Here is a 72,089-nt window from a genome sequence, read left to right as displayed (position 1 = left end):
AGGACGAGGGGGCACATGATAGCAGTGTTCTAATATCTCAGGCTGCCACAAAGAAGAGGGAGTCAAGCTATTTTCCAAGGCGCCTGAAGGCAGGACAAGAAGCAACCTAGAACTAAGGAGAAACTTCCTGACAGTTAGAACAATTAACCAGTGGAACAAGCTGCCTCCAGAAGCGGTGAATGCTCCAACACTGGAAGTTTTTAAGAAGAGACTGGACAGCCATTTGTCTGAAATGGTAGAGGGTTTCCTGCCTGAGCAGGGGATTGGACTAGATGACCTCCAAGGTCCCTTCCAACTTTACTACTACTACTACTACTACTACTACTACTACTACTACTACTACTACTACTATGGATCATCGCACAGTCAGCCAGATGTTCAGACTGGATTTGGCATTTTGTCTACCTATCGAGTCCTTACCAAGGACCTGGGATAGGCAGATGTGGATGTTTGATGGTATTACAGATATCGTCGCAAGATGGAAGCAGTTCCTAGAAAGGCCGCCTTTTGCAATTGACTAATGGCAAATTTGTCAATGCCAATGGTGTTCAAGTGGTGCTCCAGTTGTTTTGGGATTGCACCCAAAGCGCCTATTACTATTGGTTGCTTGCTTGCTTTTGCCTCAGTCTTTCTATTTCTGTTTGTAGGTTTTTGTACTTTGTTATCTTCTCCAGTTCTTTCCGTCTATTCTGCTGTCTCCAGGCACTGCCATGTCCACTATCCAGCCTTTTTTGTCTTTCTTATTGACAATTGTTAAGTCCAGGGTGTTATGTTGCAGGTGCTTGTCTGTTTGAATTCTGAAGTCCCAGAGCAGTTTAATTTTATCATTTTCTATGACTTTCTCTATTTTATGATCCCACCAGTTCTTGCTTACAGCAAATGGTATTTCTTGCAGATCTTCCAAGAAATATCATTTGCCTGTAAGCAAGAACTGGTGTGATCATATTATTATTATTATTATTGATCATCGCACAGTCAGCCAGATGTTCAGACTGGATTTGGCATTTGTCTACCTATTGAGTCCTTACCCAGGACCTGGGATAGGCAGATGTGGATGTTTGATGGTATTACAGGTATCGTCGCAGGATGGAAGCAGTTCCTAGTAAGGCCGCCTTTTGCAATTGACTAATAGCGAATTTGTCAATGCCAATGGTGTTCAAGTGGTGCTCCAGTTGTTTTGGGATTGCACCCAAGGAGCCTATTACTATTGGTACTACCCTTGCTTGCTTTTGCCACAGTCTTTCTATTTCTATTTGTAGGTCTTTGTATTTTGTTATCTTCTCCAGTTCTTTCTCTTCTATTCTGCTATCTCCAGGCACTGCCACATCCACTATCCAGACTTTTTTGTCTTTCTTATCGACAATTGTTAAGTCTGGGGTGTTATGTTGCAGGTGCTTGTCTGTTTGAATTCTGAAGTCCCAGAGCAGTTTAATTTTATCATTTTCTATGACTTTCTCTATTTTATGATCCCACCAGTTTTTGTTTACAGGCAAATGATATTTTTGCAGATCTTCCAATGCACCATTGTTGCTACTTTGTCATGCCGCTGCTTGTAGTCAGTCTGTGCAATCTTCTTGCAACAGCTTACCAGGTGGTCCACTGTTTCTTCAGCTTCTTTGCATAGGCGGCACTTACTGTCTGTTGCTGTCTTCTCAATTTTGACTTTATATGCATTTGTCCTTAAGGCTTGGTCTTGTGCAGCCAGAATTAGTCCCTCAGTCTCTTTCTTCAATTTTTCTGCTCTTAGCCATTGCCAGGTCTTGTTATTATCTGTTTTCCCAGCTATTTTTTTTAATGTATTGGCCATGTAGTACTTTGTCTTCCCATGCCTCTATTCTGTTCTTCATTTGGTCTTTCTTGTAAGCCAGTTTGGTCTCTCCAGTAGTCAGTAAGCCTTCCTGATATACTAATTTCAGTGCATCTTCATCATTGTTCTTCAGATATTCTTCCAAAGCCATTTCTTCTTCTTCAACCATCTGATGTACTTGTAGCATTCCACGTCCACCTATTTGCCTTGGTAGATAAAGTCTGTCAATGTCACTGCGTGGATGAAGGGCATGATTCATTGTCATTATTTTTCTGGTCTTCCTATCCATTGCTTTTAGTTCTGCTTGAGTCTAGTCCACTATTCCAGCTGTGTACCTAATGACTGGGATTGCCCAGGTGTTGATTGCCTTTATGGTATTTCCTCCATTGAGTTTGGATTTTAAGATCTTCTTCACTCTCTTGATGTATTCACCTCTAATCTTTTTCTTGACTTCAGTGTGCTTGATGTTGTCAGCTTAAAGGATACCCAAGTATTTGTAGTAATCTTCCTCATCCAGACTCTTAATGTTATTTTCGTGGGGCATCTTGATTCCTTTAGTTTTCACTACTTTTCCTTGTTTGATAGTAAGTGTGGCACATTTGTCCAAGCCAAACTCCATAACAATATCTTGGCTATATGTACGGACAGTGTTGAGCAGCGATTCTATTTCAGATGATGTTTTTCCATACAGCTTCAGATCATCCATGTAAAGGAGATGGGATAGTTTGGCAGATGTTTTTGATGTTTGATAGCCATGTCCTGAGTTATTCAGTATTGTTGACAGAGGAAACAGTGCAATAACAAATAGTAATGGTGACAATGAATCTCCTTGAAATTTCCTCTCTTGATATTAACCTCTCCCAGTCTCTCACCATTGATCTGCAACTGTGTCTTTCATTGTGCCATCGATCTTTGCACAAATTTTCTGATGTTTCTACTGACTCCTGTTATTTCTAGGCACTTGATTATCCAGTCATGTGACAGAGAGTCAAATGCCTTTTTGTAGTCAATCCATGCCACATTCAGGTTGGTCTTCCTTTTCTTGCAGTTTTCCAAGATCATTTTGTCTATTAGGAGTTGATCTTTTGTTTCTCTGCTATTGGGGCGGTTTCCTTTCTGCTTAGGTGGAAAGAGATTGTTTTCAACTAGATGCTGTTGTACTGCATCAGCTACCACACCAGTTAGTAATTTGAAAGTTGTTGGTAAGCAGGTAATTGGCCTGTAGTTACCTGGTGTTGCCCTTTTTGCTGGATTTTTCATTATTAGGTAGATTTTCCCAGTTGTTAGCCACTTTTCAATTTCTCCTCCTTGTAGTATATTGTTGAACTGCTTGGCAATGAGTGGGTGTATAACAGTTAGATGTTTCAACCAAAACCCATGCAGTTCATCTTCACCTGGTGCTGACCAATTTTTGATTTTCTTTGCTCTTTTTTCTACCATTTTTGTTGTTATTACTAGTTCTTTCATTTCAACTTCTGTTTTATTTGCATCCACCTCTTTTAACCAAGCCGCATCCTTGTTGTATTTCTTTGGGTTATCCCATATCTGCTTCCAGAACTGCACTGTTTCTTCCTTGTCAGGTACTGACTGATTCCTTGCAGTTTCTCCATTGATGGATTGGTAGAAACGTTTCTGATTGGATTGAAATTGGAGGTTCTGCCTATAGTTTGCAATTCGAGCTTCATATCTACTGATTTTCCTGGCTATAGCTGTTATTTGTTGCTTTATTATTTCTAGTGCTTCCTTGATCTTCCTTGTTTCTAAGTGATATTTCTTGATTAGGTATTCTTTGGTCTTCTTGTTCTTCAGCTTCTTTTCTTTCATCTGTTCTAGCTTGCTTCATGTGATCTTAACTTGCTGATCTTATTTTCTAAGTCTAACCTTCCATTTTTGTGGTGCACTGTTTGTTTGTTTTTCTTCTTTGTTGATTTTGCATCCCAGGTATTCAGTTATAACTGCAGCTGTGCTGTACATTGGTTGGTTTGTTTCTTGCAGTGAATTGGTGCTTATACTTGCTATTGCAGTATTTGCATCTTTTAATGCTTGTGCTAGCTGTTTCTTTGGAACAAGCTTCAATGCAGGCAGCCTTATTCTATTGTTTTTGTGCTGTTCTAGATGCTCAGTTATTCTTTGTTTCAATTCTTTTATTTCTTTAGTTAGAGAGTTTTGTTCTTCCTGAGGAAGAGATGCCTGGTTTCCAAATGAGAACAGTTGTATATCTCTGCTGGATTCTTTCACTGCCAACTCCCCCTGGTTTGCCACTACATTCTGAATTACTTCTGGTAAGGCTTTGATTTCTTTGCCCTGGGTAAACCTTTGCAGTTCGTCCAATTCTGTTTCTGTGAATATTTTATTTCGTATTATAAATCGGCGTTGATCTGCTGGTCTCTGTTCTGTTATTTCTGATTCTGGATGTTGTTCTTTCCAGAACTGGTGCATTCGTTTTAGATATCCTCTTCTTGTTGGACTTGATCTGTAGTAACAGATCATTATTTCTTTGTTTTCAATCACTGTGTATCTGCGACGGGTAAACACCTTTTCTTCCAGTAGTTCTGCAGCTGCTGGCCCTGGTTGCTCAGCCAACAGTCCTGAGTCCTGTAACCCATTATTCACCACATATCCAGGAACTCCAATATCTAGCGTGGACCTTGTTAACCCGGGCGACATCCGAGCTGGAATGACATTCTGAAATTCACGTCTCACCATATTTTTTATGGGAGAGACACTCTTTGTCTGACTCCTCTGATGAGACCTGTCCAGTATGGTTGAACCTCTGGCATAGCTCTCATCTTCCTCAGAGTACACAAGCCCCACAACCATGTCAAGGTAGTGCCTCACTGGGGGTTTATTATTATTATTATTATTATTATTATTATTATTATTATTATTATTATTATTTGCTTACTTCATTCTGGCATTGGTGGCCCAAGGGCAAGGGTGGGCAATTATGGCAACTTTACAGCCTGTGAACTTCAACTCCCAGAATGCTCCTATTCCAAAGAGTGCCTGGCTCAGGAATTCTGGGAGTTGAAGTCCACTGATCGCAAAGTTGCACATCCTCTTCGCTAGGGGATGATTGTTATTACAAAACAGGCCAATCACTTTCTATTCTAGTACATGTATTTTCCATATCTATTTTTTGGCAACTTCCATATTAAGGACGGTATATATTGGTCACTTGCTACCAGTGATGCTGATCCCTTGCACCACTAATGAGGGATGGAAAACTCTTATTATCATTTCCTTCAGTGTGCTTCATTCCCATCCCCTTCCCCAGCTGTTACTTGTTAGCCAAGCTACCTTCAACATAAATTAGGCATTCTTTCAGGAGAATACTCTATCCTCTATCAATTCTTGATAGCCAATTATATCTCAAAGCTTCTTTAACTGGGTTTATTGGGGTGGTTAGAGATTACAATAAGTGATTTGTTTTCATTTTCAGAAGCCGTTTTATCTGCCGGCCTGCAAAGGAGGAACTTTCACAGCATCTTCACCCCAGCCACTGTGTGCATTGAGGAAGTTATTGTTTTCTACGACTAATAAGAGAATAAGGTATCTATGTCCAGAATGAGAATCTCTTTTAGATTCTGAACATCCCATTCCATCCATGTATAAGAAGTAACAGGAAGGGCTTAAGCCAAGTAGGAGCATTGGAATATCCTGTCACACTTCTCATGATCCTCCCCTTATGAATAGAATGGAATGGAATGGAATGGAATGGAACGGAACAGAACAGAACAGAACAGAACAGAATAGAATATTCTTTATTGGCCAAGTGTAATTGGATACACAGCAAATTTGTCTCAAGTGCATACACTCTCAGTGTACATGCAAGCAACAAAGTGATAAATCATAAATCATAAGATACAGTATAACCAACAATGTCATAGTCATAAGAAACCAATAGGACTAGGTAATAGGAAAGTAATAATAGTAATAATAAGTACCTGCAAATCATTACTTAGGAAAGATATTAGGTGAAACACTTAGGTTGAAAAGTGATTAATTTTCTGTACCAGATAACAATCTGTACTTGTCCAATCCTACATTACAGAGAAGAGTATCCGCTTCCCCAAAAGTGTAGCTGGTGATACTTGATAGGGAAGCAACCCACCATTCTCCTTAAATTAAGGTAATCTTCCTTCACCAGCACTATTACTCTGGAAGAGTAAGAACTGGCAATGGGGACAACCAATTTACGCTAACATACTTTCTTCCGATATAAGGACTGCTGGTAGATAACACTAACTTAGCCACAAGAAAGAATCTAAAGGGCAGGTAATTTATTTATATTTCATTCATTTTCATTCAAAAGAATTCATGGCTGTAGCAAAGCTAAAACAAAATCTGTCTAGAAACCTTCAATATTCATCACTATCTCCAGATAGCGGATATATTTTACTTCATTCCTTAGATATTTTAGTAGCTTAACTGATTATGATATATGACATACTGTACTGTTGAAGGAAAATTCTTCATCAGGGTCCAGTCCAAGCCGGGAATAAACAACATGGTGACTGCTTTAGAAAGAAGATTGTAGTTTATTGAAGAGGAGAGCCAGACAGAAAAATGGCTCTGGAAGAAAAAAGAGCACATGTAATAGGGAGTGAGTGTTTATACCTTCTTGAGCTTTTGTTTGGAGTTCTTCCTGTGGCATGAACTTTGACCTGAGTCTGAGTGTGCCTTTCTGGTATTCTGATGGTGGTGGGTTAATCCTATTATGTCCCAAAGGTCATATCCTGCTTCCCTGGGGCTGTGGTTGATGACTGTTGGATTTTTTTTGGTGTGAGGGACTGTTGATTCTAGGGATCTTTCTTCCTAATCCCAGTTTCCTCACTCCAAGATTATCACATCTGTATTTCTGCAGGCCTGGTTTCTGTCTCGGGCAAAGAGACTTGGGGAGGGGGTGGAGAGGTTGGTTTCTGCCTTTAAAATCCTTTGGGGAAATATATTCTGCCTTTTTAATATTTCTCAAAGTATTTCTTTCTCTGGATTCTTCCCACAGTTCTATATAACTGCTCTTAGTATTTGGCAAGTATGCTCTAACCCTGGAAGTGTTTAATAAGTTGACAGATAACTGCAGACATGATATCCCATGGATATATTAGTTTGAATAATCTTAATGCTGTATATGTAAATATTAATCCTTTCCTTATTCGTAGTGCCATGACAAGAGTAGAGTGTTTGTTGAATTTCTCTCACTTTAGCATGAGTGCTTATGACATTATGGAATGTGATTGAGATAATCTAATCTTTCTGTATTCATAGTTTCTTTGGATTGCTTCCACATTCCTGCCTGGTACTATTTATGAACCAGGGATTTATGGATTTCAGAAAGAAGTACCAAAAATTGTAGTTTGAATTATTTCAGAGCTCTGGTCAAGCATTATTGACAGTGTTGTCAATCAACAGGCATGCAGAATGCTCTCCAACTGCACTCTCTGATGTTACACATGCCACGTAGACCTTGCCCAGACATCTGTGTAAACATCTAGGTCAGTGGTTCTCAACCTTTTTAATGCTGCGACTTCCAACCGGTCGTAAGTCAAGGACTACCCAACTAGTCGTAAGTCGAGGATTACCCAACTGGTCGTAAATCAAGGACTTTCCCTGCCCGGGAGTGCTGCGCATGCATGGTGCCGCCCCATGAGCCAGCCAAGGCCTAGCTGGCAAGGGGCAGCAACGGCGCAGGGCGACCACCGGCTGGGCCACCGGCTGGCCCAGCCCAGGCAGGTAAGGCACCCGTCAGGCCCCACGCACGCCAGCAACCCTCCCTGTGCCCACCGCTGCTCCGCTAGCCTTACCTTGGCCAACGCCCATTCGGGGCAGCGGCAGGCAGGCCCAGGCACTCCTGGGCGGCCACAGCAAGCGACAGCGATGGCGCAGGGCAACCATCGGCTGGGCCACCAACTGGCCCAGCCCAGGCAGGTAAGGCAACCGCTGGGCCCCTCGTGCGCCAGCAACCCTCCCTGCACTTGCTGGCCTCCCACCTCCCACCCCTGGCCCTCTTTTACTTACTTTTAGTAGTTGCTCAGTAGGGAGGGAAGCTTTCCTTGCAGCACCATTTGCAGACTGGGGTTTTTGGCGGTCTCAGCAGGGCAGAGACAGCCTGGACAATTCCTATTGGCTTTTGAAAGCCAATAGAATTAGACGATTCCTATTGGCTTTTGAAAGCCAATAGAATTAGACGATTCCTATTGGCTTTTGAAAGCCAATAGAAATAGAGTCTATTCTATTGGCTTTCGAATGCCAATAGAATAGAGTCTCTTGAATAGAGTCTATTCTATTGGCTTTCAAAAGCCAATAGAATAAGAAGGAGTAGCACAGCTAAAGAAAAGGGGAAAAAATGGCGGACAGCCTTGTTTGGCAACACCTGTGAAATGGTCATTTGACCCCAAATGGGGTCGCGACTCACAGGTTGAGAACCGTTGATGTAGGTGGACCATCTATGATCCTAAGGATGCATGAGACTCCAGGCCCTTTTCAGGAGTCCCACAGTCTTTTCTCACTATGATAACTGAGAATTGGTGGGCTGGTTCTTTTCCATTTTGACATAGGTGAATGATAATTATTGCATCAGTTATAAAACACTCCAGGAGAATGACGGGAGTTGAAGTCTACAAATCATAAAGTTGCTAAAATTGAGAAACATTGCTCTAGATTAGAATATCATCCTTCATGAAATTCTGGTGATGTTGGCTGCTATGACTTTTAGATGCTGTTGAAGATTTATTTCTTCAGCTCGGCTTTCGCTCTGTGAAGGTCAAATAAATTGTTCTTCGCCTCTGCCCTTTCAATGTATATATTAATATGGTTTTAATACATTGGTTTTGTTAGCGTTTTATTGTAAATATATATTCTTTATATTAAATAAAGAAATGTCAATATTTCGATGCATGCTCATAGAAATTTAATACTTGTTTAAACAAATTCTGTTCTCAGAAGCCATATCCTCTGAATTAGCTGACAAGATGGAAAGCCACCAAGTTTTCCAGTTATGGAGCAGGTTGTTGTCTAATGTATTAACCAACATTGGATACTTGCAAAAGCAATGTTCTTGCAGAGCCTGCAGACCATTAAATCCTCCATTCTACCAACAGCTTCTGCCTGTAATTTTCTCTTCCTGGGTGCTGTTTGTGTTTACCTGGTGGTTTCATAGCAACTTGCATGAGATTAATTCAAGTGGCAGCATTATCACCTAGTTTTCTTCTGGGCTGAATTACATTCTCATTTGTATGCACTGGATGCATATAAAATGTGTCCATAGGAAATAATGCAGCTCTTTTCCCCAGAGCAAATACTGCTGTTTCTATTTCTCTCGTGCCTCATCATTTGCAGACCATGTTGTATCCCTACAAACTGCTTGACAATTTTGTTGATACTATATTCACAATTTGTGGTGTTTCTTATCCTCTTCCACAATGCTCATGATCCTCATTTGGCTGTCCTAAGAACTCAGTGAGAGAGAGTCAGGTAGACAAATATCAGGCACAATAGCCCAGTCAATCAATCAATCAATCACCTTTTTCTGGCACATTAGCCAAATAAAATACATGTATCCCTCCATGACAGAAAAAAAATGCAATAGTAATAAATTACTCAGCTGAGAATTTGAAAACTCTTTGTAGGGCTACTATAGTTGGAATGCGAAAATCCAGATGATCGCTAGATGGTAGCAAAGACTTAGAATATGAAATGCATCTTTGCAGTCCAGACATAACTGTGTGGCCTCCTGTGAAGCAGCTGTCTAATGGTAGAGCTGGATCTATGACTGTCCCCTCCTGCCTCTGTTTTATAACTATTCTTTAAAAAACTAACTCTGCTTTTGTGCTTTTAATAATGTCTAAGCCATGTGGGGACATTAAACCCTGAACTGAGTTAATAAAACAGAATGTGGATATTCATATAATATGGTATGAACTAACAAATAAATGTCTTCATGTGGTGGTCTGGCTCACACAGCATATCAAAACAGTGGTTGGATTTGCACCATGTGCTAAACTATATTCCTCCCATTTGTGCTTTAGTTTACACTAGTTTAATTAGCTAATTAGTTATTACAATGACATTCAGATAAAAGGCTTCTTAAAGCTACGGCAGAAAGACACGCACACACACACAATTTCTAAAAACTTGGTTACCTGTTTTTAAAAGCCAAAGAAAATGACACAACTTCAAGTGATTCATCTCTATTTCAAGGATCTGATGCAAGAAGAAACAGCTGCTCTGAGCAGATGTGTGCCAGATTATGTGTTTTCATGGTTTTAATGTGCAGCCATTCAAATATGAAGTGAAAAAGGGGATTCAGAAGAATTGTGGTTGCACTTGCTGCAGCTGTTATAGAACCCATGCCTCCTCCTCCTCCTCCTCCTCCTCCTCCTCCTCCTCCTCCTCCTCCTCCTCCTCCACCCAAATGTGTGTTTTCTTGGGAACAGTAGCTATCAGGCAAGCTCCAGAATCTCAACTTTTTTAAGGAGCTGCTAACCAATAAGCCTATCTAAGCTAGAACCAAAACCTTGGATGCTCAACCTCACTCGCACATTCATTCATTTAACAAGATCCACTAAGATTCCAGGGATTGGTTAATAACATAATTGGTTAATAACATAATAATGCCCAGTAATAAAACAGCCAGGGTAAATAGAACAGTAAACATCAACAGTAAGCAAATAAATCAGTGAAAAAACTAATAATAAAAACAACCAACTAGTAGCATAGCAAAATAATGAAGAAATCAACAAGAGGACAAATCTGATACTGGCCAGAGGTTCATTCCAAAGAGCAGGTCCTGCTGCTGATATTTGAACCTCAATCTTCTTCCCTTCACAGAAGTTGGAAATGATTCTAATTTTTCCCAGGACAGAATGTAAAGAGTCTGTCTGGAGAATATAGTTATAAGGACCCACCCCACTTTGCATCTTAAGAAGACAGAACTCTTGGAATAGTTCTTCCAACAGGCATCCTTTATTAAGAGAAAATGGTTGCAGGCGTTCTAGACAGGACTTGGGGTCCAAGTTCTCCCATTCAAGGTTTTAAGGGGTTCCCCAGTAGCCCCACCCCATCACCCCCTTCTTCCAGCGACAGTCCCAGGCATTACATTCCCACCCCCTTTCTCTCACTGCCGAGGTAGACTTCAGAGAGGAGTACATGAAAGGTAATATGGTTAGTCCGTTTGGTGGTATCCACATGCAGTCTCTTTGAAGTGTACTGAAGGAAGTGAGGGCCATAAAGCCCCTTTGTTCACCCCTTTCCCTTCATCATATGACAGAATGCAGAGGAGGCAGGAATTGGGTTTTTCATAGTTGATAACTGGAGATAAAATATAATTGGATTCTGACATCCTGCCCCCTTAAAAATAAGATAGATCCACCAGGGGTTCGCCCTCCGAGCTGTCATTTGAGGCGTCCATCAGCCCTGCGGTGTAGGCTGAAGTTCTTTCCCCCTGATGAGCGGAGGTGGGGGGTTCCACAACCTCCATCATTCTCATGGCAGTTTCTTTTGGTTTAGCTGGAGACTTTCCAGATTTGCTGATCAGGGATCTGTCTGGGTTGTGCTGGGGGGCTTTTGAGCGGAATTCTACAGCTCGATGCCCTTCTCTTCCGCATTTGAAACACCCCATTTGCTTCTTGGATGTAGCCAATGGTTTCACTGGTTTGTGTGTCAACTCAGGCGGGGGGGCAGCTCCATTGTTTTCCTCGGTGATGCCTCTTCAATATGTCGATCTCTGCTTCCTCTACCAAGACGTACCATTCCTCAAGTTGGTTTGGGTCCCCTCGGGGCAGGCAAGCATCATATAGGTCATAATTTAGTCCATCTTTGAAATGGCTAAGGAGGATGTCTTCCGGCCAGTTCAGTTTGCTGGCAATGGCCCGGAATTCTTGTGTATATTCAGCCACCAGGCGTTTGCCTTGCCTCATCGTTTTTATCCTTTCGTGGGCTTTGCGATCAGCCAGGGGTCCTCAAATTGCCTTCTCAGAGAGGACATGAAACGGTTGAAGTCATTGAGCTCTGGGGCATTGGAGTCGTACAAGTTCACCACCCAATCTGCGGCCGGTCCGTCCAGGGCAGATTGCACGATCCGGATGCGGGCTTTGTTGCTGGGGATTTCCCGCCCATATTCCTCCATGTAGCTGAGGACTTGGATTAGGAAAAACCCCAAGCATGTTGGCTCCCCTTTGAATTTCACATCCAGTGGCAGATGTCTTGGAATGGATCAGTGCCTTCGTTGTCGGTGGTAGTGTCTTCCATCCAGATCGCCATCTGTGGTTCGGCAGGGAGTGGGGACCAGTGGATCAGCAGATGTCCCCAGGGCTGCAGGTTCCACTTCCCCCTCGGTGTCTCTCCCTTTGTGGCTCCAGGAGCTGGGGCGGCCGTAGGGCTCAGGATTCTCCTCTCCTAGGGAGCTGAGAGTTCTCTTCATCAGGTCGATAGCTTTCTCTAGGATCCAGTCTGAGTACAGTGCCCAGCTCCCTTCTTTGCTGGCGTGCAGGGATTTCTCCATCTCCTATTCCATTCTGGTTGCTTGGCCCCCCGTCTCAGGGTCACCTTTCTTGATTTCTTTTCCCACTCGCCTTTCTTTCCAACGTCCATTGACCAGCGAGGCTTGTGGTCTCATGTCTCCACTACCTCTTCTCCTGAGGAATCTGACCTCTTGGATCCCGACATCTGGCAGGTTTCAGTCAGGGCAGCGGCTCCCTTTCCAGGGAGTTTTCTCCCTTCCTTGCTCCATTGTCTGACATGGTCATTTTTGCAAAATCCCCCGGCAAGGGTCTCTCTTCCAGGTGGATTAATTTTGCAAGTCCTGTCTAATGTAAGGACCCACCCCACTTTGCATCTTAAGAAGACAGAACTCTTGGAATAGTTCTTCCAACAGGCATCCTTTATTAAGAGAAAATGGTTGCAGGCGTTCTAGACAGGACTTGGGGTCCAAGTTCTCCCATTCAAGGTTTTAAGGGGTTCCCCAGTAGCCCCACCCCATCACCCCCTTCTTCCAGCGACAGTCCCAGGCATTACATTCCCACCCCCTTTCTCTCACTGCCGAGGTAGACTTCAGAGAGGAGTACATGAAAAGTAATAGCTCCATTGTTATGGTTAGTTCTTTTGGTGGTATCCACATCCAGTCTCTTTGAAGTGTACTGAAGGAAGTGAGGGCCATAAAGCCCCTTTGTTCACCCCCTTCCCTTCATAGTATGACAGAATCCAGAGAAGGCAGGAATGGGGTTTTCCATAGTTGATAACTAGAGATGAAATATAATTGGATTCTGACAATAGTCCTGGATGCAGATCTAGGAAAGGCTGTATAAAACAAAGCTGAAATTTTGAACTGCACCTGGAAGCCCATTGGAAACCAATACAGAAGCTATAGCATAGGGGTCTTCAAATGTGGCCCTTTTATGTCTTGTGGACTTCAACTCCCAGAATTCCTCAGCCAGCATGCCTGGCTAAGGAATTCTGGGAATTGAAGTTCACAAGTCATAAAAGGGCCAAGTTTGAAGACCCCTGCTGTAGCACAAGTATAATGTACTCCTGATGATATGTGGTAGCTGTCAAATGAGCCTCTGTATTCTATATCAACTGCAGTTTCTGGATAGTCTTGAAAGACAGACATATGTGCATTGCAGTAGTCCAACTGAGTGGTGATAAACATGTGAATTACCATGAGAAAGTCTGCTCATGCCAAGTAGTGCTTCAACTAGTGCACCAATGGAAGCTGAGCAAAAGACTCCCTGCCAGGCTCTCTCCCTGCCCAATGAGTCCAGGAGGATCCCAAAATTCTCCTGTCAAGATGAAAAGAACCTGACAAGAACTTCAGTAGCTCTATTTTGCCTGGATTCAATTTTAGTTGCATACCTCCGGATGCTATGTAATACATTTATGATGATGATATGTGACATGATATATCATATGATACTATTTATATGACTATAATTGGTATCATTAATCATTTATCTTATTGGCTTGAGAATACAGTATTAAATACTATAGACAAATTCAGCATCCTGCCAAAAAATGCTGAACCATGTTCAGGGTTGATAGCGTTGCATTCATTTTGAAGAGAGCTTCTCTCTCTCTCTCTCTCTCTCTCTCTCTCTCCCCCTCTCTCTCTCTCTCTCTCTCTCACACACACACACACACACACACACACACACCTTTTCCAGATGGTGTGGTTTCAATTTGGGTTAGCAACTTGTATCTTATATCCAACGAACTTGAACATAAGCTAGAGCATTGGTGCTGGGGAAGACAAGGGAAGGCATGTGACATTTCATGCAGCATTAAATCTTTATCCAAATTATATGAAGTATATAATTCTTCTCATGTGTGCAATGACACCATGACATATTAGCCATCATCACTGGATGATTTGGTAACAGGAGAATGGCATTTCCCAAACTCTAGAATTTCTGCTCTTGGGAGGTTTAATTGTTATTGCTATTTGAATTTGAACATTCAAGTAGCCTTGTTGTGGTGAGGCAAATTTAATCGGTGCTGGAATTTGTTTCTTTTTTTAATAACAATTTTTATTAATTTTCCAATTTTACAAAGTTCCAGGTATTAAGGGGGTTCCAGTTTCAGATCGCAGCACCTGCAGACTTGTAGAGAGAGCGCTCTCTCCACCATCCAGTTTCCCTTCATAGGAAGACCCTGGAAAGGGTCGAAAGTCATCCTAAGGAGGACCTTTGACAGATCATGGAAGGGCAGTAGCCCTTCCGTTTGATCCGAGGCAGCTCCTTTGGACTGACAAAGAAAAGACCGGCCATTAATATGGCCGATCACTAAGCTGTACTAGCCGAAAGCCAAAAGCTCTACCAAGCACAACGAAAGCAACGTGGAGGAACTTACTTTACCTTTTCTGCTTCCCAACTACTTTCCTGTAAAAACCTTTGGAAATTCTTTTTTCTCCCTTCTTAACTTGGCAGCTTCTGCCTACTCTGGAAATACAAAACTATGGGGAAAAAAAAGAACTAAACTAAATGACTAAATAATTGGACTTGTAATTTTTGGATACCTGGGGTCCCAAAGGATTTCTATTCCTACAGAGACTTATTATCTTACCTATCTGTTAAGCTGGAAAAAAAGAATATTTTTTTTTCTTTTTAAACCGGATAAAAGCCTAATTTGAGTTTGGGAAAGATTTTACATATTACTGGGGATATCTTGTGACGAAATTTGGTACAGCAAATGAATTTTTTCTTCTGACTGGGAGACCTGCCAGACTAAGATTTGTCCTTGGCACTATCAAAAAAGATAAGAACTTGAAACAGTTGGGTGGTGAAAACAACTCTCTATAGTGGAGGTGGACATTTATTGACTTTTATCAAAATAACCTCCACTAAAGGACTATCTTTAAACACCACAGAAATGGAGGAATACTACCCACAATTTAATTACAAACTTATACTTGAAAAAATCTTAGAGGCTACTGAGCTAATGAATTCCAGACTGAAAGATAAAGGCACCACCTTAAAGCTACAAAATTCAGTCCAGATTTCAACTGATGTACTTACAACTCAAAAGGCAACAGAAGAAGAAGGAATTGACACTAAAGTGGACTTTAAAGAATACCAGCTACAACCTACTCAGAACCCTGATGACCAAACCTTGATTTCAACTAAAAAACCTGCAATTCTAACAGCAACAGAAACTGAACAAAATAACACTAAGACAGAAGGAGCTGAAAACCTGCTTACACAACACATTGAGAATTTAGATGACCCAGACAACCAAACAACACCACAACATTGAACATGACTTTTTATTTAAATCAGCTGAAATCAGAAGAAGAAGAAGACCAGTCTGAACTGACGATAAATATACTAAGCCAGTGGTGGCGAACCTATGGCATGCATGCCAGAGACGGCACTCAGAGCCTTGTCTGTGGGCATGCATGCCATGCTCCGGAGATGGCAACTGTCCCTCTTTAACCAGCCGCCCGCTAACTCACCGAGGTCCCATGTGGCCGGATGCATCCCAGCACGGCTGGTTTCCCTCCCCCCATTTCATCCCTCCTGGCCTTGCATGCTCTCCTTTTCCCGGGCACAACCCACTGCATCGCCTCAGCTGTTGGCCATCTGTCCAGTCAGAGGTGGCTTCTCTGAACTTCTGGTGGCAAGCTGCGGAGCCCCAGAGTGCACTGGTTGAGGGGCCGGCAGGTTGTGGATACTGACAGACATTGTTGGCCCCCATGCGCTCGCTGGCCTCTGTGTGCGGGGGTCGATGATGTCAGGCAGCAGCCGTCCCGGCCCCTGCCTCGCCTTGCCCTGCGACAATGGCTCCCCCGCCCTGCCTTGCCTCGCCTCACCTCACAGGATGAGCCTCTTGCCCACAGCTCCATCTGCCAGAGACCTCCTGGATCTCCCCCAACCCTGCCCGGCTCCCACAGGCATCCCTCCCCATGAGCAACATTGAGGTGACCACACCCACCTTGGCCACACCCACCCAGTCTGCCATGACCACCACAGCCACGCTCACCCACTGGGCCATGCCCACCTGGTACCCGGTGATAAATAAGTGGGTTTTGGGTTGCAATTTGGGCACTCAGTCTATAAAAGGTTTGCTATCACTATACTAAGCCAAACATGGAGAGTCAAGTTATTAGACCAACAATCTAATGATTATGAAGGGACTAGCTTCCTTGAAAAATTGATAAATGGATGGTCTCCCTTGATTCAAATAACATGTAGGAATGAAGGGAGATCCACCTGAGGATTTAAAGGCTCTGCTATGGAAGCCTGTTTGGTACAAAAAAAAATGCCAGAGTCAGACTTAAAAAATGGGATTTCTTTATGTAACCTTTAATGGAAGAGCCTAAAACCTTATTTAATGAGCTAAGGAAATTTTAAAAGACATTAACTGGTTTAATAATTAGAATTTAAACTTATAAGGAACTAAAAACTAACTATTAGAATAATAGTTTTGAATTATAATATAGAAGATGGATTGAGAAGATAAAGGTTATTTTATTAGTGATGATATTAGGATGAGAAATAGAATACGATTGTGAAATAAAGTAAGAATTTATTTGAGTAAATAATAAGTGTGTCTTAGATATGATAACTATTTTGTAATGAACTAAGGGAACCATGGGCTATCTGAAACCTAAATACTATGGACACTAAGTTAACTGGAATACTGTAACTGAAATTAGATAAAAGTAAAAAACAGGACATGTAGGCATATAACTCAAAAGATACTGATAAATCTTTTAACCAATTGAGTTATTACTAGCAATGTATCTACTTGAATGTGCTATAATAACCAAGGGAAACAGAGAGGAAATATATATGAAAGAACTTGTTATTGGATTATGGATTACCCAATCACCATGTTGCTTCCTTAATATCTGGAATTTTTTTCTTACTGTATTATTTGACTTGATGTCAAAGAATAAGTGATGAGGTCTATAATGATGAGGTAATTTAGACCTAACAATTTAATATGGTAGATTTATTTTGATTTTATACTTTGAGTGTTATTATTGGGAGATAGGCAAGATATCAATCTAAAACTAAGTAAAACTATACCTAAATTTATCTTGTAAACTTTCTGTCTCCAAATTGAAGTGGCATGTTTGTTCTAAAGCAGGAGTCCCCAACCATTGGTCCATGGCATGCCAAAAAGTGGGCATGCCATTCTCCATTTGCACACAAGTGAAGCCCCATCCACGCTAACACACGAAACCAGACTCTCTCCAGTCCACAGAAAAACCTCTCTCCATGGAACCGGTCCCTGCTGCCCAAAAGATTGGGGGCCACTTATCTAAAGCCTGTTAATATAAATCAAATTCAAATCGTGTTATATGGATTCAGATAGCTGGTGTGAAAATCAGCTTCCCCCCTCAAACTCTTTGCAAGACTTTAAATATATATATATTTGGTTGTGTGACTCAAAATATTTACTCTAAAAGGACATCTCTTATATTCCTGTTCCTCTCTCCACACGGTTTGGTTCTTGTCATGTTTGTGATGCTTGTGGGCATCGATGCTGCCTCAAATTGAGAAATACTTAATCCACCAATAGCATCAAGCTGAATCATCATCTGTCTCCATTTTTAAGGTTCATTAACATGTTAACAGATCTAGGAGATTTCTGAGAAGCAGGCTAGTATGTCACTTCAGGCAAAGCTCTGCGACTCTGCAGCAGCTGAGAATGTCAGCCCTGCTCCACCAAGAGACAATCCACACGTGTCTCCTCAGAGCAAATCTTGCACTTAGTATAAAAAGCCAAATTGATGTACCTTGGCTCTAAATTCATCATTTTAAAAAGAAACAAACTCTTATAGGGAAACAAAATAGCACTCCTCTCAGTCTTCATCATAACACTAGCTGTTTGTTTCTTCATTTATTTGTTGGTTAGATTTCTATCTCATTTTCATTCTGGATCATAAGATTGTCTTCTCCCATTTCTCTATGAAGTAAGGTGAACTGAGAAAAATAGAGATGCTAACAAGCCCCATGTGACTCAGAGAATTTTCATGGCTAAAGGCAGTGGTGGGATTCAGACAGATTTGCACCAGTTCAGCAGAACCGCTAGCTAATTTTTTGTTGCCCAGGCCTAGAATGGACTTCCGGAAGTGGCATCCACACAGAGAACCTGTCAGAATCCAATTATATTTCATCTTTAATTATCAAACATAGAAACTCCCAATTCTGCCTTCTCTGGATTCTGCCATAAGAGGGAGAAAAGGGGGAGAGCAAAGGGGCTTTATGGCCCTCACTTCCTTCAGCACACTTCAAAGGACTGAATGTGTGTTTATTGTGGCCTCTAAGCTTTAACATATCAAAGAAGAGTAATTGCCTTTCATGTAGTTATCTGAAGTCTCCATCCAGACGGAAGAAGAAAGGGGATGGAATTGTGATACTTGAAACTATCACTGGAAGGGGGGTTGATTGGGTGGGACTACTGGGGAACCCCTTAAAACCTTGCATGGGAGAGCTTGAACCCCAAGTCCTGTCTAGCATGCCTGCAACCATTTTCTCTTACTAAAGGATTCCTGTTGGAAGAACTATTCCAAGAGTTCTGTCTTCTTAAGATGCAAAGTGGGGTGGGTCCTTACATTAGACAGGACTTGCAAAATTAATCCACCTGGAAGGTAGACCCTTGCCGGGGGATTTTGCAAAAATTTACCATGTCAGACAACGAAGCAAGAGAGGGAGAAAACTCCCTGGAAAGAGAGCCGCTGACCCAGTTGGAACCTTGCCAGATGTTGGGATCCGAGAGGCCAGATTTCTCAGAAGAAGAAGTGGTGGAGACACAGGACCACAAGCCTCGCTGGTCGATGGGCGTTGGAAAGAAAAGCGAGTGGGGAAAGGAATCAAGAAAAGTGACCCTGAGACGGGGGACCAAGCAACCAGAATGGAAGCAGGAGATGGAGAAATCCCTGCACGCAAGTGAAGAGGGAGGAAGCTGTATGCCGTACTCAGACTGGATCCTAGAGAGAGCTATTGACCTGATGAAGAGAACTCTCAGCTCCCTAGGAGAGGAGATTCCTGAGCCCTACGCCCGCCCCAGTTCCTGGAGCCACAAAGGGAGAGACACCGAGGGGGACGTGGAACCTGCAACCCCAGGGACATTTACTGATCCAGGAGCTCCCACCCCCTACCGGACCCAAGATGGAAATCTGGACGGAAGACACTACCACCCACAATGGAGGCACCGATCCATTCCAAGACGTCCACCGTTGGAGGTGAAATTCAAAGGGGAGCCAACACGCTTGGGGTTTTTCCTAACCCAAGTCCTCAGCTACATGGAGGAATATGGGCAGGACATCCCCAGCGACAAAGCCCGCATCCGGATCGTGCAATCTGCCCTGGATGGACCAGCTGCAGATTGGGTGGTGAACCTGCATGACTCCAATGCCCCAGAACTCAGTAACTTCAACCGTTTCATGTCCTCTTTGAGAAGACGATTTGAAGACCCCCTGGCTGATCGCAAAGCCCGTGAAAGAATAACAACGATGAGGCAGGGCAAACGCCCAGTGGCTGAGTATACACAAGAATTCCGAGCCATTGCCAGCAAACTGAATTGGCCAGAAGACATCCTCCTTGGCCGTTTCAAAGACGGACTAAACTATGATCTATATGATGCTTGCCTGCCCCGAGGAGACCCACATCGACTTGAGGAATGGTACGTCTTGGCAGAGGAAGCAGAGATCGACATATTGAAGAGGCATCGCCGAGGAAAACAATGGAGCCGCCCCCCGCCTGAGCTGACACACCAACCGGTGAAATCATCGGATACAGCCAAGAAGCAGATGGGGTGTTTCAAGTGCGGAAGAGAAGGGCATCGAGCTGTAGAATGCCGCTCAAAGGCCCCCCAGCACAACCCAGACAGATCCCCAATCAACAAACCCAGAGGGTATTCAGCTAAGCCAAAAGAAACAGCCATGAAAATGATGGAAATTGCAGAAAACCCCACCTCTGCTCACCAAGGGGAAAGAACTCCAGCCTACACCACAGGGACGGTGGATGCCTCAGATGACAGCTCGGAAGGCGAACCCCTGGTAAGTGGACGCATCACACCCATCTTCAAAACAGTGACTATATTAATCCCCCCCATGCCCGAAGCTGTGAAGGTGAAAGCCTTAATAGACTCTGGCTGCACCCGCTGCCTCATTAGCCCAACACTAGTGGGGAATCTGGGCATCCCATCCAGGAGACTGGAACAACCAATCTCATTTGGCCAGCTAGATGGATCCATAGCAGGGGGGGTGCCAGCTACCCTAGCCACTTTGCCAATACATCTCTCCCTGGGCAACCATGAAGAGGACTTAACGTTTGTGGTGACCCCAGGTATGGAATGCCCAATGATTCTAGGGATGGAATGGTTGAAAAAATGGAACCCCTGGGTAAATTGGAGGACGACAGAAATCAAATTCCCGAAGGGGGACCCTATGGACTTAAAACCCCAAGAGAGGCTACCAGAATCAAGAATAGAAAAAGCATCCATAGGAGAGGAAAAAAGATTAACAGAAATACCAGAGGAATATAGGGACCTTGCTGAAGTCTTCAGTGAGGAGAGGGCGAATGAGCTTCCCCCCCACCGACCCACAGACTGTACCATTGAATTCAAGCCTGGGGCAAAACTCCCGAAACCCAGATTATACTCCATGAGCCCAAAGGAGAAGGAGGAAATGGAAAGATTTATTAAAAAAAACCTGGAGAGAGGTTTCATTGAACCAGCTAAGCCTAAAGTGGCTGCCCCGGTCCTTTTTAGAGAGAAGAAGGATGGCTCTTTACGTTTATGCGTGGATTATAGGGCCCTGAACACAATCAGTGAAAGCAACCTATACCCGCTGCCCCTCATGAAAGACATGCTGTCACACCTATCGAAAGGGAAAATTTTTTCTAAACTAGACCTAAGGGAAGCTTACTATCGCGTGAGAATCAAGGAAGGGGACGAATGGAAGACTGCATTTAACTGCCCCATGGGGTGCTATCAATTCAAAGTCTTGCCATTTGGATTACAAGGGGGCCCTGCAGTCTTTATGCAATTAATCAATGACGTTCTAAGGGAGCACCTGTTTAAGGGGGTCCTTGTTTACTTGGACGACATTCTTATCTTTACCGAAACAAAAGAAGAACACGTCAAACTTGTCAGAGCGGTTTTAAAGAAGCTGCGAGCCGCTCACCTATATGCCAAACTCTCAAAATGCGAATTCCACCAGGAAAGGATAGACTACCTAGGCTATCGCATATCCCCACAGGGCATTGAAATGGACCCAGAGAAGGTCAGAGCAGTATTAGAATGGGCACCACCCCGCACAAGAAAGCAACTACAAAGTTTCCTGGGCTTTGCAAATTTTTACCGCCAATTCATCCCCTCATTTGCACAGATAGCCTTGCCCCTCACCAACTTACTAAAAACGAAGGGAACATCCTCAGTAAAACCTAGCCAGCCACTAACATGGACAATGGAGTGCCAAGCAGCGTTTGAGAGACTAAAGAGACTTTTTTCTGCCGAACCAGTACTAAGGCACCCAGATATGGACAAGCCCTTCATAATACAGGCAGATGCAAGTGATGTGGCAGTGGGGGCTGTGCTATTACAAGAAAATGATGATGCAGTATTGCAACCCTGTGCATATACATCTAAGAAACTCACGGAAACAGAACAGCGCTGGCCCGTATGGGAGAAGGAGGCTTATGGGATACGTTGGGCATTACTCACGTGGCGACAGTTCCTGGAAGGCAACAAAATCCCCTTCCAGGTGTGGACTGATCACAAAAATTTAGAAGCCCTGAAAACTTCCAGGAAACTCAATCCCAAACAAGCCCGCTGGTCCCAGCATTTTCACCAATTCCAATTTAAGCTCAAACATTTACCAGGAAGAAAGAACTTCCTGGCAGATGCACTATCTCGCATGCCCCAATATAACAGCGCACGAACCACAGACTCTAGACCAATAATGGCAGAATCACAACTGGCAGCGCCAGTAACCACAAGAACCCAAGCCAAAATAAAACCACAACTGGACAGCCAAACTGGGATTGAATTCAGAAAAAGTTTGGAAACAGATGATTGGTTCCAGAAAAACAAACATGTGTGCACAATGAGAGACGGATTGCCTTGGGTAGGGGAAAAGTTATATATACCAACAACTCAAAGACTAACTTTCATGCAACTTTGCCATGACACAAAATCAGCAGGGCATTTTGGATTTGTAAAAACTTTACACTTAATTAAACGGCAATTTTGGTGGCCATCAATAAAAAAGGACATAGAAAGTTATGTTGCCAGCTGCCCAACCTGTGCATCAGCAAAGAGGTTGCAAGGGAAATCGCCAGGGCTGTTACAACCAGTGGCAAGTCCCTCAGCCCCCTGGAGGGAAATAGCCATGGATTTTATAGTGGAATTGCCTGAAAGCAATGGGAATACTGTTATCTGGACAGTCACGGACCTATTTTCCAAACAGGTGCACTTTATCCCTTGCCAAAAAATTCCCACTGCAAAGGCCTTAGCAAAACTTTTTATCCAGCACATTTACAGATTGCACGGGGCACCCCAACGCATCATCTCTGATAGGGGAGTGCAATTTACGTCTACATTTTGGAAGGAATTTTTATCCCTCTTAGGGACCACTCAGGGACTGACATCTAGCCATCACCCTCAGACAGATGGACAAGCGGAACGCTGCCAGTCGGTACTTGAGCAATATTTGAGATGTTTTTTAAATTTCCAACAGAGTGATTGGACGGACTTACTTCCTTTTGCAGAAGTTGCCTACAATAATGCAGTCCACTCCAGCACAGGCTACACTCCTTTTCAAATAGCCAACGGCCAAAGTTTCAACCCTATGCCAGAGTTGACCCCAAAAGAACCAACGATCCCTTCACTGAAAGAATGGATGGAAAGCCTACAAAACACCTGGCCAATAGTCAGAAAATCACTAGATGAAGCTAGGCGGGCATACAAAGCACAAGCCGATAAAAAAAGGGTTGAGCCTACACCATTCATTATAGGAGAAATGGTGTACTTATCTACAAAATACCTAAAGTCCCTACAGCCCTGTAAAAAACTTGGACCAAAATATATAGGACCTTTTCCAATTAAAAGGATCATAAATCCAGTAACAGTAGAATTAGAATTACCCAAAAACCTCAGGCAAATACACCCAATTTTTCATTGCAGCTTGCTGAAAAGAGAGCATCAGTCACCTCTACGGCCAAAAATCCCCCCCCCACCACCTCCAATCATGGTGGAGGGGGAACAACACTTCGAAATAAAAGAGATCCTTGACTCTAGGAGATATCGTGGAACAACTCAGTACCTAGTTGCCTGGAAACACCTCCCTGCCTCACAAAATGAGTGGGTCCATAAACGTCACGTCAGAGCCCCGAAGCTATTGAAGAAGTTTCACACAGAGTATCCTAACAAGCCTAACTAAATTTTTTACTTGTGTTTTCTTTCAGGTGGATCTCTCTTATTGTTAAGAGGGGCCGGATGTCAGAATCCAATTATATTTCATCTTTAATTATCAAACATAGAAACTCCCAATTCTGCCTTCTCTGGATTCTGCCATAAGAGGGAGAAAAGGGGGAGAGCAAAGGGGCTTTATGGCCCTCACTTCCTTCAGCACACTTCAAAGGACTGAATGTGTGTTTATTGTGGCCTCTAAGCTTTAACATATCAAAGAAGAGTAATTGCCTTTCATGTAGTTATCTGAAGTCTCCATCCAGACGGAAGAAGAAAGGGGATGGAATTGTGATACTTGAAACTATCACTGGAAGGGGGGTTGATTGGGTGGGACTACTGGGGAACCCCTTAAAACCTTGCATGGGAGAGCTTGAACCCCAAGTCCTGTCTAGCATGCCTGCAACCATTTTCTCTTAATAAAGGATTCCTGTTGGAAGAACTGTTCCAAGAGTTCTGTCTTCTTAAGATGCAAAGTGGGGTGGGTCCTTACATTGTTGTTCGCATATTTGAATCCCACCACCGAGTAAAGGTGGATATGAACTTGGGTCTCCCTGGTGCTATAGGTAGTTCTCAACTTCCAACCACAATAGAAACTGAAGATTTATTGTAAGGTGAGGCATCACATGACCGTATCCAATTGTACAACCTTTTTTTGCTGTGGTCATTAAGCAAATCAGTATATGACTACAGCCTGTAACCTTTCCTTCTGACTTCCCTGTTGATTTTTCTTGTCAGAAGCTGGCTGGGAAAATTGCAAATGGTGACCGTGGGATACTGCAACCATGGTAAATGCCTGATGGTTGCCAAGCGCCTGGCGCACAATCATCCAACTGCATGCTGTATAAGCTGCGATGGTTGTAAATTGAGCATTGGTCATAAGTCACCTTTTTCCAGCAAAACTTTTCATAATCTTGAACGGTCACTGAACAAATGATCATAAGTTGAGGATTACCTGTAATCGCATACCTTATACATCACACAGCAGGGCTATCCGAGAGGGCCTGCAACAATCTAGACAGCCAGAAGACGTTAAGGAAGAATTAGAGTGTTCTGTATCCATCTAGTGATCAGCTGGATTTTGTAGTTCAGGTCCTCGACTTACAACCACAATTGAGCCCAACATTTTTGTTGCTAAGTGAAACATTTGTTAAGTTAATTTTGCCCCATTTTACGACCTTTTGTGCCACAGTTGTTAAGTGGATCACTGCAGTTGTTAAGCTAGTAATATGGTTGTTAAGTGAATCTGGATTCCCCATTTATTTCGCTTGTAAGAAGGTCACAAAAGGAGATCACATGACCCTGGGACACTGCAACCGTCATAAATATGAGTCAGTTGCCAAGCGTCTGAACATGGTTGACACTGCAATGGTTGTAAGTATGAAAATGGTCATAAGTCACTTTTTCAGTGCCGTTGAAACTTTGAATGGACACTAAGTGAACTGTTGTGAGTCGAGGACTATTTGTAGTCTGTCAAGTGGCTGCCTCAAACGCTGGTATGGTTTGGGCAAAATGATTGTAAGAATTCTCCCTTCTGGATTTTTTTCCTGGTTGTTTTATTGAAGATGAGAGCTATGTGTGTCATAGCCCCTGCATGTCTTGTGACATTTAGTATGTCACTATCAAGGTCAGTGAAGGGATGTTGCCCCACTGCCAGTGTTGAAAGGTAGTTCAACTGGAAGTCCAGTCATCCTATGCATGCATTATGTATTTGTATGGGAATATCTTTTAACCTTTGTCTCAGGCAGCAGAATATCTTGGCCACTCTGTCATTTCCCCATTGTGGACAAGCAGCAAATACAAGGCTATTAACCACATCCAGTAATGAAAACAGAGAGCTCAAACTTCACAGAGAGATTCCAAAACTACATACAAAGTTTGTGACTTGCACAGCTTCCTGTTCCAGCATCTCCAAACCTGTCTAATAAATTCTAGACCAGTGGTGGCGAACCTATGGCATGGGTGCCAGAGGCGGCACTCAGTGCCCTCTCTGTGGGCACATGCGCCATCGCCCCAGTCCTAGGCCTTCAGCTGGGTTTTATAAAACCTTTTTGCTTTAGGCCTCCACCATTGTGTGCAAAAAAAAAAAAAAAGGTTCAATCAATCAGTCAGTTTCAACTTCTCACGGGAAAAAAAAAGATCTTGCAAAGTTGGAATTGATTGATTGAACTTTTTAGTCCCACCCAGTCTGCCGTTACCACCGCAGCCATGCCCACCCAATGGGCCACACCCACCCGGCACTCGACGATGCATAAGTGGGTTTTGGGTTGCAGTTTGGGCACTCAGTCTCTAAAAGGTTCGCCATCACTGTTCTAGACTATACTGCATGGACTTTGGAGATTTCAGGAGTCTTCCTTATATATTTGGGTATACAGAAATAGAAGCATCTTTCCAAACAACGCCTATGCTTTCAAATATCATCCCATTCAAATGAGAGGCAGAATCTTAGACAGGGTTGCAGTCAGTGGTGGGATTCAAACATGTGAACAACCGGCTCTCTGTGTGGATGCTGTTTCTGGAAGTCCGTTCTGGGCCTGGGCAACAAAAAATTAGCTACCGGTTCTGCCAAACTGGTGTGAACTGGCTGAATCCCACCACTGGTTGAGCATCTACATGTCATTGTATTGTATTCACAGACCATACCACTTTTCTTCCATTCTACGATTTTTTTAATCCAAGTGGCCATTATATCAGCCTTCCTCATAACTTTTTCTGGAGCATGGTCATGGTTGAGAACATGCAAGGATATAGCCTAAGAATTATTAATTATTATTAAATTAAAATAAATTTATGTTTAGTTAATACTAAATACAATGAATATGATTTTTCTCCAGCTATCTATTTAACAACTTCCCATCTCTATTACAGATAGTCATTGACTTATGACCACAACTGAGCCCAAAATTTATGTTGCTGAGTGAGAAATTTATTAAGTGAGTTTTGCCCCATTTTAAGACTTTGCTTGCCACAGTTGTTAAATTAATCTGTAAGTAACACAGCTGTTGAGTGAATCTAGCTTCCCCTTGTCAGAAGGTCACAAAAGGTGATCACATGATCCAGGGACACTGCAATTTTCATAGATATGAACCAGTTGTCAAACATTCAAATGTAAATGATGTGACCATGGAGAGGCTACAATGGTCATAAGTGTGGAAAATGGTCAAAAGTCACTTTATTCAGTGCCCTTGTAACTTCGAACGGTAACTAAATGAACTGTTGTAAGTTGAGCACTGCCTGCTCTTAAAAAAATTACAAGTTGATCCAATCTGAGTTTGTTAGCAGACTCGGGAAACCATGCCTAAATCTTTTGATTGGGTTTCGAAATGCATACCATTACAATAAAGTATAACCAAACATGACAATTCTGCCCATTCTCTTGGTCACTGGCCATTCTCTCAGTTGGATTGGGGAAAAGTAACCTCATCTCATTTGGCCCATACCATCATTAATCTGAAATGACATTATGAAAATGAGGTAGGTTGAGAAACCTGCAAATCTTGCCAGCTGACTAAACAAATAACAAAATATATGTACATTTAAACAAACTCCTACCATTCATTTTTTCCAAGCCTTTTCTTGAATAGTTTTCCTCAGTGGTTGGATTCAAACATGTGAACAACCAGTTCTCTGTGTGGATGCCGCTTCCAGAAGTCTATTCTGGGCCTGGACAACAAAAAATTAGCTACTGGTTCTGCCGAGGTGGTGCGAACTGGCTGAATCCCACCACTGGTTTTACTGTTCTAATCTACGTTACAGTTTTTTGTTAGGACTGTGAATGATTACAAAAATTTAGAATTGTTCTAATATTTGTCATAAATTAGTTTTGTAAATGTTTTAGTCTTTTGGTATATGAAAGCTGTTTTGGGAATGGGTTTTCCATACAGGAAACATAAAAATATTCTACAAAAATGTATATTTTGTCTCTTATTTTTGATTTCTGAAGGAAACCATATCGTTATCTTTAATTAAAACCAATGTGAGATAGTGGATAGAGTTTTTATATCCTGCTTGTTATGTGTTCTTCAATAACCTAATTTCTAAATTAACAATAGAATAATTATGAAGAGAAAGAGACAATAACAAAGCAAATACTCCTGTAATCTTCCTTCCTAGCTGAATGACTATAAAAAAAATCCAGCAATATATTCATTCTGATGATTGTACATATAATGGATTAGTTGAGTTCTGTATGGGTTCTATAAACTTAAGGAAAACGTGGTTGTCTGAATGTTTTGAGGATCAGTGGACAGTTGCTGTTTATATAGAAGTTCAAAGAACTTAATAATCAGCCTTTTGAAAATGTCTTGAGAACTGCAACTTAACAAAGATATTTCTGAAAAGGATTGGCAGGAAGTTTATTTAATAGAGTAATCAATCAAATACGATCAATGGAGAGCAGTTAAACTATTCTGGAGTCTATAAAATTATAATGGAATTCTGAGAGTCATTCTGCACTGCCAACTTTCAGCAGGATATTAGTACACCCTTACACATACATACAAACATACATATTTGTTGGTGGGAGTGAGGACAGTCACATTGTAAGGAAAGAAATGCAGTTTTGAATAGCCTGCGGTTACTGATTTCAGTAGGAGATGACTACTTTTGAAGACCATTTTTGAGCAGGCCAATGTTGTTTTTCTTGAACAAATACTTTCATTGTCATTAAGTGAATTTTAGTTATCCCTTGGACATCACTCAACATTCAGTAGAAGATATAATAAATTAAAGTGGATTATATTTATTGCTTTTTAAAATTTCTATCCTGATTTCTCACAAATAACTGAAGCAACATAAGAATCAAAATGTAGCCATTCTGTCCAGCCCTCTGTTCATTGCAAGAATCCAAATTAAAGCATCATCCAAAGATGACCATCTAGTTTCTATTTAAACATCTCCAGTGAGAAAACCTGCTATCCTCCCTAGGAAATTGTTATCAAATTGCTCATTATTATTACCAAACATTCAAAACTGTTAATCCATGTTTTATCTTCTGAAACTTGTTTGAAACAAAGCATGGTCTTCTGCTGTGAGACATTCCATTAGGTACTGAACCATGATTTCCTAAGCCAGGTAGACATATGAGTCAAATAAGCAAATAAATACACTTTCCCTGACCCCAGCCATCTTTTCTCAAAGCAAAACATATTGAACTCCTTCATTTGATTTCAAAGAACTTTAGTTTCCAGTCCCAAATCATCCTCAATGCCTTTAATTTATTTTCACTGACCCTTAAATCTGATGGTCAGGATAGATCACTATACTTGAAGTGGGGTTTAACCAGTGCATTATGGATACAGTGGAATTATTCTTTTAATTTGGAAACCATTATTACTATTTCTATTGGTTCAGCCTAAAAGAATGATTAATCATATATCATATGCAATCAATTAAAATTTAAAATTGGTTTCAGAAGTATTATTACTAATTTATATTTGTTTGCATATCATTAAAACAAGGAACTTTCAGCTCATTTCCTTAATGTCTATGGAGATTCTCAATCATCCAGGTCATGGTTGTCCCAAAGATGCTTTTTCAAGAGGCAATTGGACTTTCTTGTTTTTCTCTGAAGATGTTTAGCTTCTCATCCAAGAAGCTTCCAGAGCTGAAGAAGCTTCTTGGATGAAAAGCAAAACATCTTCAAAGAAAAACAAGAAAGTCCAGTTGCCTCTTGAAAAAGCACCTTTGGAAACACTCATTTCCTTAACTTATTAAATATTCTTGAAATTTGTTTCTACCTCCTAAACATTAACAATCTCAACTAGTTTGTGTCATCTACACATTTAACAAATATTCTATTTATTTCTTCATATCCAGTAAAACAGTTGGAGCTAATCACCTTCTCCAGCACCTTCCCTAAACAGATAAAGCTGAGGCTAGAAATTGTCTAGGACAGTGCGGTTCATGTAGAATGACCCAGATTTCATCCCTGGAAAACCCTTAGTCTGAAACTCTGAGAACTATCAAATCAGTGCAATATGGCAGTGTTTCCCAAACTTGACAATTTTAAGGCATGAGGACTTCAACTCCCAGAATTCCACAGCCAGCAATGCTGGCTGTGGAATTCTGGGAGTTGAAGTCCACATGCCTTAAAATTGTCAAGTTTGGGAAACACTGCAATATGGGAAATGCACACTAAAGCAGCTTCTAATATTTCCTGCTTTTTTATGACAAATGATGTGCAGCTGTCAGATTTATGAAAAAAAGATTATTATTCAACAAATATTATCCAACTTCACACAGAGAAATGGACAAATATATGCATAAAGTACATGAACATGTTATATCTCCTCCTCCTCCTTTTCACAATACAGTAGAGATTAGAGATTTTGGCACTAAGCTCAAAATTTTATATTCTTTTTATACCATAAAAATAACTCAATATACTGTACTTTCTTAATATATTAATTAATCTTGTCTTAATGTTACATTGAGGACTAATTGTAAAGCTTTAGTAATTCCTTTTGTTCACGTATCAACATTATTTCTTGAAATTGTGTCTCTGTTGCAAATTAGTAAATCCATAAAAAGACTGGTGAGTTCTGTTAAGGCCATGTCCATGTTCTAACCCTGTGTAATATTAGCCCAGCATCTGTTTCTCTGCCACGGAATGTCCTCCAATATTTTTCTGAAGGATAAAATGCCATTTCCTCCTTTTGCCCTTGACTTTACTCCTCTTTTGGTTGACAACCACATTAAGCACATCTTCTGACTCTTTCCCTATTTCAATTTATTTCCTCCTGAGAATGCTTCTGGCAAGGAAATGGCTATCAGAAGAATATTTTATTTAGCAATGTTATGTAGTAGTGCAGTAAAGTTGGACCCAGATAGGTTACAGAGGATACTCATTTGAAATTACTGCTGCTAATATGACTATTGATTTTAATAGGATGTTTCTTTCTCTTTACTGTAGCTTATTAGATCTGTATTTTATACTTTGATTCTTTTTTTTTAAGAATAGGGTTTTTTAAAAAAAGCTACACATTGCCTAAGGCACTTGGAGATGAAAAATAGTTTCAGAATCCAATATATGAACTTTTAAAATGGCTTTTAGTGAGGACTGATTAAACAGATCAGAATATTATCAACCTGCTGCATCTTTTATATTTTGTTAGGTCCAAAATTCCAATGTCCACCATAAATTCTTCATTAAAAAGCATGACGAGAGTTAGCTTTTTAAAAAATTATTGTCTTTTCCAATTTGGTTGGAAGTCTTTATCTACATTAAATTGCAGTTTCACCTTCCTCCCCCTTTAAATCAGAACTCATAATCCCTGTTTATAAGCAGTGACAGATTCCAGAGAAAATGAAAAGCAGGCGAGTTCTGCGTTCTTATCTTGATGGTAACTTAACATGTCACCCAGTCCTTTTAGCACCAGAGACATCACTCTGGCTTCATAATCCCCTCAGAAAATTCTTCTTGACAAATATAGACAAGTGACATCATGATAAGTGTGTATGTGTGTATGAGAGAGACTGGGGGGGGGGATGGAGGCAGGGGGAAGAATTACATTTCCCTACAGAATTATTTATAAACCCTAGAGCATACTATCACAAAAAATAATTATTTTTCCATTAGTTGACCTACTTCTTTGTTTATCCACAAAATGAGGGCTGGTTGCCTTGTCTTTTTTTCCTCTGGAGTCTGTTGTTCATGTGGAAGCCAGTTATGATAAGGGTGGTATCTGCAGACAGCTGTCTTAATGGACACCGGACAGCCAGCATGACTAGCATTGCTGAACTATTTAGTCACTGCCAATGGAATGAAGCTCTTGTATTTCATACTGATTCAGATATTCAGTGCCATTACACTGCAGGACTTTTCTTCTTCCCCTCACCCTCCTTCAACCCACCCACCCCCTCCAATTCCTATCCTTGACACTAGATCTGGCTAGTTAATATGCATGGAATGTGAAAACACCTATTGCTGAACTGTTTAGATTCCCAGGTTGGAAGATTATCTCATGCAGAAGAAGTTTTTGCAAAGATATATAAACTAACAAAGCTTGGCATGTCTCAGTCAAGTTGCCTTGGACAGTAAAGGCATCTTTCTTGAGAGGAATACCGCACTGCACTATCAGCTTTTCATCAGCCAACAGCCACAATGATGATGCTCCTGGTAGAAGATCTGGTAAGCATCAAACTACCTTGTGTGATAATTTTTTTTAAAGGTGGGCACCACCTCCAGTTCAATAGCATGTGGGGTGAACATCATGTCAAAGGAATTGTATCCTTTGGATAGAAGGTGAATTCATGCTAAGGGAAATTTATATTGGAATGAAAATGTCATTTGTGAATGGTTGTGGTCACAAAAATCTACTATTTGAATCTCAATTCACATATGAATATGGCCTTAGCTGAGCTGCTGTCCCATAGTTTTTAGCACTACCAACTTTATGTGACAATAATGATAATTCTTCCATGTTAAAAGATTATTATGAGGATTAGTGGAATGATGATGTGTGTAAAATTCTGAAAGCCAATAGGGAAATATTTTTTTATTGCTGAAATTATCACTGAAGAAATGATCTATCTTTACATTAAATACATGTTGTACATTTAATAATAGTAGTTTATGTAGAAATACACTGTGCTGTAGTTTATCTTGCAAACTATTTTTTTTTATAAAAGCTTGGTCTTATTTAAGTGCCAACAAATTTTTAAAAAGAAGATATTTATTGTATGCCATAGTTTGCCATATTGAGACTTCAAGATAGTTCACAAGAAAATGCAACCAAACAGTAGGAGTGTGATGGGTTCACAGCTATTAAAACAGCCCTTGTGATTCAAAATATTCTCAACTACGCTTGCACTATGCCAGGCACACAAGTCTGGCTTTGACTCCCATTCCAGACAACACAATAAAGAATTAAAACAGGACTTAAATGACCCAGCTTTAATAGGCCTCTAGTCATCTCTGCTGTTTATGACTGAGTTATTAATGGTAGCAAATGGCAACGAAGGAATGGAAAGAAAATAGAAGTGTTTCTGAAATAGTTGCTTATCTCAAACACTTTAGCTGTAATTATAGCACAACATATTTATTCTGGCAAATAAGCAAACCCTTTAGCTATTCCATCACTCTGAGCTTAATTTGTCATTGAATACGGGCATGACAACCTGGATTGTTGCATATTGGGTCTAGAAAATAAAAAAGTGAAAGTATATGGGTAAGTCCTATGTAATTTCCTGAGTGTATTATTATTGAATTTAATCGGATTGAACATACTGTGGTTTGATCTGAAAGAGATCTTTCATAAAATGTGGATTTCTATATTTTCAATGTATATATAGTTTGTTAGCAACTTGCAAACAAAGCTGGTGTGGACTCAAGAACAATGTGGCAAATTTTGTGTAGCCCAGGAGATTTTTTTTTTTTTTTTTTTTTTTCATTTCTCAAACCCAGGACCCCAATCTCTTTAAGCTTTTTCTAAGCCAGAAAGGATTTCAAAAGTAGATGGTTACTTATAGTTGGACTTTATGCTCCAAATCAACAACAGGAACAATTTTATAAACAGTTACATCAAAAAATAATTCTGCTTGATTATAGATCGGTGGTATTAATGGGTGATTGGAATGGTGTCTTAGATACACAAAGGGATAAGAAAGGTTCCTCTCCTTTTCTTAAACAAGCAAGGCTACCTAAAGCCTTTTTTGATATGAAAGAAGACTGGGAATTAAGGGACTATTGGCGGGAACGTAATCAAGAGGAGAGAGACTTTACTTTTTTTTCTGACAGACACCAATCTTTTTCAAGAATTGACTTTTTCTTGATTACCACGGATTTGTATAATAAAGTAAAGAATGTAAAGATTTTTCCTAGATCACTGACGGATCATAGTCCAGTTTGGATGGAGTTGATTCAAGAGAAAGAGGAAAGAAGATCCTGGAGAGTTAATGAAAATTTGTTTAGACAAGAGAAGAATGTTCAAAAACTAAAGGAGTGTTTAAAGGACTATTTTGCTTTGAATATGTATAAGGGGACTTCAATGTCAATGGTATGGGATGCAGGTAAAGCATTTATGCGCGGTGTTTTGATAAAAATGAATAATTTTTATAAGCGAAATCAGACTCAGAAACGTAGAGAACTTGAAGATGAAATTAAATTAAAAGAAAGGGCTTTGATTCTAAATCCTTCTGATGAAAGTATTAAAGAATCTGTAAAGTTATTAAGGTCACAATTTAATATGTTGATAGCAGATCAAGCTGCAACCAATTTATTATTTATGAAACAAAATACATTTTGTAATGCTAATAAGCCGGGGAGATGGTTGGCTTATCAATTAAGAAAGAAACAGAGACTGAGAATAATAGAGAAAATAAATTATAAGGGTAAACTAGTTTCTCAGAAGGAATTAATTAAAAAATCTTTTTTGGATTATTATCAAAACCTATACAAATCTACTAATGTACAACTGTTAGATATAAATAAATATTTAGCTGAGGCAAGTTTTCCTAAACTGACTGAGGATCAGAAATATGAAATTAATGGTTTAATTACTAAGGAGGAAATTGCCTCAGCAATTCAACAATTGAAATTAGGGAAAGCACCGGGTACGGATGGGTTAACAGCTGTTTATTATAAAGCTTTAATGGAGGAGATGATTCAACCATTAAATGATCTTTTTAATGGTATCTTACAGGGTTTAGAGATTCCTCCTTCATGGCGTAGTGCTTTTATATCATTGATTCCAAAGGAGGATCAAGATCTTACTTTACCAAAAAACTATAGGCCTATATCTCTTTTAAACGTGGATTATAAGATATTTGTAAAAATTTTGGTAAATAGGCTTATGAGGGTGGTGCATCATCTTGTGCATAAAGATCAATCAGGGTTTATAACAGGAAGGTATATGAAAAACAATGTTAGACAAATTATTAACTTATTAGAATACTTAGATAAGAACAACCAAGTTCCTGCAGGGCTCATATTTTTAGATGCTGAAAAAGCATTTGACCAACTGAATTGGCATTTTATGCTAAGAGTAATGGAAGAAATGAATTTTGGTGAAAACATATTACAAGCCCTTAAGGTAATATATCAAAAACAAACAGCACAACTTATTGTTAATGGAGGTTTGTCGGAGGTTTTCACAATAGAGAAAGGTACTAGACAGGGGTGTCCTTTATCGCCATTGTTGTTTGTTTTAACATTGGAAATATTATTGATTAAAATTCGAGAGTCTCAGGAAATTAAAGGAATTTATGTTAATAAAAAAGAATATAAGTTGAGAGCTTTTGCGGATGACTTGGTTGTTACTTTGTCGCAACCTGATTATTCTGTAGTAAACTTATTACAGTTGATTCACCATTATGGTTTGGTCTCGGGTTTTAAGATTAATGTAAATAAGACTAAAATTTTACCTAAAAATTTGTCGAGTCAGGAGAAGCAGATTTTGGTTAACTCGACGGGTTTTGAGATTGTTAATAAGGTAAAATATTTGGGGGTGATGCTGTCTGTTTCTAATGCAAAACTATTTAAAAATAATTATGAAAGGTTGTGGGTCGGGGTACAGAAAGACTTGAAGAATTGGGAAAAGCTGCAATTATCCCTCATGGGAAGAATTGCAGTGATAAAAATGAATATTCTACCCAAGTTTCTTTTTTTGTTTCAAATGTTACCAATTTTGAAAAATGAGATTAATTTAAATGAGTGGCAGAAGGGTCTCAATAAATTTATTTGGGCAGGGAAAAAACCAAGGGTTAAGTTCAAAATTATGCAAGACTTCCGTGAGAGGGGCGGACTCAAGGTACCAAATTTGAAATTATATTATGATGCGGTGGTTTTAACATTAATTAGTGACTGGGTAAATTTGACAAACTCTGAGATACTTTATCTAGAGGGATGGGATTTACTTTATGGGTGGCATGCCTATTTAATATTTAATAAAAAAATAGATTGGGCTTTTAAATCTCATATTTTAAGAATTTCTTTACTTAGGATTTGGAGAAAATATTATAAAAGTGATTTTAAAGTACCATTATGGGCTATACCTTGGCATGCGATAGAAGGAATAAAAAGAGGGGTTAAAATGGATATGGTGTCTTACAGACAGTTACTTAAATGGGATGGACAAAACTGGCAATTAAAATCACGGGAAGAATTAGCACAAGAAAATTTTACTTATTCTTGGTTTCAATATAGGCAACTACTAGATAGATGGAAGATGGATTGTAAGGTGGGTTTCCTTAGAGAAGATGAAAATCTTATTAAGCAACTGAAGGATCAAAGACAAACCCACATTAAGAGAATTTATGGGGTTTTAGTTGAATTGGACTCAGAAACGGAACTAATTAAAGATTGTATGATTAGATGGGCGCAGAACTTTGGTGAGCCAGTTTCATTGGACACCTGGGAAACTATTTGGGTGAGAAATGTCAAATTTACTCAAGCACAGAACTTAAGGGAGAATTTTTATAAAATGTTTTATAGATGGCACCTTGATCCACAAAAAATGTCTTATATGTATCCTGACGTGCAACCCAAATGTTGGAGATGTGGTTATAAGGAGGCTTCCTATTATCATATTTGGTGGTCATGCAGAGAGATAAAAGCATTTTGGATTAAAATATGGTGGAATATCCAGAGAATTTTTAGAAGGAGGGTAAAATTTACTCCGCAATTATTTTTGTTAGGTATTGTTACAGATTGTGATACAAAGGAGGTTGTATTGATGTTAAATTTGATCACAGCCGCGAGGCTGTTAGTTGGACAATATTGGAAGAAGGAATCTTTGCCTACATTGCAGGAATGGTTTTTTAAAGTAGCTTATCTGGCGGAAATGGCAAAGATTTCGGCTTTCTTAAAGCAACAAACGCAAGAGAAGTTTTTTGCTGTTTGGGACAAATGGATAAAATTTATACAATTTAGATTGGGTATACAAAAATATCATATAGCTTTTTCATAAGTTTTATTTTTATATATATTATAGATATCCTTTTTGTATATATAAATATAAAGTTTTTAATTTAATTTTTATTTTTTTTTTATTGCTTAAGCCTATATTCTGCTCTGGGAAGCTCAGGGGGGGGAAGGGAGGGTTTTTGGGAGGGGTGTGGGGTGGGGTTTTTTTTTATTATATGTATTGTTTAATTTTCTTTTTTTCTGTATATGTTGTTTTTTGCTTTGTATTGTTCTTGTTTTTCTTGTAAAATTTATAAAACTTTTAATAATAAAAAAAAAAAAAAAAAAAAAAAAGTAGATGGTATAGGAGTCTGTCAGTCTATAGAGAGTAGGGAGGAACAAGGGAATAAGATATTAAAAAAAAAAAAACATGCCCCATTGCGTTCTTGGATGGATTCTCCACCATTTCTCTTCATCCAGCTAAACATAGTCGTGACTAAAACCCACTGGAAGCGCCGCGATTTATAGAAGTCACACTGAGTTGTTTCAGTGATTTCAGTGAGGTATAGCAATCTCTAGCTGCTGCCTACTGCGAATGTTGCAGGCTTGGATTTTAAATTTAATACAAATGTATTAAGGGCACACATTTTTCCTTCAATATTCTGTGTTCTAATTCAAGCTCACTCCCTTTTCTATCTGTCTGTTCTGAGGCCAGTGCTTAGTTAGAGGTGGCTAGTAATCATACCATTAGGGCAACAACTGCTTAGTTGAGGCAACCACAGCTAGTCCTCAACTTACAACAATTCATTTAGTGACCGTTTGAAGCTACAATGACACTGAAAAGAGTGACTTATGACCCTTTTCACACTTTGTAGCTTCCTCATGGTTGCACGATCAAAATTCAGACACTTGCCAACTGGCTCACATTTATGACGGTTGCAGTGTCCCTGAGGTCATGTGATTCAACTTTTGCGACCTTCTTTCAAGCAAAGTCAACGCGGAAGCCGGATTCCCTTAACCAACCATGTTACTAAGTTAACAACGGCAGTGATTCACTTAACTGTGGCAAGAAAGGTTGTAAAATGGGGCAAAACTCAGCAATTGTCTCTCTTGGCAACAGAAATGTTGGGCTCCATTGTGATCATAAGTCGAGGACAACCTGTAGCGTTTCTGGTATTAGTTAAGCAATTGTATGGCTAATTCACATTAATATCTAAAAATCTTTCCTGACATCACTCAAAGCTTCTGGGCTTCCATTGTTGCATGTCACACTGCTGCTACGATGGCAAGCATCCTAATGTGAGTGTCAGATGTTGCAACCCAATACGTCCATGGTCCACAGTGGCAATCAGTCTACAGCTGGGGTCTTCAAACTTGGCAACTTTAAGACTTGTAGACTTCAACTTCTAGAATTCCTCAGCCAGCCCTGGGAGTTGAAGTCCACAAGTCTTAAAGTTGCCAGGTTTGAAGATCCCTGGTCTACAGTTTCCTTAGTCAGTCAATACTGTCCTATCTCCAGCCCCTCCCCTTTGTGGGTGAGGGAGAACCGCAGGATTGTTTTCTTCTGGATTTCACTATTTCACTGTATGTGTTGTCTTTGTCTCTCAGATTGGGTCAAAACTTAACTATTTTTCTCAAACCACTTAGTCTCTTGATAACTATCCTACTAGTGCTATTTTGTCCTACCTCCCAACAGATTTGAGTATGTTATTCTTAAAGAATAATGACAGTCATCTACTTTTCCTTCAGGTTTCTCTTTTGTAATCTGTTGCCTCTACTGCTTTCTTTTTTTCAGCAACCTTGCTTCTGAATACCCTGATGATTAACCTTTCCCACAAATACTTAATTGCAAATATACTATTGCACTCAGCAGTACAGCTCATGTTTTCTTACCAGTTCGCTTACCATTTCCTCAAGGCTCTGCCTGTCATGACAATCTTGGGACATTGATTTTTTTTGTTGTTGTTAACAAGTTCTTTCTGTGGTTGTACAATCCGTTTTTTATAAGTTTTCTCCATGTCTTGGTTTGTCAGGGACAACCTTTTGGAACTCTAATCTTAAGACACATGTTTTCTTTGATAGATGACAGGCAAAAAGACAGAAGGTAGAGAAACGGGGGATTTCCTTACGGAAGACTTCAGAGATGGAGAATATGAAGCTACAGTGAGATTAGAGAAACAAGAAGATCTGAAGACAGTCATTGATCCCTCAGTAACACAGCGCAGTCTAACTTATAAAGAAGAGAAGGAGCTGCAAGCTGAGGTAAAATAATGAGTTTTTATCTATCTTCTGGGAATATATCAGCATTGTTTTGATTTACTGTTGTTCCCTGCTTACGATCATATTTGAACAAGCCTACATAGTCTGGTAGCACTATGCTGGATCAGGATTAGGAAAAAAATGTTCAGTCAACCTTAATTATAATGGGGAAACCAGGAATTTGAGACTTGAAAAAAATTAAAAGGATGAGCTTTTAAGAATCCCTGGGGAATGCCTAGTCTTTACATTCATGATGTAACACAATTTCATTTTCAAGTTGGGGAAATTTTGTTTTGAAAATCTGGACAATGTCTACTACTCATGGAGCATCAGGTAAGATTGACCACAGAAACTGCATGATACTGGTCCATATGAGTATCATTCAAAACACTCCTCAGATGCTATAGGTGGTGGCAGGTTTATTTGCTTTCTTATCTACTTACCTATAAAAAGGAATATTAGATTAGAAAATTCAAATGTTTGTAATTCTGCTCCTAACATACAGCAAATGATTGTCTGAGTACCCTTATCCAAAACAAACAAATATACAAACAAACCAAATCTCACAAGGACAATCTTGCTCAAACTAACATCCTCTAGACCAGGCATGTCAAACTGCCAGCCCGTGGGCCGGATGCATCATACTGAAACCGCGCCCACCCCATTGCCGGCAATGGTGAAAAAGTCACGATACATTGCGTAATGTCATGTGACATCACGAGTTTGACATGCCTGCTCTAGATATATTGGGTCAGAACATTCCAGAAGTCCCAAGAGAATGGAACTCAAGAAATTGATGTCCCAACAGATCTACAGGATGATGAGGTAGAGAGAGATTAAAGCTTTTAGTAACAAATCATCAGAATAGAACTTAAATGGAAAAAATTGTTGGAAAAAAATATCCCACTGATTTACAGATGTAACTGATATTGCTCTTGGTTAAATGTTAATGATCATAATGTTAATCATAATCAATAATGTCTGAACCCATGGCAAAGGATCTGATATGCTCCCCGTGGGTAGATTCAGAAGCATTAGAAGAGAAAAACCAATCAGGATTTGTGTATATGTTAGTCTACTGTCCCTCTGAGAATGCGCAGAAATCAGCTTTTGTGTTGTTTAATTATTTATTGTATTAAATCAATTTACATAGACACCCAATCAACATGCAACCTAGGATGGCACACACAATTAAAACAGCAAACAGCAACTCGAAAAGGACATTAAAAGACAGTATTTTGTGCTAGAGGTACAGTAATTTTAAACAGCCCTGAACAGTTGGAAACAAATTAAATGAATACAAAATCTTCTGACCTAGTATCTGGATTAACATGGTGTATAGATTCTTCCAAAAGGCAGGCAGGATGGGAGCCAGGCTCTTCCATAGGGCAGGCATGGCAATCAAGTGGGCTTCTGGGTGCTGCTACATGACACTGTTTAGGTGAGAAGATCCAGAACAGATGTTCTCAAGTAGACAAACTTATTCAGAAACAGGTTCACCCTGCAAGTAACCAAGTCTTGTGGCATGAAGGGCTTTAATGCGTTACATTATAGATCAAACTGAGAAATGTATTGATTCAGCCAAATTATATTTGGCTAGAACATGCTCCTGAAATTCTCCTGATAGTCCTTCAAAGGTAAGATATGTAGATGAGTAAGCAGCAACAATCTGTTACATGATGCATTTATGAGTTACTTGAGAACCATTTAGGAGTATGTTGTGTCTGCTTTAAATACAAGCTGATACACCTTTCTTACAGGGTAGCAGGTCAAGTGATTTTTCACAAGGGTTAATGAGTGCAACATCAAGTGACAATCTATTCCATAATGTACAATAGTTATTGCACCAATGGCCCCTTTGCATCTTTTCTTTTGGAAGATAATTCTTGATCAACTAATTTCAAAATGCATTTTTACTACAATCTCTCTCCACTTCTTCAAACCAGTCATGATTCCTCATGACTACATAGACAAGTCCACACAATTTTCTCAACAGCATTTTCAGAATTGGCTTACCCTTGCTTTCTTCTTATGGCTGAGAGAGAAGAACTGCCCAAAGTCACGCAGCTGGCTTTGTGCCTAAGCCAGGATTAGTCCATACGAATCTCTCACTTTAAAGTCTAACACCTTGACCCAATATAGACCAAACTAGCTCTCAGCTCTCCCACTAGATTCCCCCCAAAAGTTACTCTTATCACAACTTTTTATAGAGTAAGTTTACCTAGCAATCAAGTATTCAACCTTCTAATCTAATGTATTTAGTGGTGCATTTATTAGCAGTGCAGATGCAATATTCCTAATTACAAGTATAATTATTGTACAAGACCTCATGTCCAACATTCTCTTTACTGAGATCTCAGGAAGATCACTTTCAGAAACAAATCCATGGTTGTTTCTACTTCTCAAGGCTATTTGCTGTGCATGCCTATTGACAACATAGCTTTTAAAATCCACACATCAGCTGGACACCTAAGCTTATGGCTAGTGAGCTTAAGAAATCCAAATAAAAAAACCCAGTAATCTCATCTGCCAAGACACAATTAAAACTGATGCAACCATTGGATTCCTTTACAGAAATGTACTCATTGAACACTATGAGACGTAATTGCTGGACACTACCCTGGAGCATCAGCGAGGCTGGGGAGAGATAGAGATACTAAAAGAAATCAAGAGAAATCAAGAGGGAATGAATCCTTTCCTCCTTTTAACATAGTTGGAAATGCTTGAGATTTCTTGAGAGTCATATATTGATAATACTATATACTGCGCTTCTTTCAGGACAGTCAAATGCAAACCATCTTACTGTATTGTTCATTCCTTTTGTCCAGCTCAAAAAAAAGAAACTAGAGGCAAGAACAAAGCTTGAAAATTTGGAAGACCTTGAAAAAATCATCACTCTGAAGAAAAGGAAAAAAGTTAAGAAGGTCAAAGTGCTGGTTGACAAGGAGCCTGAGCAAGAAGTTATAGTACGTTCAAGTGACAAAGTATTTTATTTTCTTCTGTTCTGCATTTAGTGGCATCCCCCAATAAAGATGATCTCTTTCTGTTCTATATCAGACAGGACCTGTAGATGTCCCCACATTTTTAAAAGCTGCCTTGGAGAACAAAATGGCAGTGATTGAAAAGTATTTAGCAGACAAAGGGGATCCGGATGCTTGTGATGAGGTATGTTGGCTTTGACTGATTTCTGTACTATTTGTTTGATCCTAGTTAAACAGTTTCCCCCAAGGATACTAGAAGCTGTAGCTCAATGGATTGTTGCCTTTGAAACTTCCTAAACTTTCTACCTCCAGTTTCCAGGTTTTTCTGGAAGGGGAGAAAACAACTTTCAAAATAGTTTTATAGTGTCATTTTCTTAGAGTGTAATCCAGTCTTTCTTCCACCAACACTGCAAAAAAAAAGAGTCTGACTTAAGTATTACATCCAATAGCAGTTCAGGAGTTCCAAAAAAGTTCCACTTCCGTTTGCACTATTCAGGTGTCCTTGAAGGCCCAGATAAACCTCCAAGTGGCCTCAACAGCTCTCAGAATGAGTGCCAATGACCAGATGACTGCAAGGAATATAAATCCTTCCATTCCCCATCATTCAGTCAGAACTGAAGAAGTTTGTTGGATGAGAAGTGAAACGTCTTCAAGGAAAAACAAAGAAAGTCTAGTTGTCTCTTGAAAAAGCACCTTACTTAGCAACTGCCTCCATAGACAGTTACATCCAATACTTAATATTTTTCTCTCATCTCTCTTTCTCTCCCCTCCCCCCGGTAATTCTATGGGCCAGATCTCTCCACATTTTCCGATGTTGCACTTCTTCTTTGAGTTGTTCTATGCTCTGGCTAGTGTCATATATAAGAACACACAATCTAGATGGAAATACTTAGTTAATATTAGGCTGATCCAGAAAGCTAAACAGTGTTTCCTCTGCTAGTATTTATATGATGGATCATCAGGAAATCTGAGGACTATAGGTTAGAAAATCACCAGAACAAAGAGGGAGGGAGAAATAATGCTTTAAATTTTTTTTAAAAAGCAGTTGTTTATTATTGATTGTGCTATCTGTCTTTCAATTGATAGTACAAGCGTACAGCCTTGCACAGGGCATGCTCACAAGGACATTTGGCAATTGTGGAAAAGTTAGTAGCAGCCGGGGCTCAACTTGAATTCCAGGATATGGTAAGCGGAAACTGCATACATTAATACTGTTCTTTAGGCTGATTCTCACAAACATGTAAAGCACCTGACAGAATTATGAGAAAGAGAAGGAGCCCATTTGCCTATCCATCATTATTTTTAATAGGATATGCTAACACAAGAAAAGAGACAGAATTAACGTAACATCTCATATCACCTGGCCTCCTATGTCCTATGATGGTGATAGTGGACATGTCTTTAAAATTAACTTGACTATGAACGAAGCCACACTGGGACTCTGCTTCATTCATACTCTCAATCACATCAAGCCAACTTTTGTAGACAACAAACCCTCCTCTCAGGTTGACTTTCCAGTTGACATGACGAAGTGAGCAGGATAAGAGGTGTAAGTTGTTTGGCGTGGAACCAACAGATAAGGCTCCATCCCTGCTACTCATCTTAGCAATGCATACCTCTGGTCAGATGTAATTGCAAAGGAGGCTGTTGTTTACTGCACAGTACAATTTATAAAGGGGACTTCATGACAAGTTGCCATCTAAGGGTATGCTTCTGCTGCAATGATATACACATGACTTTCTTGGCTTCCATGCCAAGTTAAGTGCTTCTAGTCAAGTGGTAGGGGTTTCTGACCTATTGCCTGTGTGATTAAATTAGTCCAAGAGAAATTGAACATATCTAGAGAGCACCAAAGGGGGGGGGGGCGGAACTGTAGCTTAATAATCAAAGGTATGTTTTATACAGAGAACTAGATGAAGAAAGGCATTTGTTTTTGACACTAAGAAGTAATACAGGAAGCCCTCGACTTATAACAATTCACTTAATGACCGTTTGAAGCTAAAACAGCATTGAAAAAAGCGACATGGCCATTTTTCACACTTATGACCCTTGCACCCTAGGGTCACATGATTTACATTCAGATGCTTGACAACCGACTCACATTTACAACGGTTGCAGTGTCCCGGGGTCATGTGATCACCTTTCTGACAAGCAAAGTCAATGGGGAAACCAGATTCAATTAACAACCGTGTTACTAATTTAGGAACTGGAGTGATTCACTTAACAAATGTGGCAAGGAAAGTAGTAAAATGGGGCAAAACTCACTTAACAAATTTCTCACTTAGCAACATAAATTTTGGGCTCAATTGTTGTCGTAAATTGAGGACTACCTATAGCTACTAGTCAAAACAGACTATAGTAACCCGGAATAAAGCTGTGCTTACGTTCCTCAATGAGCACAGCTTAATCAAGTTTTGGTCACTAGGAATTACTGTTTATATTCAGGAGTCACCATGATCTTAGAATGATCGTCTCCTTTGTCTTAACATGTTGACTTGTGTCCAGAAAAATCTGGATTTTTTTATTGAAAGAACTTTCCGTTTTAGTTAATCTCTGAGTCCAGGAACCTAAAAAGTTTTTGCCAATCTAGAGGATGACCAGCCAAGAGCCTGTATACTTTTAAAACAGGTCTACGCTTTCATTATTCCTACATTATTGTAATTTCCGGTCTTTTGTCTTGTTTCTTCTGATGTAGCTCGAATCAACAGCTATTCACTGGACGTGTCGAGGTGGAAATGTAGAAGTCCTGAAATTCCTCTTAAACAAAGGGATAAACAGAAATGCCAAAGACAAGGTATTTTATGATAATTGTCCCATAAATTTGGTTTAGGGAAGATATGAAACTGGAATCTGCTTGTATGAAATTCTTTTCTCCATCCAAGTTTATTGCCTACAGTTATGGATTATGCTTTTTTCCACTTTTTCCTTTCCACTAGTTGCTCAGCAGTCCTTTGCATGTGGCAGTAAGGACAGGCCAGTATGAATGTGGAGAACATCTCATTGCATGTGAAGCAGATCTCAATGCCAAAGACAGAGTAAGTATACTATCTCCTTCCTTGGTAACTGATAGAATAGGTAGTGTTAGAATGCCCATCAGAAGGCAATACTAAAAAAAAAAGAACCTAATGGTGGCTTTTGTGCTTGTGAAAGTGGACCAAAAATTATCCAAATATAGAGGAAGAAAGTTGAATAGTACCTCATAAGTACCTTTAATAGAGGTGACTATTAAAGGACTATTAAAGGACTATCAACCAAACAGCCACTTTCTATATTTTATGGCAGGGCCATGAATTTTTAGTAGAGGTAAACTTACATCCATAACTGAGCCAGAATTTTGATTGTAAGTCATTGTGATTGTAAGTCAAGGCACCTACTATCATGTCAGTAAATCTGTTGAATAAGGGACTAAATGTCTGAAAGTGAAGATGTTCACCCCATATCTCTGTCTGCAGCCTGACCGAAACCCATATTCTCCCAAAAGTTGTAGCATACCCATACCTGTGTAGAAACTAAGCTTATGAACCAACTTGTTTTTCAGATGTAGAAAACATTCCCTTAGCTCTTTGTCTAGATTCCATGCCATTAGTGAATTACTCATAATTTATGAAGCTGATGTTAGTTTACACAGAATGTTTAGCACAGTAACGCAGGCTAAATAAAGACATATCTACATCTGCCTACTTGTTCTCTCTCTAAAGGACAGTGATGGCAAAACTTTTAGAGACCGAGTGCCCAAAAACTGCCCCCGCTCTGCCTCCTGCCCTGTCTGCTCTACCCCTGCCTACTCCCTGCCCCGCCTACCTGCAGGGCCATGGCTCACCACAGCAGATCACCCAGGCAGCCCTGTAGCGCCATGGCAGCCACACCCTCCGCCCGCACCCCACAGCATCATCTGCACACGAGGGTGGAGTCTTGTCCCTGCTGCCCGGCTATGTCCTTGGCTGCGCTGCTCCATGCGGGCTGTGCCCGGGGCGTCTCTCCTCCAGGAGGGTTGCTGGTGAGGAGGGGGCCACGGGGGGAGGTGGGGCTGGGGCGACTGCATGTGCCCCCAGAGATGGCTCCGAGTGCCGCCTCTGGCATGCGTGCCATAGGTTCACCACCATTGCTATAGGAATTCTAGCTACTTAAGGAATGGTAGTGTTCTTCTATAACAGGATAGCAACAGTGTTTAGGATGCCTTCTAACCAATCATTCCAACTCAGTGCCATGATTTCATACCTCTTTTATAATAGCTTTTGGTTGCATTTTTTGTAAAGTATTGTCAAAATTGTGCATGACCAACCTCCAAGACTGTCGTATTCAATTTTCTTTCCTTCTCCTAGGAGGGTGATGCTCCAATGCATGATGCTGTGAGATTAAATCGATATAAAATGATTCGACTCCTGATTCTCTATGGGGCTAACCTGAATGTAAAGAACATTGTAAGTTCTTTCTTTTGCAGTTCCTCCCCTCGCGCCCCCCCCCGTTGTAAAACTGAAGTCATGTAGAAGCTCTGAGTTGAAACCAGATGATATAGATAACATTGAAATCAATTGTATTTATAGTAACTGTGATTCAGTTTAGTTTCATTTACTGCATCTATTTTAAATATGATGGATCAAGCCCACAAATTGCAAATTACATGTCAGATTATACTCATTACTAACATACTGCAAAATGAATACATTACAAGGCTTTTCCTCCCAAAACATCTTCCTACTGTTTTGAAATATATTTTTCTGTTGATTTTTATTCCAAATGATTCTGTTATATTCAGAAAAGACAGAACTTAAAAAAGGCTATTTTAAAGACGGAATTCAATGCTACAGGTAGTCCTCAACTTATGGCCACAATTGACTCCAAAATGTCAATTTTGCTAAGCGAGACAGTGGTTAAGTGAGCTTTGCCTCGTTTTACGACCTTTCTCGCCACAATTGTTAAGTGAATCGCTGCAGCTGTGAAACTAGTAACACAGTTGTTAAGTGAATCTGGCTTCCCCATTGACTCTGCTTATCAGAAGGTCGCTAAAGGGGATCCTGGGACACTGCAACCCTCATAAATATGAGCCAGTTGCCAAGCGTCTGAATTTTGATCACGTGACCACGGGGGATGCTGCAATGGTCATGAATGTGAAAAACAGCCATAAGTCACTTTTTTCAGTGCTGTTGTAACTTTGAACGCTCACTAAACGACCTGTTGTAAATTGAAGACTACCTGTATTTTGTGGAGGGAAGCCTTGGCTAGATTCCTACAAGAGTATGGCATGATTTGGGCAAATCATGCCAGATCTGAGGTGCAAAAAATCCCCCCATCTAACCTTCTGAAGCCATTTGGCTTTGAAGCTAAAAAGGTGCTTCAGAGGGGATGTTTGTTTCTTCTGTTAGCACCCCCTTAAGGGAGCAACCCTTTCCACAGTCTGGCATTCCCTGGAGAAAAGTATTTGGAGAAGCATAAATATTCTGTAATAGATTCGCCACACACACTACTGCTACCTGTTCAAATGTTTATTTTCCTGGGAATTCACTACCATAAAAACTTGACATGGTTCCCTTAAGGAGATGCCAACAGCTGCAGCGTACATGTCTCTTCTAAAGTATTTTCTCATTCCATCTCCTTTATAAACTGGGATTTCTGCACTGTTTATTTGTTAATGTGGCTTTCGTTAGGGCTGCAGATTTTATACAGAATATGCAACCCAAAGAGGAACTTTATAAATTTGGAAACATCTTGTGGAAATTTATCCTAAAATTAATTGAGACCACTGCAGGAAGACATGCTTGCAAAATGAGTAAAAGAAGTCCCCTTTTTTCCTATTTGATGTCCTTCCATATTGCAGTGCCTCACTGCCTTTCTAGATTTGAGCATTTATTCAGGTGGGTCTGGTTCTTTGGGGCAAATATAGGCAACTGAATAAGATAGTTTTAAAAAATTATTTAAGTAGGCAGATTTATGAGAAAATAATTAGATTTTCTGCTGGATATCACTGGTAGGATCTGGATTGACCATCTGGAACAGAAGATATCCTTTTGTGGTACTTTGGTTAGCCCTAATAAAGATACTATCTTTATTGTGGATTTTGAGTGAAGTATAGGTAATAGATCAGGGGTCCTCAACTGTGGCAATTTCCACAAATCTTAAAGTTGCCAAAGTTGGAGACCCCTGTGATAGATAGAATAAGAATTTATGGCAAAGCTACAGCACATACTACTATATATGCTGGAAGCACATTCATTGTTCAGATAGAACAGATAAGAGCATGAATTTTAGAAGTGTGAAACACCTATCTTCTTGAACAACTTTACTCAAACAATGTGACCAGACATATGACAGCTCTCTCATTTTACCCTACAAGAAATTGATCAAGTCCAAAAAAATAAAAGCTAGCAAAAATCACATTCCAAGAAATATAATCACATTTTCTTGATTGTCTTGCATAGGAAGGGAAAACTCCAATGGATCTTGTGCTACAGTGGCAAAACGGCACCAAAGAAATCTTCAACAACCTGAAGGAGAATGCTTATAAGAGTTCTCCCATAGATACATTCTGAAGACCAGACTCAAAGCTTCAGTGAATGACCGTTCCTTTGCAGATGGCGCAATGATCAGCATAAAGAACAATGTGAAGAACAGTTTCTTAATACATGATGCCATCGTTGCCTGATCGAGCTAGTGTTTTGCTTTTGGAGTAAGTCTGAGGACAAAAGGTTCAAAGGCACAGCTTGAGTGTTACAATTCCACTGATTACAAGGTTTTTGTTTTTTTTTTTTTTTAAAAAAAATATTCCTATTTATATATTGTATTCCATTCTTCCCTTTTTCTTGGATGAAGTTTCTTCGGTTGCTGTTTCTCTGCTGATCTTTCAAAAAGTCATGTTGATACTAGAGTTGTAGGTTACTGAAATGATAATCAGCCAAGAGCATTTATACAAGACAATCATGTTTCTGAATGTATTAGCAACTTCAAGCTTCTCTCCCCCTAACTTAACTCCAATGTAATTAATTTTTAAGTGTCACCCAACCTTTCTGCTGAATTGCTATTGTCAGAGTAAACTGTTAAAGCCAAGAATGGGGACTGGAGAACAGAGGTAAGGAAAGCAATGAAATTAGAAAGGAACAGTGGAAGTAGAATGAAAAAGGAACAGATCTGGTTTATTTTAAACTTTATTAAGAAGAGTAGACCAGTTTTACCCAAAATAGTGGAAAATGAACTACAAAGTTCAAATTAGAAAGTTACATAAAGGAAGGTATTGAAGTGAATTAGAAGAAAATGCAGTTATTTTTACGTGCTCAGTAATGCAAGAAAGGTTCTGTATATTTGTATGGCTTTTTATGTACATTTTGTATTAAATTCCCTATAAGATTTAAATAAGAGAATGGCTTGTTCTGCTTGAATACTTTACTTATTTGTCTGAAGATTGTTATGTTCCATCAGCTAACAAAAAATGCTTGCCAATTCTCATAAGCGTTAGAGGTTATAAACAGTTAAAACTATGACAAAACTTTATCTTCTCAAATCAGATAGCCAATACTCAAAATTACTGACACTGATTGGATCAATTGCACCAAACTATGATACCATTTGTTTAGCTGTGGCTTAGTATTTGGGGTCAATTATGGTACTATTGTCAATGTTCCGACTAATGAACCCAACTGAGCAAGCACTTTTGAGACAATCCAATCTCTTAATGCAAAACTTTATTGAGTAAATCATTTCGGCACAGATGAAAGCAAAACCAGCTCTGATCATTTCCTGCACAAACCACTATAATTAAATTATAGAATCCTCCCTCATCCTATTAGTGCCGGTCACATAGTCCAATCGAGTGTCAAAATATTGTTATGAGAAAGTGTCTCTGTGGGTTTGCAAACACCTGCTGAAATGTCCTTGGTTCATTCGGGCTGACTTCTTATTGTTTGGAGCCTGCATTCCATTTCCCACTTTCCTCTCCCCTAGAGCACTGGCAAGCTGGGAAGCAATAATAGTGGCAACATCATACCTGGGCTTCGAGCTTGACAACTATATTGTCACTGGCTTAAGAAGGTTACATGAACAAAGCCCATGGTGGTGCATTCTCAGCAATTAAAGTTTGAGTAAACCATGGCTTGCCACGATACTAAATACTGTTGAGGCTCTCTGGTCCTCCTCCTCTCTGTAATTATGAATGGTGAAAACCCACAGCAGCTTTGAATGGGTGCTGAATGAAAGCAGACTGAATACAAGATGAAAAGTAACCACTGTGAAGGCAGCATATTGAGGTGGTATGGCCATACGCAAGCCATGAATGAATTAATGAATATGTAGGTTGATATGCTAGATCAATAAAAGTTGCAGCTCTATGGAGTTGATGAGATCCTCAAAAGGAGAGAAAAAGGCAATGTATGGTGGTGGAGGAAAGATGGTTTATAATGAAAGAAACATACAGAAGGATATAGAGTAGTGAATGATGTTGGCATATACTAGAGTTAATTTTCTTTTTCTATCTGCTATTGTTTCGTTGGTTATTTCTAATTCTAATTCTTCAGTATGTTATGTGACATAGCTCATCCCCCCCAAAAAATAGCACAAATGCGTCACTGCATAGACATAGAAACAATAAAGCCCTAATTCAAATTATATGGATTAACTTCAACATTTACCTGAAATGTTTTGGAAGCAGGAAACATGAAATCAAATTGCAAGCCACTTGGTCAACATTGCAATTACTACCGATGCCTGGTTCCAGGGCTAGACCCACCCCAATAGCCTCACATGAATCCTGAACAACTGCTTGTTCCACAAGCTTGTTGTCAAGATCTAATAACATGACAACAGCACAATCTTTGTGCTATAGATTACCTGTGATGTTCTGATCAGGTATACAGCAGTAAGGTGAAGGAGCAGAGAGGCTGCAGGAGATATTGGGGTGCTGAACCTTCTATCCCCAGTTTTGGTTTCCTGATATACTGGATATGCTGAGCAAGAGTATCTTCCTTTTACCCACCATTCTTTGAACAGAACCATCTTTTAACTCACATTTGAGATCCATTATAAATGCTGCATTTTTGAAACAGAACTGCTACTGTGACATCTACTTAAGATTCTTCATTTAGTGTAATCCTTTAGGAGCTTCTAGAACACTGCTTTATTGTCATCTTGCTAGGGAGTGATAAAGCCATTAGAAATGGCAATTGGAAATGGACAGGATGAGATGGAAATGGGCAAACAAGTCTTACAAACATACACTATATTACAAGGCTTTTCAACCAGTGGTACGGGTACCACCTGTGGTACATTGGCACCTGGCAGGTGGTACGCGACCATCCTAGAAAAGTGGTAGCGGGGGAGGGGAATGAGCTAAACTGGTGGCATCGCACAAGCCTGAGCAAGAGATGGCTGGAGCTGCTGGGCTGTCGGAGCTCAGCGGAAGCGCCAGGATCGGTGCTTCTTCGGGGCTGTCAGGGCTCAGTGGAAGTGCCAGTATCAGCGCCAGGCTCCAGCTGGATCTCGGCGCTGATCCTGGCGCTTCTGCTGAGCCCAGAAGCACCGATCAGCTGGAATGTTGCAGCATCTCCAGGGTCTTGTGATTTACATTCAGATGCTTGGCAACTGATTCATATTTATGATGGTGACAGTGTCCCAGGGTCATGTGAGGCAACCAAAACCTGCTGCAACCACCCAGCAGACGGGGGGAATAAAAACCAAACACCCCCCACCCCACTCCCGCTGCCAATCCTCAACAGAAATGCTCACAACAATGAAAACCTCAGGAGGAAGAGCGCCACTGGGTGGGCAGGAAGGTGTCTTGCTCGGCTATGGCTTGGGGGCATTTTTTCAGTGCCATTGTAACTTTGAACAGTCACTAAGCGAACTGTTTTAAGTCGAGGACTACCTGTACTTCATCAGATTTTTCCTTTTTTGGGGGGGGGGGGTCAAGTTTTTGATACCTTGCTAGGCGACTGGTGATACTCGGATATTGCCAAATCCTAAAAGTGGTACAATGGGTGAAAAGGTTGAAAAGCCCTGCTATATTACACGTTCATTGCCTTGTTTCAGACAAATATACATTGTCTCTGACCCCACCTCATTTCGTCTCATACTATAGCTGGCAAGACACAGTTATTTCTCAACCCCGGATAGTTAAATTGCACAAATTATCTGGATGCTCCACTGTTATAGCTATGAGTAAACTGGTAGAAACTTTACTCATAGTTAAGGCTGCAATTTCTTCAGATGGTTACAAGCAGTAGGCTGCATTAATAACTCTGTAATCAGGAACTCAAATGTGGAATTCTAGTAACATTATTATAATCCTGTGATGAAATCACGGTATTGTAATGATTTTCAGCATGCATATGTAGTCAGATTAATAAAAGCCAACACAATTTTAAAAAATCTAGGTTACATATACAGAATGTAAATTCTTGTTTTGATCATTAGAGTGGACAACTGGACAGTAAAAGTCATATTTGATAAGATACTATATAATTATTATAAAAGACAGCACAGCTATATATATGTCCTCCCATTTCTTTCAAGTGTTATATTGCCATTTTTCACCGGATAATATTCAAGGAGCATCATATATTGTTTCTAAGGTCCATACAGAGAGTTCACCTAGGTATATACTTATGTCTCTATTTAAGTGGTAAGGATCCTTCCTCTTCATTAGCCATCCTAAGATACGACAGCATGGAGGTTTGGTCTGATGTTGGATGTTAGAGAGATAAACTTGTACTTCACAAATCTTTCTTGGCTTTTTTACTAAGTGGAGCATCATCATCATCATCTTTTTCTTCTGGAGTTTGAGATTTCTTCACTGTATACACCACTCCGGAGGCAGTCTTCCTGGCTTCTGAAATTAAAGTATGTTTCATACACCAAAAGAAACGTATGATTAGATGCATGATGTAAGAACCTATTCTACTGCAGACAATCTAGCCAATGCAACATGGAATTGAATTACCCATTGCAATATTATGGGGCCAAATAGCATTCTGATGTAGGTGAAAAGAAAGTTGAGTATCATATGCAATTGTGTGGTTCTCTTCCCCATATAAGCCAGCCCTAAAATAGAAACTGTGGGCCAGGGTAGATTATCACATCCTAATTGTACAGTTGCCCCAGAAACTAGCTTGGCACAAATCACTCCACTATCTTCTTGGTTATCTACAAGATACACGGTGAAGGACTATAGTTCATCCAAGAAGATGCTTACAAATCAAATGCCTGTTCAGAACAATAGCAAAGGATAACCTTTTTCAACCTGGAATCCTCCAGATGAAGATAAATAGAAATTTATTGCAATCAAAGACCATATAAAACAGTGGTTCTCAACCTGTGGGTCGGGACCCCATTTGGGGTCGAACGACCATTTCATGGGGGTCGCCAAACCATGCTGTCCACCATTTTGTTCCCTTTTCCCTAGCTGTCCTACTCCCTCTTATTGGTGGCCACACCCACTTGGGGGTCACCACAACATGGGGAACTGTATTATGGGGTCACAGCATTAGAAAGGTTGAGAACCACTGATATAAAACAAACAAATCATAATGAAATAAAATAACAATTGAAAACCAACAATATAAAACTTACCTTAAAAAGAAAACTATGTTTTTTCCCAATTTCCTAATTAAAAATAACAACAACAACAATAATAATAATGCTGGAGGTCAGGGGTGGAACAAATAAGGGAAATACTTATCATCACTTCTTTGCATTATACCTTTGTCAATATTGGTAATGCACTAATCTTACTATACAGGTAGTCCTTGACTTAGAACAGTTCATTAAGTGACCATCCAAAGTTACAATGGCACTGAAAAAGCGACTTATGACCGTTTTTCACACTTATGACCATTTCAGCCTGCCCATGGTCATGTGATCAAAATTCAGATGCTTGGCAACTGATTCATATTTATGACAGTTGCAGTGTCCTGGGTCATGTGATGATCACCTTTTGCAACCTTCTGACAAGCAAAGACAACGTGGAAGCCAGATTCACTTAACAACTGTGTTACTAACTTAACTGCAGTGATTCACTTAACAACTGTGGCCAAGAAAGGTCATAAAATAGGGCAAAATTCACTTAACATCTGTCTCAGTTAGCAACAGAAATTGTAGGCTCAATTGTGGTCATAGGTCAAGGAGTATCTGCACAAAGTCCATCGCTGTTTGGACTCACCTCCGTGAAGAAGGACGGCTCGGCTGTTGGTTGAAACAGTTGCCTTGCCGTTGCTTTCTGAAAGGCCAAACAACCAACCTCTGCCACTTTCATTAAGGATTCTTCAGATCTCAAATGATAAACATGCTTTTCATCAATGGACAACAGTAAATGCCATTCAGAGTAAAGAAAGAACTCAAGATTTATACATGCACACTCTCTTACCTGCCTAACTACCTGTGCTGGAATACGAGGGTGGGGAAAAAAGCGAGATAAGAAATCTTGGCCAACGGAATGAGTCATCTTATGTCCTTTTCTGGCCACAGGCATTCAATATTAAATATATCTGATATCTGGCAGCAAGTCCAGGTTTTATTTCCCCGATTCTTTTTCATTGTAAACTGAGTCAGTTTAGGGTCAAACCTCTCCAGATTCTATTGTTCAAACCAAGGCAGATTCTGCTTTTTTCTAGCCTGTTTTGCTGATGTACGAGTAATACCATAGTCTAGTATCCTGCTGGCCATGTTTTGTATGCCATTTCCTTTCCAAATCTTTTACGTCTCTCAAGGAAGAGATGCTATTCTCCAGCATTCTATGGCTGATTATCCCTTTTTCAGATAAGCATCGTAGCGTCTTTAACAGTTCAAGGCTTTATCAATCCATTTTAAAAGGATACAAATTAGCCACATCATATGGACTTCGCAATTGGATAGGCTACAACAGAAAGGGGAGGGGGGAAGAGATAAATACAGATGCAGAGCATAAATTGCAATTGCATATTTGAGAATTAAAGCACTGCACTCCGAGAGTCAATACTTGGACCATACAAAAGCAGCTTACTTCCTCCAAACATCAACAGTTTATTAATTTTGATGGAGACAAGTTGTATCGTATAATTACCACTTAAATGGTCAAGATTTTATGTAACAACATCAGCTTTCTCCCAGACAAAGAAGTATTCAATTTTTGTGAAGTAGGTGTAATAGAAGAGAATGTATCATGTTCCACTATGTTTCCAAAATCATGGACAGTGAAATATCACATGTGCAGGCTTAATTTTAAAGGTGTGATGTCTCACTGGCTTAAAGACACTGGGTTAATCAGATGGAAAAGGTACGTTCTCTGCATTCCGGCAGTTTGAACCCTAGTATTGCATGATGGGGTGAGCTCCCAACACTTGCCTCAGCTTCTGCCAACCTAGCAATTCAAAAGCATGCAAGTGTAAGTAGATAAATAGTACCACTCTGGTGGAACTAATGGTGGAAGCAAGAAACCAACTGATGCCAGACTGGCCCGAATGCAAGGCAAAAACCAGCAGAGAAAAAGTCCTGGATGATGAAGAACACTGCTAGCTACTCTGTGTGCTGAATTAGTTTGCCCCCTCTGGTACACCCAGGATAGCGTGTGAGCGTGAACTGAACAGACTAGCATCCTTAGGCAGCCAAACTACTACTCTTTAATTACATTTAGACTCCTGGCTTTCATAGTGCCAACACCTTATGCTAAATAAATGAATGAATAAAAAGGCTCAGCTTTCCCCATCATCATCTCTTTCCTCTTTCCTCCAACTCAAGTACAGGCACCTGCTCCCTCCTATTTTTCTCTTTAAAAGCAAGTATTTTGCCTGTATTCACTAATAATGCAATTCCAGGTGTCAAAGGCTGGATGCTGTATTAGCCACTAGAGAAGGAAGGCACATAGACATGCTTATCTCCCTTCCATTTGCATTCATACTCCTCCCATCAAGCCAAATAGATGCAGTGACCTTCGTGGGGGGCATGTGTGTGTGTGTGTGTGTGACAAAGTCAAAATGGTGGTCACGTCAGTACAATCAAACACATCCAAAAGAGGCAGGCCTTTAAATGTGCTGCCATGATCACCATCTTGTATTCTTTGACACCCCTGCCTGGGCTGGAGTGTGACGATGGGAAAGAGTGATCAGAAAACCTGGCTAACTGACTCATATGATTAGTTCCTTCTCTGGCCACAGGGATTTAATATTAAATATAACTGATGTTTGACAAGCAGGCACCATATTTTTATCTGATTTCTTTCATGTCTACACTGAGTCAGTATTTATGGACTTATGGCCAACCTCTCCCAGTTTCAGTGAAGTTTTTGACATGCCACTGAATGAAAGTGTAATTATGAACTAGAACAGACATGTCAAACTCACGTCACGTGATGTCGCGTGATGTATCAGGACAGTTTTGCCATTGCTGGCAATAGGGTGGGCGCAGCTTCCATGTGATGTGTCCGGCCCATGGGCCGGCAGTTTGACATCCCTGAACTAGAAGGTACAAGAGAATCCCTTGATTTTGTGATGGAAGGGGAAGAGAATTTTGGGCATCTGAATGAGCCACAGAAAATCAAATACGGATTGGCTGAGTCAAATATCAGCTGCTTTAAAGAGGAGCATCCATTCAAACAATTGCTGATCTTTAAAGAATCAGAGTGACACCTAAATCCATCCTTACCTTTTCAGCTCCACTGGACAGAATAATATTCTAGGAAAGAAGACAATGCAAGAGTTATTTATTTTAGGCACTGAATCCACATAATTGGACCAAACTGCCAGAACAACACATTCTCAAAGAACGTTCCCATCGGAGCAAAAGTCAGGACGTTCTTTTTGAAGGACAAAAGCTAAAACACTACCCTCCCTGTGTGAAATTAACTGGAAAATAAAAAGAAAAAAATATCTGTTTTCTTCTCTCACTGTCTAGAAGGTTCCTTTTCTTCATATATTTAATACTTACTTTAATGGGAAGGAAGGAGGGAAGGAAGGAAGGAAGGAAGGAAGGAAGGAAGGAAGGAAGGAAGGAAGGAAGGAAGGAAGGAAGGAGGGAGGGACATTCCTCGCCAATCAAACTTAAATCTAGAAGACAGAGCACAAGGTAAAAGGATGAAAGCTGACTCAAACATCAGTCTTTAAAAGGGGTTAATGTGTGTATGTGTTCTGGATGGAAGAAAATAAATACATCAGCTTTTGAGTGGAGTTGAAGCTTCTAGGGCCAAATCAAAGTGGATATTAAACGTCATTGCATGTTTACATTCATATAACACTTAAAACACACACGAGTGTTTCCATGGATAAGGACCTCCAAATTGTTCTTTGTCCCCCTTTTTTGTTTTTTATGATTCTATTCTATTCTATTCTATTCTATTCTATTCTATTCTATTCTACTCTACTTATTTTCCTACACTGTGTCCATTTCATTAAAAGAAATTACAAAACCTAAATCAAGTAAGCCATCCCATTATATTAAATAAAACTCAATATTAAATTAAAACAATGCCATAAATGAGATTACTCCTCAAGCATATCAGAAGTTTCCCTTTCTCCCCCTGTAAGAATTTTTAATCCAGCAGCAATTTGTAGAGAGGTTTTGGGGAGCCACGTGCGATCCAGGGACTTGTGCAACTTTGTCCTGAAGTTTCAGAAACAACAGTAAAGTGCTGATGAATCTACCATATAATATATATAAAGTATACCATATAAAATATAAGGTAAGGTTTTTTTTTTCCTTTCTCAGTTTGTATTTTTAATTTTTCTTTTTCTTTAAGAATAAAGATTGTCTTGTTAATTGCATATGTGTAAACCTGATAATTACGTAAAGTGCTGGCAATTCATTCTGGCACCAGGGGAGGAAATCAGGGCAATTTTCTTGAATGAAAAACGAATTCTCTATTCCTTTTCCAGAAATTTCTAGCAGGATTCCTGGAGAGATCGGGGTATGCCCATATCCATACAAGCACAGGCACTAATTGCAACCCTCCCCTTTTTCTGTAGCAAGTGCTCAAGGCTGCCTCAGCACCTTGTGTTTGACCAAAAGTCCTATACCCAGGTCACTAATTAGATATTTTCTTTGATTTCCTTCCCAAAGGTACTTTTCCCAAAGACAACTTCAGAACTGAAGAAGCATCTTAGATGAGGAGTGAAACTTTTCAAGCAAAAACCAAGAAAGACCAGTTGCCATTTGGAAAAGCACCTTTGGGACAACCATGATTCAGATGACTGAGACTTTTGATAGACATTTGATTTCCTTCAGGGTTTTGCTAGATTTTCAGGTACAAAGCAATGATGAACAACTTGTTCTCCTGTTTGCTTGACACAGATTAATTGGACGTATTGAACAGATGGTTGCTGATGAATCATTTATTATCTTTGCTGTAGCAGGGACATCTACGGGGTAGTAGGATATCAAAAAAGTTACAACAGTGGTTGCAACTTCATGATCAAAGCCCTAGCCCTTTGTACATGTGTACATTAGAATAGCTGAAACTTTGGCTGCATGGTGTGGCTGCCCTTCTGACTTTTTCAAATCCCCACCTTCGCACCCCTCACTGTTCCAAAATATAGGGGTATGCAAGCTACGCTACATTAATTCAAACCAGATAATTGGAAACTCTAGTGCAGCGGTAGGCAACCCAAAATGCTCAAAGAGCCACTTGGACCCATTTCCCACCGAAAACAAAACACTGGAAGCTGCAAAACCCTTTTGATATCTAAAATGAAGATAACACTGCATATATCCTTTTTTTACCATTATACACACACGCACACACACGCACACACACGCACACACATATATACATACATATACATACACACACACACACACACACACACACACACACACACACATATATCTCATAAAAGTAAAAAAGGGTATGTGCAGTGTTATCTTCATTTTAGATGTCAAAAGGGTCTCTCTCTGTCTCTCTCCCCCCTCTCTCCCTCCCTCCCTCCCTCCCTCTCTCTCTCTTTCTTTCTTTCTTTCTTTCTTTCTCTCTCTCTTTCTTTCTTTCTTTCTCCTTCTTTCTCTCTTTCCTCTCTCTCTCTCTCTCTTTCTGCCCTTGGCCTGCCAGTCCTCTTCCCCCACTCTTTCTTTCTCTCCCTTCCTCTCCCCCTCTCTCTTTCTCTCCCCCCGCTCTCTCCCTCTCTCCAATCTTCTGCTCACCTGACAAGCTGGCTTCAAGCTGTTCTCCAACAAGCTCAGGGGTAGGCAACCCTGGCTCTTTTATGACTCATGGACTTCAATTTCCAGAATTCCTGAGCCAGCATAGCTGGGCTAGCTAGCTCTCTCCTGCCCTTCCTGCAGAGATGCACCAAAGGGAGGAGCTCCACCCAAAAAGTTTTTCAGCTCTTGGAGAACATGGCGAGTTCACATTTTTTTTACACATACACACACACACACACACACACACACACAGAGAGAGAGAGAGAGAGAGAGAGAGAGAGAGAGAGAGAGAGAGAGAGAGAGAGAGAGAGAGAGAAGGGAAGTGCAAGTGCCTGTTTCTGTCTCTGTAAATGGCAGAGGAGGCTGGGAGCCGCAAGGGAAGACTCAAAGAGCCACATGCGGCTCCAGAGCCTCAGGTTGCTGACTTGTGCTCTAGTGACATCGGGCAAACATGCCTTGTTTTTTGATCTCACCTTTCCACGGCAGATCTGCATCAGGCTGCAGGCATTCGAGATTGTGTACCGTCGCATTGTGGAGTCTTTGATGGCAGGAACATAAATAAGTTCAAAGTAGATCCCTCGCTCTATTGCCTTTACAAGAAAGAGAAAAATAAATAATCATCAGTTGAATTAAATGAGGATGGGAAGGGAAAAGAGACAGCCCCTGGGATGAAGTGATTGCTTTAAACATGACACCAGACTGATTCCAGTAACCTGGATAACAAGTCACAAACAAAACAAGCCAGAATTTGTAAGCTACAACAAGTCCTGAATACTAAATGAAATTAGCTATTGAAAATACCATGCAATTCATTCCAAGGTGTAGTGCTCAATGTAATATGTTGAATCTGATTAAATCGCAACAAGGTTTACTGTTACATGTGAAAGCAGTGTGTCATGTTTCTATTCACCTCATACCCAGCAAAGAGAAATGTCAAGACACTTTAATTAAAGAACCCCCTTACCACATTGACAGATGGTCTCTTGATGAAGAAGGGCAGCTTTTCTGTCACATCAACACACACCAAGTCTACATCTAAGGTTGTGCATGCCACCTAAATTATCATTACGAAAGCATATGGTCAGACAATATTACTTCAAAAGAAATTGTTCCATGCAGAAATGATAATTGTGTTTCCAATAGGATCAGTACAATATTTAGCAGGATTATATTCGAAGATCAAGTTATTATTACACAACGTTGGAGTCTCAAATCTTCTACTGCAAAACAGGCTGTAAGTCAGAGGTCTTCAAACTTGGCCCTTTTATGACTTGTGGACTTCAACTCCCAGAATTCCTCAGCCAGTGTGCCTGGCTGAGGAATTCTGGGAGTTGAAGTCCACAAGTCATAAAAGGGCCAAGTTTGAAGACCCCTGCTGTAAACCATCCAACTTCCATCAGCTTGCCAGCCACACCCAACCTGATTCAGCTCTTGTCTTTGACTTTTGTGATACTTCCACCTCTACATTCCTGTGAAGGCAGAGTTCAATCCACTAAAAAACGGTAGACCGTTGTACCCACAGGATTAGCCCAGAGGTAGGACCTAGTTCACAAGTCACTTGATACAAAAATCCTTTCCTAATCAGCAATCTAATCTAGGGAAAATATATTTTCAGTGGTTGCTGTCGTTAGGTACAATTGAAAAATCTTCCTTGGTTCCCTGTGAATCATTTAGAGCTTTATAAGTAGATTGCAACGTACATTTTGCTATTCTCTGACATTTTATCAGCATTGTTCTTCAAAAAGAGCTAATTTTAAAAATCACAGTACAGAAAAAGTAAGCAAACAGAGCCAATCTTCAGAAAGGGTTCTTAGAAATAGTAAAAAAGCTTCCACTAAAATCAAAACTGTAACCCAATGTTCACCAAGGTCAAATATGCTATGAACGCTTTTTCTCTGGACAGAGGCCCTGATTTTTTCCATATCCTGCAGAAATATAAACAATGGATTTAGCATAAAGAAAGGAAAAGATCCTTTAGTACTATTATGAGACTTAAATGACCATTTTCAGTCTCCATAACCAAAGCAAGAGCGCCATCTGCTGAACAGTGGAATGTCAGCTCTAGAGGCTATGCAAAAGCCCCAACTTCCTGGGCTGATTAGTGATAACTCTCCCAGAAGGCAGTTACTTTTGTGTGTGTGTGTGTTTGTGTGTTTTTTTTTAAAAAATTAACAACTCTAGCTAGACATGATACAATTTGTATAATTAGGAACTCTGGGGAAGGATTTTTTTTTTTTAATGTAAGCTTCAAGCAAATGTAAAAGAGGCGGTTGGTCAGCCATCTTGCAAAATTTATATGTGCCACCACCACCACCACCAGTACCGTCCCTGCAGTGCCCAGGGATCTAGAAATAATTAACAACATGACTTGAGAGCAGTTGTATTAACGATATTTAACTGCCATGCAAATTGCTAAGAATTTTCAATGAAAGTGTAATGAAAAAAATGTGTAAATTTTGTTCCACTTGCTACATACAGCCATTAGTGCCGAAAGAATTGCTTATCCTATCTAGAAATCCAAACATTTCCTTCAAGGAATAATTTTGCAGCATTCTAGAGAACTTCATTCCATTCAACAACAAGGGCTTGGAACCCAATAGGTGACTTGCAAACAAGGTCCCAATAAATGCTGGTATTCCACCTGAAGAAATATCCATAGATACAGGTAATCCTCAGGTTACAACCATTTGTACAGAGAACAAATGATAAGTTATGACTGGTTCTTGAAGTTCTGGCCATTCCAGCGTCCCGACAATCAGGTGATCAAACTTTGAGCGGTTGGTGATCAGCTTGCATTAATGACTGGTTATAGCAGCCCAATCATGTTCTCCTGCCTCGGGCAAACTACCACCTAATTTCTCCCCATCTCTGCCTTTTGGACACCCTGCACGCCACCACCCCCAGTTGACCTTTGCTGTCTACTTCCTCCCACTGCTGCGCTGGGATCCAGGCAATGGGTGAGGGTGCAGCCCTAGAATGTACAAAGCAAGCAGAGCAAGGTAGCAACGCCTCATCATGGCTGGTCAGAGAAGAAGCAGCAGGACAGAGTGGGTGAAGGCAGGGTGGTGGTATAAGCAGAGGAGCCCCGCTTTCTGATGCCAGCACAAGACTTACAGACCACAGAGACTGCAATTGGATGGAGACACCAGCTCCCTGGGTAAAGGTGGCGACTGTATGAGAGGTGATATTTGGGGTGGTGGCAAAGCTGGAGGAAGTGGAAGGACGAGAGCTTCCTGGAAGCCCAACATAAGCTCTGCAATTCGTGGTGGAAGCTGCTAGCCCTTTGCTAGGCTCTGCAGGAAGAGTTGGGCCGGATAGGCCCTGTCAGTGCTAGAGTCACCTCCACCCCTCCAGTTCTCCAGAAGCAGCCATGTGAGGTTTTGCTTAACAACCATTTTGCTTAGTAGTGGAAACTCCAGCCACAATTAGGGTTGTAACCCAAGGCCTATTTGTACTTGGTGTTAGCCCTAACTTTCACCCCATCTTTCTTCCTGTGCCCTGTCATTTACACCTCAGTTCCCATGCCAAGGGAAGTTGTACTTACGTGAAAGAGTTTTGCATTCTTAGGAAATACAGCAAAGATATCATAATATTTGATATTTGTGGATGTCGCTCTCTGGGTATAGAAAAACAAAAACCAAAACAAAATATAACCTGTTATTAGATTAAAAAAGGAAGAATGCTTGTGGCTTATGCTGCACAAATATTGAGCAGTTCAGTGGCCAAATAACAGACTGCATGTATAAACTGTTCCATTCAATATCAAAGCTGTTGCTAGCAGTGTGAAATCAATCAAATGAAACAAAGACTCCTTGTAAAACTCTTGGGATTTCAATTACTCAAAATAAATCCAGAACATCTCTAATGGGTCACTATCTTGAGTTATTTATAAAAAAATAATAAAGTTGTGATAAAAAAAGTTTAGAAAATTACTGAAGCAACATGAAGCAGCCCAAGATTAGGAACTATGTTTTTTTAAACTCATTATATGGATAAAGGATAAATTGATGATGGTAAATATTACAGATTATTCATAAAACAAATCTTCCTCATTACCAACTTGCTCAAAAATTAATTTATATGAGGAAGATATTATGTTCATCTTAGAATTGCTAAGTGAACAAAAAAATTCACCACAAAATGATGGTATAATTTTTATTTAAATACTTGCAGAAATATTATTTCTTACAGTATCTTATTAACATATCTGATACATTAAAATAACAGGTGTCTTACTTGTGACTTTAAAAATAACTGTGAAAATGTTTTATGTGTCCAGCCTACAGGTTCATAGATCTTAGGTGAGCACATAGAAAATACTGTATAATAAAGAAATGCTGAGGATTCATACATTATAAGTAATTATTCTTAACAATGTTTTGAGAAATAAAGTTATTAACAAGTTTAAAATGGAAAAATATTTCCAAAGAGTTCTATCAGAGGTTCTTTACATTATTTTATTTACTTTTATCTCACTTTTTATTATTCTTATAAATAACTCAAGCAGCAATCATACCTAACACTCTTTCCTCATTCTCTTTTCCTCACAACAAAAATCCTGTGAGGCGGGTTGGGCTGAGAGAGAATACCGAGCCAAAGTCACTCAACCAGCCTTCATATTTGAGGACTAGAATGATGATGATGATGATGATGATGATAATAATAATAATAATAATCAAAGTACAGAAAACTGCTGAAGGCTGTGAAAACAGAGAGCACTATAAAAATAACAGAAACAAAGGCAAAATATAAGGAAAAACAGCTGGATGACAGATTAAATTGATGGAAAACCAAAGCTTTGCATGGACAGCATTAAAAAACATTGAAGGAAAATGTGATAACAACTTGACATGGGCATAGCTTAAGATGGGAACCATCGAGAAAGAAACGGAAGGCTTAATACTGGCTGCTCAAGAACAAGCACTACAAACTAATGCCATAAAAGCGAAAATACAAAAATTCACTGACAACCCAAATTGCCAATTTTGCAATGACAAAGTTGAAACTTTTTCACATCTAATATGGGAGTGCAGCAAAATCGCGCAAACTAACTACAAAGCTAGACATGACCGAGTTGCTAAATTAATCGACTGGGCATTGTGTAAAAAATACGACTTGCCTGTGTCTGAAAAGTTGTGGGAACATAGGGTGGAAAAAGTTGTTGAGAATGAGAGGGTGAAGATCTTGCGGGACTTTCGAATACAGACAGATCGCCATTTGGAACACAACACGCCAGATATCGCAGAGAACCAAAGCGTACAGCTGATTGATATTGCTGTACCAGGAGATGCCAGAGTTGAAGAAAAAGAACTGGAAAAATTATGAAATATCGCGACCTAGCTATTGAAACTGCGCAATTATGGATAAAACGTGTAACAGTGATACCCATTGTCATCGGGGCACTGGGAACTATGTCCAAAAACTTTGCAAAATATTTCAAGAAACTGCAGCTTCCTGCAATAACTCCAGCAATGCTACAAAAAAACTGCGCTACTCGGAACATTTTACATTTTAAGGAGGGACCTGGTTGATACCTAGGATGCTGGCAGCAACCCATGTCACCATCAGCGCCAGTCAATTTGAATGTCCAGTTGACTGAGGCTCACGTATAATAATAATAATAATAATAATAATAATAATAATAATAATAATAATAATAATAATAATAATAATAGAAGTGCAATATGAGGTGATGAACCTATTGAAGAGAAACAACTGGAAAAAAATAACAAAATACCGCAATCTGCAAATTGAAGTTGAGTGATTGTGGAGGAAGAAATCAATGGTTGTACCAATAGTAATAGGAGCCCTTGGAGCAATAACCTGAATATTCTGACTTTGAAAAAAACCCAAACCCTTTATTCGGGACTGCCTATATATTCAGAGGTTACCTTAGATTAGGATTTGAACTGTTAAGTTTTTACCAGTCCCTGACTGTGAATTGAATTGAAGATTAAATCTTAAATAATAACAGTAATAATAACAGTGATAATAATAATAATGACAATAATAATAACAATAAAAAATTAAATTTTACCCTTTCCTATTTCTATTGGAATAGAGTTCCACTGGTCACCAATATGAGAAAGAGAAAACAGCCTTTGGTTTATTCCCTCTTATTACCAAGCAGCAAGACATATCCCACACCCCCTTCCTTAACAAAGGATTATGAAGGAAAGCAGCTTGCAAACTGCTTTACAAACTTACTAGAACGTTGCAGTGGGATGGATCAGAAACCACTAGCGTCAGCCTTGATAAAATCTTAATTGGCTTGGATTTCCCCTGTAAAGAAAAACCTGTGAGAAAAGAAACCTAGGCAACAAGACACCTACTCATTATTGAAAAAGGATACTTTATTCGCAATATGAGCCTGCACAAATCTACACAGAGACAACAAAGATATGTCCTTTCATTAATTCAGAAAACCCATGGCATCTCCTGTCTCCTCTAGGATTCTTAACCAGGCGGCCCACCTTCAAAGCAAACACAATTCTATGAAGATGCTCTTCCTTCCACAACTTTCTTGTCCTACTTTATAACCTCCATTAGTTTTGAGGCCACAGCTAGGAAGGTACCATTAAGCTTGTAGGCAGAGTTATGTGTGAGATGAGGAGGCTATATAAACTTGATAAACAAGTAAATCAATATTATTCAATTATAGTAGGTTATTTTTAACAGGGGTGGTGGCGTTTGACATTTTAATTACTTTAGGATTTATTTTGTTTCATTTTCCACATTTTCATTTGCTACTGTACTTTTCAATTTGTTTCCCACCCCTGTTATTGAGTAAATATATCAAGTGTGCATATGCGCATGTAAGCTAAAGATTCCTTAAAGTTGCTCTGCTCATTAGTGTTTTCAGGAGAGCTCAAACAGGACAAGATAATGCTGACAATATGGGTTCGCCCCATTTTATATGTCACACTTGCCGCACATATAAAAAGGGTTGTGGTTTAATCACACAGTTGTCTCCCATCTTGACCTCCACCCACAGATATTTCTGGTTCTAAATGGTCATTCCTATCTATCTATCTATCTATCTATCTATCTATCTATCTATCTATCTATCTATCTATCTATCTATCTATCTATCTATCCCATTTACTGCTTATTTATTTATTTGTTTGTTTGTTTGTTTATTTAATCCATTTACTCTGGCTACTCTGAGCATCTTACAACGGTAAAATGGAAAAAATATTAAAACAAAATGTAAAAATAACAATAGCAAAGCAATGAAACAATAAACTGTAAAGGTACAATAATTAAAAAGATGGGCAGAGAAGGAGTAGGAAGCGCCATGGGGAGGTGGGGTCAGCTAATTTGTCCAATAACCACTTCCAGTGTGGTATTTCCCTATTGGGTCCCCAGGCCAACCAGCAGAGAGCCAGGTTTTCAGGCCTACTAATAATAAACGTTCTAGAAGAGTTATTCCCTTGAGGATAGCACGCATTTTGGCAGAGAAGCAAAACAATAAAATTTATATTCAAATTAAAATGTCCTAAATACTGTCTCTAGTACCTATGTGAAACAGATCTAACAGCCTAAAATGTATTATGCTGCTTTCCACCAGTAGGATGGACGTTCACCTAGGGGAAAAGTGGCCAATCATGTATGCTGTTGGCCTGCAAGATAATCCAGGAAAAGAAGCAAAAGCAGGCATACTAGCTCTATCTTTATTGTAAGATTACATTAAAACAGAGATGGAAAACTATGGCCCTTTTATGACTTGTGGACTTCAATGGCTAGCTCAGGAATTCTGGGAGTTGAAGTCCACAAGTCATAAAGGGGTCCTAGTTCCTCACCCCAAGATTAAAAGAATTTTGAACGACCGAAAGTATGTTTCTGCTCCTTCCTCTTACTTTCAGTAAAATATGGAGGGTCCCTTCTGGAACATTTCTCACACCCTCCATCCTTCTGTGGGCTGAGATTTCTTTTACTTGTCAGTTGGGTGCTTAATGCTCTTCCTCCTGCCTCTCAGGGATATTCTCACACACCATTACAATGCTCACTGATCATTTTGGAAATTATGTTTGCTTTCATTGTTCAAGGAAAGATGCTTCCCTTGTGTTCACACACTAGATAAAAAAAAACTTTCAAATAATTTATGCAGCTGTTCTATGCAGGTTGCAGAATGAAGCTACGGTATATCAAATGATGAAGTGGATTGGACAACATGCAACTATAAGTAGAACTGAAATATATATATTTAAAACAATCTCCATACAAATTAATAATAGAACAAAACAGAATAGAATTCTTTATTGGCCAAGTGTGATTGGACACACAAGGAATTTGTCTCCAGTGCATAAGTTCTCAGTGTACATACAAGCAACAAGTGATAAATCATGATCAACATATGAGGGAACCAGCTAACCTAGGATCTGCTCAGATGGTTAAATTTGGATTTTCAGGGATTTTTAAGTAAAACAATTTATTTATTCCAAACACTTCCATACCACTTCAATCACAACAACTCTAAGCAACTTTTTTTAAAAAGACATACCTTCCACATTATAAACACATTCAGCTCATTCCACCTGTTGGCTGTGCGCAACCAGACCATAATTCCTGGGCATGAAAGTTCAATGGAATTTCTTTCAAGGAAGCAAAATAATGTCACAGTCTCAATGAAGCCTACCAGGTGATATCTGCACTTCAGAATACAAAGGTGTTAAGTATATAGCCATACCTGTACAAGAGGTAAGGATGGAAACAGTTCTGCAGGAGTTATTGGCTTGACAATTTCCTAAACACAGATATAAAGAAAAAGAATCACAAATATATCTACCAACAGAAAAAGAAAAAGAAATACAGATAACACAGATAAGCAAAGCTATACCAAAAAGAGGTTTGTGAAATAAACACAGAAAAGCCAACTGACACGAAGAACTATTTCTATAGTCTATACTTTCTTTTTACAGTCAACCAATGGCTGATCTGCATGAATGAATTCTGCAAACCACAGAATAGTTGAGTATACTTGATACAAAGTGGTTTAGACTTCAGTTATAGGACAGATAAGCAAGAGAAAATATTTTCTTTTACATTTGAATTCTATACAATTCTATGAAGGCCTGGAATGAATGCACTGGACTTATCCAAGAAAATATTACAAAAGTAACAACCCACAATAAGCATCAATTCTGGAATCTTACAAAACTCAGCTGTTTCCTTACATTTTCACTGTAACCAGCAAGACTGAAAAAAAAAATTCTGATGATTCAAGCATGCTCACCATATGACTGTTTTTCTTAAAAGCCTAAAATGCAGCTCAGCTGCCATCCCAGTTTGAAATTATGTGAAGCCTTATGATTGAAGGATTTAGATGATGCAGATACTCTGACAGTCATTAACTGGCTGTCCCTTCTTCAAATTAATGCCCTCTGAATGTCCTGGAGTTCATCTTCCATCCTCTCTAGCTGAGAATAGTGAATTCTGTCACATCATCTGCATGTAAGAGGCTCTGTACAGATTGTCCTCAATTAACAACCATAATTGAGCCCAGAATAATTATGGCAAATACCACATGACTGTGGTGGATTTTATGATCTTTTTTTTGTGGGATTCGTTAAACAAATGTCACATTCATTAAGCAAACACAGCAGTTGTTAAGTGAATCCGTTTTCCCCAAAGGGTGTTTTTTTCCCCAGAAATCAGAAGTAAATACCAGGAACAGATTTAAAAAAATGCCAAAAAATGTGCTTATTATAAATGCAAGCCAGTTGCCAAGTGCCCAAAATGCAATCCATGTGGCTGCAGGCTGATGCAGGCTTAGGCAACAGGTCACAGGCAGCTCTGGGGAGATCCACTGTATCTTCGAATGGTTGATTAGCAAGGATTACCTTATATACAGCCTGTTTTTCAAACTTGGCAACTTTAAAATGTGTGAACTTCAATTCCCAGAATTCCCCACATAGAATTCTGGGAGTTGAACTCCACACATTTTAAAATGGCAAAGTTTGAAAAACACTAGCACAGAGGCTGTATACAAAGCAAGGCCATGCAAATCTTTTGAAACGGGGGCTTTGTATTCAGAATGCCTTATTGAATTATTCAAGCAGCTGTTTCTTTTCTCAGATTTTCATGGGTGGTTCAGAGACTAATTCCAACTGTCCCCCCCACTCACTTTGTTGCCACACAAAGATTTATCACTGCCCAGACACAAATATCCCACCATCTTTTGTCCAGTAAAACAAATACCAGTTTCTTAACCCATCTTCTCTGAGGGAGATGGGTGGTTAAGAAATATGAAATAGAAATAAATAAATAAAAACCCAGCAAAGTCTGCGTGGTCAGTTTTCTAACCATTCAAAGAAGATACATTTTTTGTAAAATAAAGTAGAGTAAACTAATGCACAGAAATTACACTACTTTTGTTGTTGTGTGTGCTCTACTCTAGCACTCTTTACCCTCATAGAAGGAATTCACTCTTATAAGCCTACAGAGGCATCAACCACATAAGGTCATAAAGAATAAATGTTTCAGATAGAAGACTTACTTTTTTCTTTTCTTCATAGTTAACAATGTAATTGATTGCTACAGCTGAATAGCCAACTTAAAAAAGAAAACATAATACAGATAATCAAGAGAAGCAGGATATTCAAAAAGAAAAAAAAGCATTTAAGTTGATGCAGCTGGAAGCTATCCTTGTGCTGCTTTCCATCTATATACCAGATGATTTCCTCTGTCTTATTCTAAATTGCAATACACAATTTATGAATATACATATAAAGTTTACTTATTCTCAGATACCAAAAAAAATTGAGCTTTGGACTGAATTACACACAATTGTAAACAAAATTATTTCTATCTGAAGACCTAAATATGCTTAAGATAAATTTCACTATCGTTTTCCAGAGTGTCAAGAACAAGTCGGTAATTAACTAAAAGAACCCTGAACAATATTATATGCTTGGTGTGTTGCTGTTGTTCAGTTGTTAAATTATGTCTGACTCTTTGAGACCCCAAATATTTCTGTTCTGATTTTATGCATGTATCAATTCTAACAAATGAGAATAAAAAGTTAAAAGTAAAATTGTGTGACTGTTTGGCCTAGGGGTTAAAGCACCAGGCTAAACCCGGGAGATCTGGAGTTCTAATTCTGCCTTAAGCATCAGTCAGTCTCTCAGCTCAACCTATCTCCCAGCGTGGTTATGGGAAAACTAGGAGGAGGAAGAAATATTAAGTATGTGAGTCACCCTGAGTTATTAATAAAAAATAATAAAGGCAGGAGAAAATAATTAAATACATAAAATAGTTCTTAACACAATCTTCAAAATATTACACACATATACATTAAAAAAAACCTAGGTTATATCATTTGGATGTGTTTATATCTAGCTTTTTCTTAAAATTTTACTATATATATTCCAATCTTCACAAATTCAATGGACATGCCTGAGGCTATCCTAACTTACACCAGATCTTACAGCCGTGATTTTCACTTTTTGTAGTAATCATTTTTAAAATAAATAAATGTGAGATTATGGTCCCTGAGCACACCCTGAGTATTTATTATCTGAAGGAAGAAATGCAACCATTTCATTTCAGTCTGTGAAAACAGTAACAATGGGGAAACAGGTAGCAATGAGTAATAATCAAAAGCATTTCATATCATACAGTACATTATTTCAAGAATCTTTACTTGTCTTATTTCAATCTTCCAAAAGGGATGCTTGTGTCATTTCTATTCAGCGTGTTATAGGATTGAAAGCAAGAGCTTCCTAGCTAACTTGCTTCCTTACTCTACACAAAACATTCGCACAATCTGACGGTGATGAGATTGAATGGCAAAAGGGAAACTACAATCTCTAGTTTAGGCTACCTAACGGATTTCGAATAAACTCGGAAACAGCGGAGCCGTCTCCTCTTACCCCAGCCGCCCTCGCCTTTATAGAAGGCATCGATAAACTCACGGTGCGCTGCAGCCTCCACCAATTTCTGCAATGCTTCTTTCTCCGGCAAGTAGAGAATATTCAGGTCCGCAAACGCAGCCATCTTCCATCCACGTGGGGACCAGCAGGAGCAAAACGAAAACAAGACTTGCGCCTTTAATATGCTTTGCATGTTGGGAAATGTAGTTTTTCCATAAACTTACTTTTCCAGAGTTGGCTAGCGTTCGTTTTTCCGCAGAGCGGGAAAGGAAAAAGCGTACGTGCGGTGTTCAGCTGTAAATTGTTTTTTTTAAAAAAGGAAAGGAACAAGAAAAATGTTATTTGTGTATTTATGTATTCTTCAGGAAAGTGGTGGTTGTTTCAGTCTTTAATGGCGTCTCTGCATTTAACAAGTAAATCAGTGTTTTTCAAACTTGGTAACTCTTAAGATGTGTGCATTTCAATTCCCAAAATATTGGCTGGGGAATTCTGGGAGCTGAAATCCACGTATCAAATAAATGAATCCAATCCCATAACTGAATAAGGTTTTGATACTCTCCAAAATGTTACAGGAAACTAAGTGTGCTTTCAGATGTCCCTGAATTCTCCTCCAGCAAGAAGTTGCAGAAGAAAACGTTTCAGAAGAAAAAGAAGAAGAGGAAAGAATGGGGAGGGGACCTCACATATTAGGCCAGTTGTTCTAATCATTGCTTAGGTGGTCTCTGAGATTTGTTGTTCAAAGTCAGATTGAATGCATGGTCAGTATTAGTAGCTGCAGGTCAGCTCTCAGAGACAAAATTAATGGTTGCTTTTCTCTACTGTTAACGTGCTCCTGGCTACTTTCCTTCATGACCAGAGAATGTCTCTTTCAATATTAAATTTTGAAGACCATTCACTTATTTCACGGGTGTGAAACTAGGCATGTCACGTGACATGTCGCGACGTATTGCGACTCTTTGCATTGCCGGCAAAGGGGTGGGCGCGGCTTTGGTATGATGAAACCCGCACGCGGGCCAGCAGTTAGGCAGATGTGCTCTCAGAACCACTGAACTATATTTTTCAAAGATCCTGGAACATTGGGGAACTACCAGAGGACTGGAAAAGAGCTGATGTAATTCCGGTCTTCAAAAAAAGAAAAAAAATAGATCCAGGAAACTACAGACCTATCAGCCTGACCTCAATACCTGGGAAGATTCTGGAAAAGATAATCAAACAATGAATCAGTGAACACCTAGAGGCAAATAAAGTCATTAAAAGCCAACATGGGTTTGTCAAAAACAGATCATGCCAGACAAATCTTATTGCATTCTTTGACCAAGTGACAAAAGTAG

The 72,089-nt window shown here is 39.8% G+C and overlaps 2 protein-coding genes across 5 annotated transcripts; one reads left to right on the top strand and one right to left on the bottom strand.

Moving 5' to 3' along the window:
* Positions 1-31,574: 31,574 nt before the first annotated feature.
* Positions 31,575-49,155, top strand: ANKRD1 (ankyrin repeat domain 1). Of its 2 annotated transcripts, none has more exons than XM_039335980.1 (9): positions 31,575-31,850; positions 38,646-38,825; positions 41,651-41,788; positions 41,880-41,987; positions 42,890-42,988; positions 44,499-44,597; positions 44,740-44,838; positions 46,126-46,224; positions 48,220-49,155. In XM_039335980.1, exons 1-9 carry the CDS (start codon positions 31,824-31,826, stop codon positions 48,328-48,330), a joined length of 960 nt encoding a protein of 319 aa, XP_039191914.1. In that variant the 5' UTR covers positions 31,575-31,823; the 3' UTR covers positions 48,331-49,155. The 2 variants fall into 2 exon arrangements, with proteins under 2 accessions (XP_039191914.1, XP_039191915.1); XM_039335981.1 differs by lacking the exon at positions 31,575-31,850 and adding an exon at positions 32,742-32,889.
* A 3,117-nt stretch (positions 49,156-52,272) lies between these two features.
* On the bottom strand, positions 52,273-71,022 carry RPP30 (ribonuclease P/MRP subunit p30). Of its 3 annotated transcripts, XM_039335979.1 has the most exons (12): positions 70,759-71,022; positions 69,384-69,439; positions 67,575-67,631; positions 65,093-65,167; positions 62,430-62,501; positions 59,850-59,939; positions 59,359-59,475; positions 56,399-56,428; positions 54,598-54,635; positions 53,943-54,022; positions 53,354-53,386; positions 52,481-52,613 (listed from the first exon to the last, which is right to left on the bottom strand). In XM_039335979.1, exons 1-11 carry the CDS (start codon positions 70,949-70,951, stop codon positions 53,367-53,369), a joined length of 828 nt encoding a protein of 275 aa, XP_039191913.1. In that variant the 5' UTR covers positions 70,952-71,022; the 3' UTR covers positions 52,481-52,613; positions 53,354-53,366. The 3 variants fall into 3 exon arrangements, with proteins under 3 accessions (XP_039191912.1, XP_039191911.1, XP_039191913.1); XM_039335978.1 differs by lacking the exon at positions 53,354-53,386 and having other exon boundaries at positions 52,273-52,613; positions 70,801-70,958; XM_039335977.1 differs by lacking the exon at positions 53,354-53,386 and having other exon boundaries at positions 52,273-52,613; positions 70,759-70,911.
* Between the last annotated feature and the right edge of the window lie 1,067 nt (positions 71,023-72,089).

This window comes from Crotalus tigris, unplaced genomic scaffold, assembly GCF_016545835.1.
Source record: "Crotalus tigris isolate CLP2741 ecotype Arizona unplaced genomic scaffold, ASM1654583v1 scf7180000017663.5292952, whole genome shotgun sequence".
Classification (NCBI taxonomy): Eukaryota; Metazoa; Chordata; class Lepidosauria; order Squamata; family Viperidae; genus Crotalus; species Crotalus tigris.
The sequence above is the reverse complement of the archived record's forward strand: the minus strand, read 5'-3'. Positions and strand labels throughout refer to the sequence as shown.

Excerpts from the sequence above, each read along its gene's own strand:
- ANKRD1 (XM_039335980.1), top strand. The coding sequence starts at position 31,824 with ATGATGATGCTCCTGGTAGAAGATCTG. Across the intron at positions 44,598-44,739 it reads ACAGAAATGCCAAAGACAAG|TTGCTCAGCAGTCCTTTGCA; the intron begins GTATTTTATGAT and ends CCTTTCCACTAG. Across the intron at positions 46,225-48,219 it reads ACCTGAATGTAAAGAACATT|GAAGGGAAAACTCCAATGGA; the intron begins GTAAGTTCTTTC and ends TGTCTTGCATAG.
- RPP30 (XM_039335978.1), bottom strand. The coding sequence starts at position 70,951 with ATGCAAAGCATATTAAAGGCGCAAGTCTTGTTTTCGTTTTGCTCCTGC. Across the intron at positions 67,632-69,383 it reads ACTATGAAGAAAAGAAAAAA|GAAATTGTCAAGCCAATAAC; the intron begins GTAAGTCTTCTA and ends ATCTGTGTTTAG. Across the intron at positions 52,614-53,942 it reads AGCCGTCCTTCTTCACGGAG|AAGCCAGGAAGACTGCCTCC; the intron begins GTGAGTCCAAAC and ends CTTTAATTTCAG.